This window comes from Callorhinchus milii, unplaced genomic scaffold, assembly GCF_018977255.1.
Source record: "Callorhinchus milii isolate IMCB2004 unplaced genomic scaffold, IMCB_Cmil_1.0 Scaffold32, whole genome shotgun sequence".
Taxonomy (NCBI): Eukaryota; Metazoa; Chordata; class Chondrichthyes; order Chimaeriformes; family Callorhinchidae; genus Callorhinchus; species Callorhinchus milii.
In genome coordinates, this window is record NW_024704773.1 from 3859998 (window position 1) to 3917248 (window position 57251).

Sequence of the window (57251 nt, forward strand, 5' to 3'; positions counted from 1 at the left end):
ACATTTGATGGATAGTGAAATCCAATTAATTATTATTAAAATAATAATAATAAAAGGTCACTAAATATTATTATTATTATAATGATCCTTGTATTTGATATAGCGCTTTCCATGCCTTCTAGACGTCTCACAGCGCTTCACAGAATATACTGTAAAGCGAATTGACTGTATATTTGTGGGCGAACGTGGCAGCCAATTGCGCACAGCAGTGTCCCACAAACAGTCGTGGATTGAGCGACCAAATTATTATTTTATTTATATTTTTTTGAGGGATTATTATCAGGCATGTGAAGTAAGGAAACTTGCCCAAGGTTTCGCCCTGCCGGGAATCGAACCCAGGTCTCTCGTTTGCGAGGCGAGCGCTCTAACCACTGAGCTACAAGACTCCACATTATTATCATCATAGTCTATTATTGAAAAAGCTAAGATGACATGACAAACAGGATCAACCAAGAACAGCGTCAACCAGACCCAGAGAATAGAATATCAATGCATCAGTCAATACATGGGAATTAGATAGTTCACTGTCACATGCTCCACTCGTGAATCATCACCAGAAGATCATAAGAGTAGTCGGGTTTGCCCCATTTGATTTACACAATTGTCTTCCCATTATAGCATCAAGCTGTAAATAAATCCAGTGACCTGGTCTCCACCATACCCTGGGAGGTGCCGACTTTCGGATGAAACATTAAACCAAGTCTCGGCTGCCTGTTCAAGTGGAGAACAAAGATCAGCAGTATTGGAAAAGAGAAGGACATTTCTAACGGAGTCCTGGCCAACAATCTTCCAAATAAAATTGATCATTTGCGTCCTGGCTGTTTATGAGACATTGCTGTGTACAAATTGGCTGCTGTTTCCGCCTACAAAATACACAATCAATATACTTTAGAATAAATCCTTTGAGCTATCCTCCTGAAAAGGCACTGTTTCAAATGCAAGGCTTATTATTTGCACACAACAATGAGATACAAGCAGCCATGAAGTGAATGATCAATTTTAAAATATCGTTCCTCGAGCTCTTTATATTGCTATGCAGATTCTAATGCTTTTGTGAAATTCCCTCTGAGGAATCTTTTCTGAGGTAAAGAGTTCTATCCTATCTCATCCTATCCTCTTACACCACAGATCAATCCCATTGCCCATGTGTACTGCCTCTAATGCTTAAGCATATCTCATGTTGCAGAGACCATGGGGTAGAAATTCCATCTTGGTCTAATCTTAGCATTTGGGAGTGTGCAAGATTTGCCACATTCTTAAATGCAGTCTTACTTTAGAAGCTGGTAAGTTCTTTTAAGACTGAATTTAAGCTTCTGTAAATTCTACACACTCTGAAATGCCACAGAAATAATATAAATCTAGACCTCCAGGTGTAATTTCTCGCTCTATGACAAGATGTGCTTCAGGTGCAACCTACCCATGTACAGCTTGAGCTTGACATCTTTGACCTAAACTGCACTGATGGTGCAGTTGGCGATGGAATCCAGCTAACAAGCTCAGAATATCAATGAAAGATTTTTGATCAGTTCCTTCATTTCAGGAGTTGCTTGGAACTATCTTGCAGAGGCAGAATAACAGCCCAAGGTATTTTGCATTCATTAGCATTAGCAGTGGGATTCATCTTCGTAGTTTGCTCTGTTTGTACATGTTTAGTATTTGATTTTTTCCTTTTTAGTTTTGAACTTAAAGCACATGTTTCTCTCTATTATAAGGCAGCATAAACTGCAAAATCATGAAACGATGATCATTTGGGATTATGACACGAGTTGTGTTTTCCAGTCTGGTTGGTTGAGGTAAGTGGCCTGATAGGTAAACTTTTTATTGCCATGAGTTTTGGCAAGAATTTAATTAATGAACAATTGCAATTAAACCAATTAAGCTGAAAAATAAATATTGCAAATTAGACCCCAATGTATATAAATTCACATAAAATCTCAACTTTATTTTTCAGGAAGAGGGCAATAAGACAAATCTTATTACAATATTGTAATACTACTGGAATAAGACTATTTTAATGTATTATAATAGTACTAATTCTTAATATGCCACCTTTCACATTGGGAGGACATCTCAAGGCGCTTCACAAGACATATTGCAGTGTAGTAACTGTATATTTTAAAGCAGTCAAATAAGATGATCATTGTACTAAAAATGGAAAACGCAGAGAAAATAGGTTGCTGATAACCCCTTATGTTACAGTTTCTAAATAATATTTAAGACATGAATATGATAGTAAGACTAACAGTGAAAAAAAAAGTAAAACACACTACACTGTGTGGAATCCTGTAGCACAGTGGTTAGAACATTCACCTCACAAACAAGAGACCTGGGTTTGATTCCCGGCAGGGTGAAATGTTGGGCAAATTTCCTTACTCCACACGCCTGTTTACCTAGCAGTAAGTAGAAACTCAGCTGTTAGTCATTTGGTAGATTGGTTTTCCAGGTAATAACTCCTTAAAAAAAATAATAATAAATTGGTCGCTTCAATCCATGACTGTTTGTTGGATGCTGCTGTGCACAATTGGTAGGCGTGTTTTGCCCACAAAATATACAGTCAACTCGCTTTACAGTATATTCTGTGAAGCGCTTTGAGACATCTCGAAGACATGATATGGTGCTATGTCAAATGCAAGGATTATTATTATTACACTGGTGCTCAATTTTAGATTTTATTTGGAAGTCGGTTTTCTGCAGGTCTTAAAAATTCTCATTTTCTATTGAGAAAATTCAAAGTGCTAAGAATAGTCTTGGGCCACATGTGGTAGAATAGTTTCACCAGGGGATGACAATTCTCACCGTTCCAGCCGAGGTATCTCTAAGTGAAACAATCTGACACACATCAAATGCCTTTTACCCAACCGTAATCTTGGAGAAATGGAATGACAAATCTCAGGATGATTGAAAAGCAATCTCAGCTGCACAGTTGCTGAAGTCACATTGCACTGCAGCCCTGTCCTGTCATCAGGGTAGAGACAGACCAACATTACGTACAGACTGTGAGAACTACTGCCCAGTCAGCACCTTCTGAGATGGCTTGAGGGGCTCTGACATCCCTACAACTGCCCCTCCACCAACACAAGTGAAAACATTCTGTTTAACCTGATTCTAGGGGGTCGTTTTTTCAGCATGTTTTTGAGCAGAAACATGAAGAGCTCTGAGCTTATCACTTTACTTACTGCCCTTTATAGGTGCGTGGTTTGGCCGGGATTTCCTCCCCAAGTCTGCAGTGAGCTCTCCCTCCCCATTCTCTCTTGCTCGGAATCCAACCCCCTCACAGTGCAGTGCTCTGAGATGCTGTCCTGCTGAACACCAGTTTCCATGGTGATATTGTGGGGAGGACAGGTCACCAAATTCACCATTATTGTTTTACAAACGTTCTCTGGGAGATATTGTAGCTGCAACGAGCACCACTTGGCCAGTTTTGCACCAGCATAAATGTTTCATCATAATGTTTGCACCCAACTCCGTGGTAAACCAATAATCTAGGGACTGTTTTCATTTAAGCAAAGCGGTGGCAGGCATCACTCAACAGGGCAAAGGTGTGTTGGCTGATCTAACCTGATCTCCATGACGCTAGAGGAATCCGACTGTAAGTGGATTGATGGAAAAAAACAGAGATGGTCCCAGTGGGATGATGGGTGGGAGCAGAGAGTGATTTGAAGGAACAGTTTGTGGGAATGAACCATAGGATACAAATTTACAGCATAGAAGAAGCCATTCAACCCATTGTGTTGTGCTGGCTCTTTTAAGAGCAATTCTTTCAGTTCCATTTAGAAGCTGTTTTCACAGATACACAGAGTGCAGCTTTAGTGCTGAGGTACAGAATTTTCCTACAGTCATCAAAGTACAGCTTATTGTACACCATATGCATGTTGATATATGACATTGTTTCAACAAATTCAAGAAGGAATCAGGTAGCCATTGTTTCATTGCTCTGAGACACCACCCTGCAAAATGGGTACTATATAAATGCAGGTTGTTGTTGATGTTAATAGCTGGAATACTAATCATAATGTGCAAAGGGCTTCAGTTTAAACTGAACCGTGCTTGTTGAGTTTTTTTGTCTGGGTACCAGTGTTTTGTCACTGTTTGGCACCTCATCAGCTGCCAGTAAAATGAACTCACCAGATACAGAGTAAAAATAAGACCACAATCTCCCACTGAGTATGTTACAAAAAATAAATGACATGATATATCTCCACTGAGCAACAGGAATAGCTCTGCATCAATCAAGAGGGCAAATTCATCCAGAATAGAATTACTTCAAACGTACTCAATATTGCATGTAATTCAAATGTGTAATAATCACATACTTTATGCCTACGGTATTATGCTTCTGCTATTTCATGTTGTTTATAATACCAATGCAATAATTGAACTCCCATTAGCATACAGATAGAAAAGGTTTGGTTTGTTCACTAACACACAAATTGCACTGTGGTAATATACTCCACAGGCAAGGTTTTCAGCAGAAGCCAAGGAATCAGCTCCAAAGAAAAAGATTATAAAAATAATAATGATCATCCATTGAGGTTAAAATTCATTTGTTTACTTGTTGAGAATCAACATCTCTTGCCTGAGCAGAAGGTTGTAGATTTGGGACTTGCTACTCATATAATCTAATCTGACACTCTAATGCAATGCTGCGGTGTGATACATTGTTGGAGGTTCCGTTCTTTGGATGAGACATTAAACCAAGGTCTCGTCTGCCTATTCAGGTGGACATTAAAGATGCCACGGCACTATTCAACAGAGGAGTTTCTCCCAGTGTTCTTACCAAAAAAAAACAATGGTCATTTACTTCATAATTGCTTGTGGAACATTGCTGTGTGCAAACTGTCTGCTGCATGTGCCTACAAATACACAATCACTACACTTAATACTACATCCTGTGAAGCTTTTTGAGATGTCTCAGCAATGTGATGATCCCTATATCAAATACAAGGATTATTAGTATTTTGTCGATTTTCTCTCTGCTGTTTTATAAATAATTGAAAACATCCCTCCCTTCCCTCCCCTCACCCTGACCATTTCCCCCCTGCTTGGGTCCTGACCCAACTGTACAGCGCCTTGGGACGTCCTCCCGACGTGAAAGGCGCTCTATAAATGGAATCTTGTTGTTGTTGTTGTATTTGTCTTCTCTGAAAAACATTTTTTTCCTTTACCCCCTCAATCATAGAAATGACTCACTTGCTTTAAAGGCAACTGTTCTAACTAACTTGGTTATGTCCTGCATTCTTCCAGGTTATGAATAAATGAACAGACTTTTCCTTCTTCTGAACTCAATAACCTTTGAAAGTCAAGGACTTGAAAGTCTCTTCAGTGAATCAAAATATACCAAACATTGATTGTATAATGCAAATCTGTACTCAAGGACACTTATGAAGCACCTTTCTCTTTTACTGAATTGTTGTGGTAACATAATGTTCAGCTTTATTGAAATATCAGGAAATATGTACAGTGTCTACATTTATTCTCTGTAGTACTTCCATTGCCATTTCAATTGCAATTCCATTGCCATATTTCGCCCACAAATATACGGTCAATTCACTTTACAGTATATTCTGTGAAGCACTTTGAGACATCTAGAAGACGTGAAAAGCGCTATATCAAATGCAAGGATTATTATTATTATTATTGTTGTTGTTGTTGTTGTTGTTGTTCCTAGGCAGCTCTACAAGAACTTTTTGGCAATGGAATGAGCTTTCTGAAATATTTTCTGGTTTGTTCACCTTCAGGAACTGCAGTATTTGTGCACGGCAATGGCCCACAAACAGGCATATGTAAATGACCAATATTTTTATTCATCTGGATTGGATCGTTGACAACCCATAACATTGGATTGGAGTGTCAGCCTACACTTTGAGCTCAAGGTCCCAATAAGGGGATTGAACCCTCAGCCTTCTAGCCCAAAGATGAGTGTTATCAATTGAACCAAACTGACCCAAATTAGAGAAGAGAAGCAAGAGCAATTCTAATCTCCAACTGAGCATTATATTGCACCATAGGTGCTGGTGCCAAGATGATAATATTCAGTGTGCTTATGTCAGGCTCATACCAGCGTAATAGATCCAAGAGACAGTTCTGTATTGTTTTCAGCATGACACTGCTGGTATGTTGTCAGTTTGTTACACGTGTAAAAATCTTTGTGGGTACGAAGGCCATCATCTGTATGACTATTCTATTTCAATTGGGTGCACATGTGCAGAACTCTGCCAATTCCCATTCCACAGTTACATGAGCAGACAGTGTAACTAAGGCAGCAGAAAAACTATCTATGCGGCACCATCATGTCCAAATGACAGAATGAGTTATGAAGGGAGAAATGTAGAATGGAATACATTTTCATGGTAGAATAGCTAATTGAGAAGAACATGACTCAGGCCTTTCTTTAAATAGTCAAAAAGTACAGAGCTTAATTGCGATTGGGGAACTCGAAGACATAGGATTACAATATGAACAAGCCTCAAAAAAGACTATATCAGAAGATTTTTTCTCCCATTTACAGGAGAGTTGATGTGTGAAACAGACTTCTATCAAAACTGGTTATTACTCTACCAAATAAGTATTTTGAAGCAAAATTGGCCGGATAGCTGAATAAAGATAGGATTTACAGTTATAAGAATAAATGTAGACAGATGATCAGATACACCATGAAATGTTAGGTTTCCAGTCCTTATCGGTTCATGAAACGGTGATTTGTGGAATGCAATTGGTCCGGGTTGAGTAATATAGATGTCAGTGTTAGGCTGATTTCATGGGTTTCCAACCATCTGATGTAACGACTTATCACATTATCAAAATATCTCAATGTGCTTCAATGGATTTACCCTGAAGTGTAGTGACAGTGTATTTGCCTAATGCAAATCTTAATTTTCTTAAATCACAAATCCACTCAAAGGTAAGAATTTTGCTATGAAGTTCTGAGTTAAAATGATTGATAGTCTATTCCACAGATGCTTGTTTTGTAGAGTCGTTTGAATCTCTGTTAATTGTCAGGAAAAGAAACATTATCTGGAATAGGAACTCATTGATCAATGGAAAGATTATCGTTGATATATTTCTGTTTTTAATGAACTTGAATTTGGTTTAAAGACTTATGAAAATAAATCATAAAACCCATTGGACAAATATGTAGGGGTTACAGCCTTTTCACATTCCAATCAAGTTCATCTACATTTCAAATATAATATAATACAATTTACATTTATGATGTACAATTTATAGCACCTTTCCTTTGGGAGGATGTCACAAAGCTCTTAACACTGCTCACTGAGGGTGGAATGTACTCATTGGGGTATAATGGAGGAATGTATATAAGATACTAAAGCAGATAATGTAATTTTATTATAATATAAACCCAGAATAGCACTACTAAGGTAACAGGACAAGAGGGCATACATTCAGGTTTAAGGGCAATTTTAGGATGGAGACCAGGAAGTATTTTTTTTTACACAGAAAGCATTTAACAGCTGGAATGGTTAGCAAGAAGGATAATGACGGTCACAACACCGGACTTATTTAAGGAACAACTTGATAGTGTGATGGAAAGAAGATAGACTCGGTATTCTGCAAGGTGAGATCAAGTGAGCTGAAGGTTTTTGTTAATCCAACCCTGTCTTGTGATCTTTTGAGTCCAGCTTTGCTGCCTTTCAGGCCAGTATCTTTTTTAAAATGATGAACATCAGAGTAACAGTAGCACAATTTTTCGTGAGAGTTCTGAGCCAGCACTCTGAATTTTTCCATTACCATCTCCAGGATCTTGTTAAGGTCCAACCATTGTGTTATTGTAGTTACATTGATTTTTTCATGATGTCAGGGCTTCCTAGTTCCAGAGCAAAGATGTATACTGACCTTAAAATCACACAGCATAAATCGTTACTGGGATCATCCACAGTTATAATATATAATATTCTCATTGTCTCAGAACCTGCATTGTATATATAATCATTACAAAGAGGCTGAGTCTTTACAATCCAACCATTGTGTAGAGACAGGAACGGTCCTTGTCTGACTTGCACAAGGTTCTTGCTGCACTCAATCCCCCAGCTTCCTGCAGATACATATGTGATTTGTGAAGGTCAGAGATGAAAATATGCTGGGGCTAATGTTTTCATATTTTTGTGGCTGGAGAGTTACATCTATTCTCTATGAAAAACACACCCCACCCCCAGCCAAATTTTAACAAACACTACTCATCCGGCGCTTCACAATTATCTTAGACTTTTCATGTCAACCAGTATTAAACAGAAAGTGTTCTTGCATTCTGCAAGTCTAGTATACAAGTTCCACTTTAATTAAAACAGTGAAACTTTTAATGTAACATATCCACTAGCATACACAAAGTACTGCTCGTATTTTTTCTTATACTTAGGTTTACCTTGTTCAATGGAAACATTTGAAAGGAGGAAATTCAGTAACTTAGGTTAGGTTAGGGCACTGTTATCTTCACTTCACGTTTCAACCACCCATTGAGTGCCTGCGTCTCCATCACCAACCTCTCCCATCCTCCACCATCACCGCTGCCCCACTCCAACCCCATAGTCCAGAATGATACTAGGGGGGCATTAACAGAAGTGCTTATCATTGTTCAGATGAAGCCTTAAACTGAGGTCCTGTCTGTCTGTTCAAGTTGACATTAAAGAACCCTTGGTGCTATTCAGAGAAGAGGAATTAGGTGAAACACCTTGATATGTCCTCCTGATGTGAGAATCGCTATATCAAATGCAAGGATTATCATTATTTTAACTTTGTTTTCTGTCATCTCATTAACCATAGGTCTGAACCGGATTATATACCCCCTGATCTATGTGACTTATTCATTGTGAAAATTTTAACATTTTGTTATTCATTGGCTTTCACAAGATTTAACAAGCTCAGCGCATACACATGATTTTTCTGAAGTTTTAATGGCTTTGTCTAGCAGAAGCAAAAAATAGTAATATCAACTCCCAATATTCCACACCCGTTTCTACAACTCAGCAAGGTCGCTACATAAGTGAGATGCGGAATACCTCAACCTTTTTTTTTTGCATTCCAATTATGTTCTATGCATCTGTGCTTCTGCGTGAACCACAGTACTGTATTAACTCCCAGTCTGGAAACATTGGAAAGAATGGAAAGAAAATACAGCGGTCAGACATGTAAATCAACAAAAGTAATAATGGACTCCTTGATTTTTTAAAATTAACAAATATGCATTTATTTACCTAATGTGCAATTCGATTATTTAGGTAACTACCACAGATTAAATAACTACTTTCATATTTGATCTAATTATGCACTTCTAATATATAAAAGATGTAATTAAATAATCTCCCCACAAAAAACTATGCATTTGATATAGCGCCTTTTCATGTTGTTGAGACATCTCGAAGCACTTCATAGGATATACTATAAAATGGAGTAATGGCAATGATTATTGTAGTCAGTACATAGTTCTTGACACCATTTTACTGGTCTGCAAGATTCACCTCCACCTCACTTCTCCACAGTTTGGGGTCTACTACATGTCTGGGTGCTTTGAAAACAAAACCTGTAATTCCTTTCTTCCAGAATACCTACTGAGGCTCTCAAGCCTTTAAGCTTCCATCCAACAAAACAATTTAGCAAGGCACTCTGAAGCTTTAGTTCATGTGGAATTGTGTGCATCAGTTTAATTTATGCTGTTATTAAAGTTAAATCTAGAGTAGACAAGGCGAAGAATAAAAAGCACAATGCAGACTGCAGGTTTACGGGAAGATATTTTCTGACTTCTAATTCAAACGCAGATACGATCTACCTAAAACTTTAACTCTTTGCAGCCCTCTTGATTCCCAAATGTGAATGAATTATAAAACGTCACAAGTTTCACCCCATCATTACGGTTTGATTATCTCAATGCTAATAACACTTACCTACAGAAGAATGTATATAAATTATATTTTATTCCCTGTTCCACTACAGCAAATTTTAAAGTTTGTAATCGGGCAGGAATAGCTACACAGGGTGAAGCACATAACATTAAACATGTGAATGTGAATAATGTGTACATGTGAACATAATAATAATAATCCTTGTATTTGATATAGCGCTATAACAAGTCTTTGAGACATCTCAAAGCGCTTCACAGAATATATTGTAAAGTGAATTGGCAGCCAATTGCACACAGAGGTGTCCCAAAAAATAATCATGGATTAAGTCACCAAATTATTATTAAAACATTTTTGAAGGAATTATTACCCCCGGAAGAGTGATCCTATCGACTAACCAAGTTCCTTCTTATTGCTAGGTGAAAAGAAGCATGTGGAGTTAGGAAATTTGTCCAACATTTTGCCCTGTCCAGGAATCGAGCCCAGGTCCTCTTGTTTGCGAGGTGAGCGCTCTAACCACTAAGCTAGAGGACTCCACATAACACCACTCCCTTAATTTCGAAGCCAATTTTCACAGTTCTTAAAAAGAATTGGTTTCCACATTAAGCATGAATTGAAGAATTAGCCACATTTCTTCGCAATCTTTATGACAAAATAGTCTTCCACAATACAAATTACATTTGTATAGCACCTTTCACATCAGGAGGTCGTCCAAGGCGCTGGACAGTTAGGGATTTGGACCTGAGCTGGGGGTCGGGATTGGGGAGGGAAGAGGGCAGGGAGTGTAAGAGGTGGCTGAAGGCTGGGTCGAAAAGGAAGGTTTTGAGACGTGCCTTGAAAGGGGCAAGGGAGAGACCGAGAAGAAGGGAATATGGGATGAAGTTCCAGATGGTGGAGACAGAAAAGCTGAAGGCTCGGCCGCTGATGGTGGAGCATTCCAGAGAGGAAGTGGACAGTTTGGTATGCGGTCAGCAGCTCACAGAAGTAGGAAGGACCAAGGCCGTGGATGGCCTTGAAGGTGAGGACGAGGATTTTGAGCTCTATCCTCTGGGGGATGGGGAGCTGGTGGATCCAAATGAGGGTGGAGGGTGATGGGGTCACAGAGCTTGGTGGGGGAGAGGACACGCGTGGCAGAGTTCTGGATGATCTGCAGCTTGTGGAGGGAAGAGTTGGGAAGCTGACAAGCAGTGAGTTGGCGTAGTCGTACCTAGATGTGAAGAATTTGTGGATGAGGGTTTCATCTACCCTATGATTCTTGTTTCTGAATTCACCAAAAGTCAAAGCCATTAAGATCAGCAGACTGAAGAGAACTCGGGTGTCACATTGGGCTTGTCTAAGAATCCCAGATTGCCTAGTACAAATCTAAATTTGCACTGTTATTCAGAGATAGATAGAAATACAACATTCTATGTGATGTGCTTGAGAGATAAGGATTAAAGCAAATTGTTGGGTAAATCCAATAGTTCAGCTGTTGGTAGTGTATTCACTGATTCACAATTACAACAACTTGCATTTATATAGCACCCTTCACGCAGGGTAGTGACTCAGAACGTTCAACAGTGATGGAGCCTGAGCCGGAGGGAGGGGGGAGGTGACCATAAGCACAGTTGAAGGTCTTAAGGTGTGATCTGAAAATTGGGGAGAGGGCAAGATGGAGGGGTTCAGGGAGAGGTTTCGAGATTTCAGTGCATAGAGGCTGAAAGCACGGCCACCGATGGTGGAGCAGATTGGGTCGAGGGACATGCAGAAGCCGGAGTCAGCCAAGAGAAGGCAGCGGGTGGTGGCATAGGGAATAAGCAAGTCAAAAAGGTAGGGAGGTAACAGGGCAGGAAAAGGTTTGTTGGGCAGAAAAGACAAGTGTGAGGATCTTGAAACTGATCACATGAAAGCTTTGGGTTTATCCCTTGAAGTCTAGTGCACATCTAAACATCTTTTATACTCTCAGTAATTTCAAGATCCAACCTTGAAAGACAAGTGTTTGACACATTTGGCTGCACACAGTTAAGTCATAATTTATCTGGAATAAACAAACCTCAAGGTGGTTTTACAAGTCAGCTTGTAGTGAGACAATTAAAGTTCTTGTAATTGATACAAGTTATCATCCCTTAAAATCAGGTTTATATTTAGTCCAAAATCTAATTTCCCTTTAAAACTAATCATTTTAATGGTATTGAATATTCTGCAGATAATGTTGCAGCTTCAGTGATAGCAGATCATGATCACAATAAACCCAGCACTTAAGAAATGTCACTGAATGGGGTTATATTAGTTCAGTTCTAATTTTAGTTGGACCTCAGAATTACATTTTGGAAAAGACTTGGCTGTACTTTAGTCATCCAAGATGTCCCTTTGTTTCAAGAGTAATCAGTTAAAGCAATTTGAGTTCTAACAGGATAGTCTCATGGAAAACCACATCACAAACTAGGCTATAACAGAATATTGAATGCCAGTAACATAATTTGAACAGGTGAGCTATTAGTCAGTTGGTTGCAATTATTTTTTATTCTAGGTCTAGGTTTTTCTACTTCATTGAATCTCTGGCCTGAATTTCACAATAGATCTACAGAATCCCAGTAAGAACTGGCTGGGCTGAGTGGTCTGTTTCTGTGCTATACATTTTTTGTAGAACTTAAATATCACACTACAAAAGACTATTCAAGAAGACTATTCAGCAAATTTGTAATTTTGAAAACACAAGTTGATGAAACGAAGCAAGAAATATCTCCAGTGGTTTTATTTCATTCTTTAGTGACCTCAGAAACATTTCAACCACAAAGGACTCCAGATAACAAGTTACGATGGAGTTACAAGTGGAGAATTCTGTAGCTCAGTGGTTAGAGCACTCGCCTCGCAAGGAAGAGACCTGGGTCCGATTCCCGGCAGGGCGAAACCTTGGGCAAGTTTCCTCACTCCACACACCTGATAATAATCCCTCAAGAAAAAAAAACAATAATAAATTGGTCACTTCAATCCACGACTGTTTATGGAGCACTGCTGTGTGCAATTGACTGCCGCGTTTCGCCCACAAATATAGTCAATTCACTTTACAGTATATTCTGTGAAGCGCTTTGAGACATTTAGAAGATGTGAAAAGCACTGTATCCAATGTAAGGATTATTATTATTACAGCTGTATGTTTCCTCAGAGAATATTGAGAGTTAAGAAGAGAACATTTTTTCAGATACAGAATATGTCTCCAATGTCATTTATAGAAGAAAGTTCTTCAGTTATTGAGTCTGAGGTGTACAGACAAGAGCATGAGTGCATATTGACAAGAACATGGTTTCAGGTGTTTCTTCTTGACTTTATGCGCCCCCTCTGCGCCCCCCCCCCACCCCCCCCCCTCCCCCCCCAGGGCTCACATCAGAGCCCACTATGGTCCTGTTGGGTTGGCTGCCCCACTCTACGGGATAATGCCATCCACCTGACCGCTCGCTCCTGGTCTCCGCGTGCGCACTATGGCTGCCGCTTTGACCTGAGCCCCCTCACCCCCTCCCTCCCGCCCCCCTCCTCTCTCCCCCCAAACCCTCCCCCCTCTGCATCTCTCCCGCTCTGTCCTCCTCTCTCTCCGTCTCTCTCGTCTTCTATCCCCACTTGACCCTCCCACAACCTCCCTCTGTTCCAGCCTGGGAATCCTCCGCCGGGCTCACCGTGGCACTCGGCGTTGGCTGTCCAGCAGCAGCCACACCGACTGCCCCATTCCTCACCACTCTCGCCAGCCACACTCTCCTCCACACTCGATACTCTTGCCCCCATCACTTCCCGCACTGTCTCCTACTCCCGCTCCTCCCCCTGGTACACCACCCACCTCCGCTCACTGAAAAGCCAGGTGCGGGCCGCTGAACGCACCTGTGTCAAATCTGGCCTAACGGTCCACCGACAAATCTGGCTGGACCTCCTCAAAATTTACCGCTCCACTCTAGCCTCGGCCAAGTCGTCCTTCTACTCCAGGATAATCCTGGAGGCGAAGAACAACCCCAGGCTACTGTTTTCCACCACAACCCGACTCCTCCGTCCCCCCCGCCACCCCGCGCAGGTCATCTCCTCCAAACCCTTCACTGCGAGGAGATGCTGGATTTCCTTGAATCCAAGATCAAAGGGAATTCGCTCCGCAGTCACTTCCCCTCCAACATCCACCAACCCCCCAACCCCTCACTCCCACACTCCGACTGCTACCCATCCTCCCCTACTCACTTTTGTACCCGTTTCCCCACCTTCGGTCACCAAACTCACCCTATCCCTGAAACCAACCACCTGCTCCCTTGACCCCATCCCCACTCCACTCCTTATCTCCCAGCTCCACTTTCTTGCCCCACATATCACCGACATCGTCAACCTGTCCCTCTCCTCTGGCTCTGTCCCCATTCCCTTAAAAACTGCCACCATCACGCCCACCCTGAAAAAACCTTCCCTTGATGCGTCGCAACTATCAAGCTACCGGCCCATCTCCAACCTTTCCCTTTCTCTCCAAGGTCCTGGAAAGAGTTGTCGCCTCCCAACTGCGCTCTTTCCTTTCCACCCATTCACTTTTCGAACCCCTTCAGTCAGGTTTCCGTGCTGCCCATAGCACAGAAACTGCCCTGGTCAAGGTCACCAATGATATCCTGACCATCTGTGACCAGGGTTCCCTCTGCCTCCTCGTCCTCTTCGACCTATCGGCAGCATTCAATACGGTCGACCATGCTATCCTCCTCCACCGCTTGCCCTCCCACCTCAACCTTCAAGGCACTGTCCTTGAGTGGTTTAGGTCGTACCTTTCTCACTGTCTTCACTTTGTCTCCACAAATGGCTTCTCCTCCACCCCCCGAACTGTCTCATGTGGTGTCCCTCAGGGCTCTGTCCTCGGTCCCCTCCTCTTCACCCTCTATATGATCCCCCTTGGTGACATCATCCGCAGACATCATCCACATGTATGCGGATGACACCCAACTCTACCTTTCCTCCTCTACTCTCAACTCCACGACCACCGATGTCCTGACAGCCTGCCTGTCCGACATCGAGTCCTGGACGAGAGATAACTTTCTTCAGCTCAACGTGCAAAAAACCGAGGCCCTCCTGATTGGCTCACGTCAGCGCCTCCGCACCTCAGGCGCTGACACCATCAGCATCCAAGGCTGCACTCTCCACCTCTCAAAGCCAGTCAGGAACCTCGGCGTTTTGTTCGACCCTGAGCTGTCCTTTCTCCCTCACATCCGCACCACAACTGGCACCGCCTTCCATCACCTCCGGAACATCGCCAGACTACGGCACTATCTCACCCCTCACGCTGCTGAAACCCTGGCCCACGCCTTTGTCACCTCAGGGCTGGACTATGGGAACTCTCTCCTCGCCGGCCTTCCCGCCACCTCCCTCCACAAGCTGCAGGTCATTCAGAACTCTGCAGCTTGTGTACTGTCCCGCACCAGGACCACATCACTCCCACCCTCGCTCGCCTCCACTGGCTCCCCATCCCCCAGAGGATTGATTTCAAGATCCTCATCCTCACCTACAAGGCCATTCACGGCCTTGCTCCCTCCTACCTCTCCGACCTACTATCCCCCTACCTACCTGCCCGTACCCTCCGTTCCTCCGGCTCCGGTCTGCTCCACGTCCCCCGCCCCAATCGCCCTACCATCGGTGGTCGGGCCTTCAGCCTCTCAGCCCCTAGGCTCTGGAACTCCATCCCCCAGTGCCTTCGCCTTTCCTCCTCCCTTTCCTCCTTCAAGGCCGGTCTCAAAACCTTTCTCTTTGACCGAGCCTTCAGCTCCCCTCTCGACTCTCTTCCCCCTCCTTGCTCCCTCCTTTCCCTCCCCTCACCCTGACCATTTCCCCCCTCCTCGCTCCCTCCCTTCCCTCCCCTCACCCTGACCATTTCCCCCTGCTCGGGTCCTGACCCAACTGTGCAGCGCCTTGGGACGTCCTCCTGACGTGAAAGGCGCTTTATAAATGGAATCTTGTTGTTGTTGTTGTTTATTATGAATTTACTTTATCATCAATCTATTAGTCGCCCATGTTGGAGACATTCTTTTTACATCTAGCAATAGGTACCAGCCTGGTTCAAATGGTTGAACAATACACCAACAATTTGCATTTATATAGTGTCCTTCATGCTGGGTAGCGTCCTGGAGATGCTTCCCTTATTCTCGTCTCTAAGTCATAAGGTTGTGGGTTCAAGCCCTACATTAGTACATTGAGCCCATAGTCTAGGCTTATAATTCAGCGCAGTGATGGTTGGAGTGTTGGTTCGTCAGAAATGCTGTCCTTCAAATGAGATGCTAAATTGAAGTTGCATCTATCTGTTCAGGTGGACATTAAAACTCCTTTGGCACTTTTGAAAAAAAGAAGAATTTCACTTTGTGTCCTGGCCAAAAATCCTCCAGATAAAATTGGTTATTCACTTCATGGCTGTTTGTGGAACATTGCTATGTGCAAATTGACTGGTGGGTATGCCTACACAATACACAGTCACTACACTTTACAGTAAATCAAGTGCTTTGCAATGTCTTCATGATGTGAGAGGTGCTGTACCAAATTCAAGGATTTTTGTTTAGTGGTAGTGACATCAGCTCTGTTTGACTCCAACAATCTGTGCCAACACAAAACTCAAGAATAAATAGTATATCAGTAGGATTTCATTTTCTCACTTCATCCATCCTAACCAGCTCTCCATGAAAGGCTAAGAATTATTGCCAATTTTTGTCTGCACTGAAAGATTATTCATTTTATTTGGAAGTCAGTAGGGAACAAAGAGTTTGTTCTGTCTCTACAAACTACATTTGAGTCCTTGGCTGCAGAGGTTAAAGATGATGTGATGAATTACTGCATCACCGAGGCCTTGAAAAGAGAGAGATTTTTGCCAAGTAAGGATGCTAAGTGATATGGAGTAAAAGGACAAATTAAATTGAAGAGATGTAATGGCAAAGCAGGCTTGATAGACCAAATGGCCTTCTCCTGTCTATATTGGTACGGATCCAGAAATACATTTCAAATCATACACGTCTTTGAATTGGCCTCATTTTGTGAATCGCTGAATATTTGAGCTTTGGTGGTTCAGATATTTTCGAGTCAATTTTAGTCGGTTCCTATGAAATAAAATGGTATCAGCTAAATGCAGAGAACCACCTATAGATAAATTGCCATAAATCATATCATACTTCACTTTTCCCCATATATCATGGCAGGGAAAGATGACAGTTGCTAACGGTGCCATCTGTGGGAAGGATTTTCAAAATAAACACTTGCCCTCATGTTTGTTTCTCAACCACTTGTCTGGGAAATGGATTTCTGTTAGTATTGATGGAGTATGCATCATTTTCCAATTTGCAAATATTGTATGCTTTGTCATCTGGTAGTAAGTGAGGCTAACTAAATGGCTATGTGGTGGATGTACTTTTGTTCAGTTGTTGGTAGTTTGGTGGGAAATTAGGTTAAATGCCTTTGTAATGGGAATGCATTCACTAAGTAACTGTGTAGAATAGTGAGGCAGTCTGTACAGTCTTATGGAAACAGAATGTCTACCCTTTCATTAGTAGTTTGGTGGGAAATGGGACAGATGATTTTGTGGCAATAAGCCTTTTGTCTCTTCTTATCCATTTTCTTTGCAGCATAAAATGGAACGGTTTCACATTAACCAAGGATATACCATTACAAGACATATTTCACTATGTAGAATTAATAATTCACAAGAGGTCAAATGCCAGGTGTCAGCTCGGCTCAGTTAATCGCACTCTCGCTTCTGGATTAGAGAATGCAGATCCAAGACCCACTTTGGCACTTACCCTCCTAGAGCCTGACATTCTAGTGTAGTGTTAGGAAGGAAGGATTGGAGATGTTCTCCCAATGTGAAAGGTTCTATATCAAATGCCAATTAATGTCAATTAAGATTATTACTAGAGTATTTCATCAACGTGTAATGGAATCAATATAAAGGGCTCTTGCCATTCAAAAATACATTTCAACCCATAGAGTAGTCGGTCGTTGGTTTCTTTTTAAGTGAGATAACTAATACAGTTATTTAAAACAAGATACAGTGGCATCATATGCATCACAAATCTCATTTTACCTGCTTGTTCCCCCACTCTTTCATACACATACACATAAACAACAACAAAAACAACATGCTTCATGCAGGTGGCATCTCGGATGCAAACAATCACTACTTTTTTCAAGCTGTTTATTCTTTTGAGTAATGGAGATATTTTGTGTCAGATATTACCTGCATAATTTTATATAATGGTACAAAAGTGGAGAAAATAAATGTATATAAATATTACAATAACAACTTGCATTTATATAGCGCCCTGCATGCGGGGCAACATCTCGGAGCTCTTAACAGTGGCGGAGCCCGATGCTGAGCTAGGGGGAGGGAGGAGGTGACCATAAGCACAGTCAAAGAGGAAGGTCTTCAGTCATGATCTAAAAGAGGGGAAGGAGTGGGCAAGGCAGAGGGATTGAGGGAGAAAGTTCTTAAGCTTTGGGGCATAGTGGCTGAAAGATGGTAGAGTAGAGGGCATGAGGGATATGCGGGAGGCTAGAGCCAGCCGAGCAGAGGCAGTTAGTAGAGGAGTGGAGAGAAAGAAATTCAGAAAGGTGAGGAGCTGCCGGTGCATGAAGGGATTTGTAAACGAGTGTGAGGGTCTTCAAATCGATCCATTCTTTGATAGGGAGCCAGTGAAGCCTGGCGAGAACAGGTGTGATGGGGGTACGGAGTTTAGTATGGGTGAGAATATGGGTGGCAGAGTTCTGAATTAGTTGTAGTTTGTGGGTAACGAAGCTGGGGAGACCGCCAAGGAGGGCTTTGGAGTAGTTAAGGCGGGAGGTGACAAAGGCGTGGATGAGGGTTTTGGCTGCTTTGGGGATGAGGTATGGTCAGAGGCAGGCAATGTACGGAGGTGGAGGAAAGTGATCGTTGTTAGAATGGATGGTGGGGAGGAAAGACAGTTGTGTGTTTACGTACAGGTTCAGTAAGTCTTAGGGAAAGGCCAGGGAGTTTGAAGAAGTCAGAGCTGCAGGAGATAAGATGTTGATCGGAGCCAAGGAGTATGGCTTCTGTCTTGTCAACGTTCAACTGCAGGAAGTTTGAGCTCATTCAGGCCCTGATGCCTGGCAGACAAGCTGACAGGACATCAGCAGACCTGGAGTCGCAGCTGGTTGAGGCAAAGTAGATTTGGGTGTCATCCGCATGCAGGTGGAAGTTGATCCCGTGTCTGCGGATGAATCACCGAGAGGGAGCATGTAAGTGAGGAAAAGGAGGGTTCAAGGATGGAACCTTGGGTTACACATCATGAATGGGTGGTAGATAAAAACATTTTGTGGAAACAAGTATATATTATTAAACAAATTATAAATTAATAATTTATACCCCAAACCATTCGTGGAGGTGAATGATAAATTACTAATTATATTAAACATAAAATATTGTGGAGCAGATCCCCCCCAAGTAGGCAGATACAGACACACACGTACAAGGCAAACACGGGTTTAATCTCCTGGGGGTGGAACTTGTATTTATATAGCGCCCCTCATCCAGGGTGGCTGTATAACACCAACATAATAACCCAAGAGGAGTTTAGGCACCTGGACGTGTGGTCAAGGCTTACGAGTGTGCAGGTTTGTAAGCTACATCTACAAACCTGCGCACTGGCAATCCCTCCTACTAACCTAGGGCCAGCCACTCAGCCTAGGCTCTGCTCCCTAGCCCTAGGCCAGGGTCACTTCCCTTCCCAGCCCAGCTCCAAGTGCAAAAGAGAGAGATGATGGTGCGATCACCTCCTTAAGAAGGCACAGGCTCCATCCCTCAAGTTTCTGTCCCTGATATCCTAGGGCCCACTACATTATATAATAATCTTAAATTAGATTTAATAATAATAATAACAATTGTTGCATTTGACATAGCACCTTTCAAATCGTCAGGATAGCTCAATGTGCTTCACAAGATATACGTTTTGACCGTGTATTTTGTGAGCAAACTTTAGAACATTTGAGTTATACTTTTCTTTTGCCAGGTAAATTCCCTTGAATGTATAACAATTGCTAGCTGACAATCAATTTTTCGTATTAAGCTGTTTACCTGACACAGAATCAATTTATAGCTTAATGCAAAAACTCATCACTGTTAGGTCAAGTCATTGTGGCAGACATTGCAATAAAGTACCACAGAACTGCTTCAAACCAAGAGCACTCTGTCAATCCTATACCTATAATAAAGGCTGGTGCAACATTGATGGCCTACCCACAAGATGACACATCTTGTTTACAAGACGCGCATAAAGCATCCAATTGCAGAACAATATTACTGCTTCACTCAGCTTCAACTCTTTCAAAAGTTACTTTCCACAAGTCACTAAGTTAAGAGCTTGCCCCCAAGGCTGTTAAATTTACTGACCTGCAGAAAATCTCACCTTATTAATCCATTATAGGACTCCTGAAAGAGAGATAAGGGAGTGTGACTAAATGCCTAAATTTAGCATCTGAGATCTAATAGTTGGAATATATTGTCTTCTGTCAGTGAAATACTGTTTGTCTAATTATTGCTCATAGTTCAGTCCTCTAACCCTGGGGATCATCCTCATTGCTCTCCCCTGTCTGCTCTAGGATCGGGCAGCCCCTTATGTCAGTGACCAGAACTGTATACAGTATTCAAGATGTGGTCTGATCAGAACACTGTATAGCCTGCGTATGTACAGTCTGACAACTGATTCAATAATATAAGCCATAATAATAATAATCCTTGCATTTGATATAGCGCTTTTCACGTCGGGAGGACGACCCAAAGCGCTTCACAGAACACACTGTAAAGTGAATTGACTGTATATTTGTGGGCGAACTCGGCAGCCAATTGCGCACAGCAATGTCCCACAAACATTCGTGGATTGAAAATGATCAATTTTTTTTTATTATTGGTTTTGGTTTTGGAGGGATTATTATTAGGCTCTGTGTGGAGTAAGGAAACTTGCCCAAGGTTTCGCCCTCTGCCTGGAATTGAACTCAGGTCTCTCGCTTGCAAAGCGAGTGCTCTAACCACTGAGCTATAGGACTCCACAGGAGTCTGTGGACTCTACAGGACTCTACAGGACCCTGTTTGCCTTGTCTATTGCTGCAACTAGAAGCCTCTTGATATCCACTGATCAGTATACAAATGTTTATATTCCAATGTTTTGTTTGAATGAAAGGCTCATTCCCACCACCACCACAACCCCCTCTCCCCCCCCCCCCCAAAAAAAAAGACAATGGTGTTGGTACTTCTCTTCCAGATACCAGTTGATCTGCTGGAATTAACCGTGGGGTAGGCTACTATAGAAGAGGTTGAAAAAGGTAGGTTTTTAGGTGGGATTTTAAAAAAAAGCAGGGAAGAAATGGAAGGGTAGAGGGAGAGAGTTCACAAGATCAAGATTGGTCTGGTTGAAGAAGCCCTTTAGTCCATTTGATCTCATCTCTCCAGAACATCCACCATGCAGTCTCGCCATCATTGCATCAAGCTGCTTCTCAAATAAGTCCAGCATCCTGTTCTCCACCACTCTTCCTGGCAACCTGTGATCATCCTCTGGGTAAAGAAAAGCTTCCTGGTGTCTGTTCTGAAATTGCCCCTTACAACTCTCAACCTATGTCTTGTTCTATTGTCTTGATGCATCCTAAAGTATTGTTCTGGGTTTACTTTTTCAATCTCATTTAAAATTTTATACATCTCTATGAGGGTCACCTTCGTCTCAAAATTGAAGAGCACTAGCTTGACTAATTATTGCTCATAGGTCGTTCCTCTAATACTGGGGATCACCCTCTTTGCTCTCCTCTGCAAGCACCTAATCATGTTACGGTGACCAGAGCTACATATAGTATTCAAAGTATCAGAGCAGTGTGCAGTCTGAGTATGATATCTGGGGATCTAAACTCAACTGATTTAGCAATATTGCCAAGATCATATTTGCCTTGTTTAATGCTGTTTTGACATAGTGAAAGACAAGGTAATTTGAGACTCACAGTTTTAATTAACAGTAGCAATCGTTTCATCAATCCCAATTTCTTCTACATTTCTTTCAACTTCTCCCTTGGAAAGTTCAATCCCATCCATGGAGTACATTTCCAGATCGCTTTTCCGGGGGGTAATAAACCCTTCAAAAATAAATGAAACCAATAATAATTTGGTCACTCAATCCACGAATGTTTGTGGGACACTGCTGTGCGTAATTGGATGCTGCGCTTCGCCCACAAAAATATACAGTCAATTCACTTTACAATATATTCTGTGAAGTGATTTCAGACATCTCGAAGACATGATAAGGTGCTATATCAAATGCAAGGATTATTATTATATTATTACATGTGTTTCCTATTCTTGGATCCTATATGTAGTACTTGCATTTATCAGTATTAAACTTAATTTACCAGTTCTAGAGGTTAGGGGCGAGGAGCTGAATTGTAGTAGCTGGCAGGAATAACAGTTATACTAACGTTAAGTTATTCCTAAAAATTGTTAAACATTAGCATTTATCAACAAAATATTCAAATGTTCTTTAAAGAACAATATTGAGCGGCTTCTGTAAAGGTCACTTTAATTTTCTTTCTTAAATCCAAATGCCGTGACATTTCACTTTCTCCAGGTCGGTTTCCTCATGTGCTCAATCAATTATTAAAATAAATATTTGACTCACTAATGGAAATATTCTATAGAGACAGGCACCAGACAGAATGGAATCGGGGACTAAATGTTGCAGTGAGTTACTGGAGTGTTCCTCCTTCAAAACTAAAGATCTGAATCTAGTTCAGGCTGATGAAATGAGAATTTGTTAGCTTGCCAGTTATCAGTTTGGCTCAGATCAGAGCACAGAAGGTTGTGTGTTCAAGTCTTACATTGGGACTGACATTCACGTAGAGTACTGGGAGAGCCGTATTGTCGGAGCTGCTGTCATGTGGATGAGATGTTAAACCTAGGTCCTGCCTGCATGCTCAGGTGATTAAAGGCCCCATGACACTAATCAAAAAGAAGAGGAAGTTTTTCCAGGTATCATAAACAATATTCTTCCAGATAAAATTGTTTGCTTGTGTGATCTCGCTGCGTTCAAACTGACTGCAGAGTCTGCTTACATTTCATAGTCAATTACATGTATTTGGAGATGTTACTTGGCAATTTTGAGATGTTTCATTGTTTAGGCAGTACAGTATAACAAAAATTATTATTATCTGATATGCATAAAAATTCACAGTTCTTAATTCCATTTCCTGGTTGGCCCAGTATAAAACTTCAGAATGTGGGTCTAATTTTTTTCATTACTCAGAAACATGGGTTGATGTGAGAAATGAAAGGATCATGTTGAAGAAATAAGAAATACTTTGTTAAAAGTACAAAAACAATGTATTAATTTGTGGTGTTGCTTAGATTGGCTCTCTTTACCAGACAAGTGGTTTGTTCCATTCAGCGTTAAAGCCCAGTAATGTTTTTTGGACACTGAGTCAAGCGATTTTATTTTCAAGCCTTAAGCTACATACCAGCTAAGTCAGCTCCTATACCCTGACCTCTGGAACTCCATTACCTCTTCTCCCTCTCATTGAATCCCACATAAAAAAAAGACTTGGAAAATGTTTTCGGCCAAGGGCAGGCTCTGGGTTCTGCTGCTTTAATATTGCTTTCCCAGATTTATCTCCTGAGGAAAGTCAAATTCCTAGGCCAAAAATATTATTTTAATAGTGATTTTGCTGACTAGGTGTGAAGTCTCCAGGCCAAGTTAACATTTCGGCACAAGAAAGCAGGGATTTTGACTCTTTCAAGCATATCAAGCCTGTGGAAACAATATTAAACAAACAAAAAAATCCCAGAGCTTTATTTAGGGCCTAAAATATAGAAAAGAAAATTGTTCACCTCAGGAAAATGGCTATGTAAAGGGCCTGGAGAGGAACAATCACTAACATGGAGAGGGACACCACCTGTTGGTAATACACTACAAAACACTATAACGGACCACCACAATGCTACCCCCTTGATTTCCCCATTACAAAGAATGAGGAAAGGCTTTATACTTCAGCTGGCCCATTCTTCACCTGACCTATCAAGGCAGGAGACATGGAGCAGGTCAGTGCCTGCCAAGCAGAGGGAGCGGGCGGGTTGGTAAGGTTTTAGCAGGTTGCAAAGGCAACATTACATGCCATGAGGAGCAAGACCGTGAAGGACTTTAAAAGGACGAGGATCTTAAACTCGATCCTCTGGGGGATGGGGAGCCAGTGGAGCCAGACGAAGATGGGGGTGATTGCAGCTCATGTTCTCTCCCGTACGAGAGTTCTGAATAATCTACAGGTTCATTGCTCCTCACAAGAGTTGCAAGAGATAGGATGAATCATTCTATAACTCAAGGCAAGCATGCTGCTTGAGCCATTTTGTTTTTATGGACCCTCACTTGATCCGATGCTTTGTGACCTTCCTTCAATCTTTAAATTGCATGTGGTGAAGTCAGAACACCAGCCCTCCCCTTAACCTTGGTTTGATCCTTAAGATGGTTTGAAAAACATGCTTATCAACTTGCCTGCTACTGAAGAGGTCCAGATTTCTTTTGCAATTTTGATGCTGGTATTTGAGCGTTGCTCAACAAGACACCGATAGTTAAGTCAGTCTCATTTTAGCTGCACTCAAATACAAATTTCGATTCCAGCATCTTGGAAAGTCCTCCTTACGTGAAAGACGCTATATAAATGTAAATGGTATTCCATTATCGGGAGCCACAACAGAATGGAGATTCCATTGGGCCCAACCATTATTTTACATTGTAATGTTGCATTTTTCGTTTTATTATTTTACGATGAATGAGGTCTTCAACTTTCAATTACAATGCATTAGGATATTCCAGTTAGTTCCAAATCTGTTTTCTGGGTATGTCATTGGTGTGGAACTTGCTTCAGCCTTGATTTATAAATAAACCTTATGGAAATTCTTGAAATGTGTATTTTTAATGTTTAAAAAAAATACAAAGTAATCTGCTTTGCCATGCAAACCTCAGGCACAGGGTCACAACTCCTGAAGACCCATATGGCCTCAGCTTTCGACTTTACATTAGTTTTTTTCCCCAGTCGCTCTGCGGTGATGGAAAGAATTATAAAAACAGATGAGGTTCAGAAAAGGGATTAAATCAGTGTTGAGCTGAGAAAAAGGCATAGATTTTTCAAATTCTCTTCCTAGATTCTTATGACTAAGCTACCTTGATGTGCACACATTTCAGGCAGTGCTTTCTCCTATATGCATGGTTCTCAATCCACATTTAAGATCAAGTGTAAAAATAAATGTGTCCTGGCAACATTGAGAGAAATGGCACGTTTCCAAAATACATTCTTACAGTCTGTTGATTGAGGATAAGAGAATAAACAGAGGCATTACAGTATGGATTACTTGGTTGATCAGGAAGGAAATGAAGCGAGATATATATATATATAGACTGTTTGAAAAAAGAACGACTGAAACATGCGTTGGATAAAGAGCTGCCTTTCAGTTTTAACTTTTCTTCCTGTAATTTTTACAATATGTAGTGAAGTCACAAATATCAATAATTAGTCAGAATAAGCGTATGGGGCATTACCCTGGCACAGTTGGTGGCAATCTCAGCAGAGTCAGAAGGATATGGGTTCAAGACCCAGTCAGGCCTTTGATGACACTCCAGTACAGTGCGTTGTTGGAGGTGTCGTCCTTCAGTTAAGAAGTTAAACCAAGGTCCCACCTGACTGTTCAGGTGGACGTTAAAGATCTCGTGACATATTTGAAAAGAGAAGAGTTTCTCCCAGTGTCCTGGCCAACAACCCCCCAAACAAGACCGGTCACTCAACTTCATGACATTGGACAAGATGCCCATCTTGACTGCTGTATTTGTCTACAAATGCATTCCCTACACGTAAACCCAAATCTTGTGAAGGCTTTGAAACATCTTGATGATGCTGTATCAAATGCAAGGATTATTATTCTAACTTGCTGGGATAATAGTAATCCTTGCATTTGATACAGCGCCTTATCAGGTCGGTGAGACGTCTCAAAGTGCTTCACATGATATACTATAAAGTGAATTGACTGTATATTTTGTAGGCAAAACAACAAAATTACATTTGGATAGCGCCTTTCACTTCAGGAGGCCATCCCAAGACGATCAGTGGGCAATCAGTGTTTCGGAACGCAGCAGTCAATTGTATAGAGAGGTGTCCCAAACAGTTGTGGTTTGAATGACCAAATTATAATTTTTTTCTGAAGGGAATATTACCCCAGAAAGCAATCCACCAATCGACTAACAACCGTGTTCTTACTGCTAGGAAAAGAGGTGTGTGGAGTAAAAAAACTTGCTTAAGGTTTTGTCCTGCCCGGGAATTGACCCCGGGTCCTCTCACTTGCAAGACAAATGCTCTAACCAATACGCTACGGGATTCGATAATGGGTCAAATCTCACATACTGAGAAATTGCACTGCTACAGTATTACCACACACATCTACAAACACCACAGGATGCCTATCAATAATCCTGAGACTGGATGGTAGATTTGCAATTCACTTAAATCCTGCTAATCTCGATTACAAGGTACACAGTGAATGTAATCAAAACGATACATTACAACAGGTAAGAAAGGTAAAGAAAGAGACCAAATACAGGAAAACCGCGACATAAATTGCACCTCAGGATGTAGAGTGTGTCTCTTGCTGGGAACCCCATCTTTATCACTCTGACGTACAAGAACCCTGTTCCAACTCAGGATTATGGGTCAGAGTGCAGCTTATGTTCTCAGGGAGAAGAAGCCATTTTCTGGCAGAAGAAGCCATTTACCCTCGATTTGAAAAGAATATCTGGAAAGGCAAGATGCATATTCTACACAAGATAATGCAACTACAGTCAAATTGTGATAAACTTACTTCTAGAAGGGATATTTCAACCACCACCTCAGACTGCCAACATAACTTACAAACTGTGAAATCTGTATTACCACTACCTAACAACATCATATTGCAATTTATACTGAAAAGGCTAAAAACATGAACCAAATGAAATGGAACCATTCAAATATTAAGTCTAAGGTATTTATTGGTAAACTGTTTGTCCTGTGATTAGTTGTACAGATTAGCAGAAATGCTTGCATACAAACTGTGTAACATATTACAGCAAAATTACTAAACATTTTACCAATTTACAAAGACATATCCGACTAGGGTTGCATTTGAGGCAGAATTACATTAAAAAAGCAATTATATAAAAAAACTGTGGTAGAGTACTTTCCTTTTACTCCACTGAAAGAACACCACCAGTCAAAAAAAATAATCACCCCACAACATATTGGCATTGGTAATTCTTTGAATAGACATTACAAAGCCAATGGGAATTTTGAAATTAAAAAAAAATTATTTGGTTAAATGTTAACAGGGTAGAATTAAAGGAACTATTTATATGGTAAAGAAATTAGGTTTCTAAATTATGTTTAACCCGCAGCTGGTAAATCATGTATCCATAATTCTCAATTTGATGTAAGCTTATATTATACAACAGTTGGTGGATGCGTAGAACAAGAAATTTCAAACTATGTTCCCACACTAACTGCACTCTCTACTGTACATTAACCCATATTTGTCTGGCCACATTTTTATATTGATCAGCTGAAGAGGATGTGGACAATATTGATCAGAAGCACCAACCTCTAATGTCGTGAGGCTTAACTTCATCATGTACAATATTTCATTACCAGATTTATCCATCAAAAGCATTGTATCATAAAAAAGTTAAAATACACCAACATATACTTGTATATTTCAAAATATTTCCCATGTCTGAATCTTCACTTGTTGGAATGTTTACTTAACCAGTTTCCATGCTGGTTTGCGAGATTGTTATATTACAAGAGGACGATTTGCTTCAGGAGCTGACTTTGTTGATTCTTTTGATACAAAAATACAAGGAACTAAACTACTCTTGTATGTGTAGTTGAGCAAAAGAAAATCCCTGCTAAAGGACTGATGGTCAGTTTTATTTTTTAAAAGCTTTTTGGTGGTAGTCGCTGTTTGTACATTCCTGCTAAGGCTTTGGCAGCACTGTAGATCATCTGTCTTCGAGACATTCCTGTAAATACTATATGCCAGTCAATTCGGGTGATGTGAGGTATACTCCTTTCCAACACTTCGCCTATGGTCACCAAGAGCCCAGACCATCTCAGGTTGTAGTCGGGAGGTGTCAAATTTTGGGCCTGTTTATGAAAATGAAAAGTTATTGCTGGAACAACTGCACCAAAGTTCGGTAAAGCTAATACTCCCTTAGTTGAATTGGACCCCGACAAATGTCACAAATACAAATCTCAAATCCACAGGCAACAACCACATCAAAAAATAAATATGAAATGGTAACCAATTCTTTTAATGATGTACATCAAAATGCAGAGATAAAAGATTTATTTAATTTTAGACAAGAAAGAACTGATGCTCCCTCCCACCGAAGGCAATGACTTTTTGTCAGTAAAGAAAACAAGGTGCACATTTTAAGCAAATTGTATCAGAAATACATTTTGGATTAAGTTAACAACCATTAAACAGAGTTGTTGAGAGTCTAGAATTAGATCGCAGTAGGTTGCAATTTTATTTTGTAGTTTTTTTCCTCCAAGAATCAACATGATTTAAAATGTATGTATTATATTTGACTGAGGACTACATGCAAGGGCAAAGTGACTTAAAAGGAATTAAGTAGAGACTAAAACACTCATGCCAAGAGAAATCGATGCAAAATATTTTGAGATAAGGGAGCTGCAATACACAGCAAGAGAAATTCACATTAAAATGGAGGCTCATTAAAATGGCTCATGGCAAGTTCAAAGTGCAGCTTGAACCTACAACCTTCTGAGTGCTACTAACTGAGCTCGGCTGACATCTATTTAAATAACACAAATTAAAGTGCGTTATATGCATATACACACACGGACTGAATGTACAGATATAAATGTTAACTCAGTGGCAAGTGTTAGATGCACAAACTGACCTGTTGCACATATTCCAAAGGCACTGGTGTGGCCTGTGTGAAGTTTTCCAAATGAATACCATGAGCAGGATCTTCAAGAATTAAGCAGCCAATGTCAAACCACCTGGAAGATAAAAGCATGCAATAAAAACAATTTGCCAGGGGCGTTTGTGAGATTTGGGTTAAAGTGGCTCTTCTTTGGGTGAGATATTATCTGTGCAGAATAGGGAAGCATTAATATTCTTCACAACACAAAGTACCAGGGGAACAAATTTTTAATCAAGATTTCGTTATTCATTTGCATTCATAAAATTATTTGTACAAAGTCTAATTAAGCAAATTTATTAAGATAGAACAAATTAGATTTAAAAAAACGCTTGTCTAATATGAGAGATTAAGGACGCCCTCCTCAGAGAAACTTGCTGACGTTTAGAGATACAGCTTCATATTTCAACATGAAATGTTTCCAAGTGAAGATCTTCTGAGTAAGTATTTAAGAGGAAAATGTTGCTTACCTGTCAGGTAGCAATTCTGCAATGAAGTTCTCAATGGAAACCACTGCCTGTTTTTCATGAATGATTCCTGATCTCCGCAGACTATCAATCCTTTCTTGTGCTCCCTAAAGAAAACAAGAAACATCTACACATTAATGTTTTTTATATACACGTTAAATATAATGGAGTCCTGTAGCTCAGTGGTTAGAGCACTCGCTTTGCAAGTGAGAGACCTGAGTTCAATTCCAGGCAGAGGGCGAAACCTTGGGCAAGTTTCCTTACTCCACACAGAGCCTAATAATAATCCCTCCAAAACCAAAACAATAATAAATTAGTCATTTTCAATCTACGACTGTTTGTGGGACATTGCTGTGCGCAATTGGCTGCCGCGTTCGCCCACAAATATACAGTCAATTCACTTTACAGTATATTCTGTGAAGCGCTTTGGGACGTCCTTCTGACGTGAAAAGCGCTATATCAAATGCAAGGATTATTATTATTATTATTAATGGGTTTGGGGTTACGTAAAGCAAATATATTAAGTACCACTTTTTGGTTGAAAACTGGGAGGGGGGCGGGGGAAGGGTGGTGGAGTGAAAAAGGAACAAGAGAGTTCGTGATACAAAAACGACTTCCATTTGCTGGGAAACAGGATCCAAGTAAATGTGAAAAGACCTGCTGCACTGCTAATACAGGGGAATCGGAAAGGGGGAGCACTGGATAGTTAGACTAATAGTACTTGATGGCAATACTGAAGAACAATACTGAACAATACTGAAGAATATTGATGGCAATACTGAAGAACATTTGGAATCCATAAATTATAAACACAGAAAAGAAAACCCGGTTCTTCCTTTGGTGGATTCCAATGCCCAGCACCAAATCAGAAGACGAATTGTTGTGGAAAAACTTAAAAAAGCTTTACCTGACATATTGGGGCCTCTTCGACTTACAATGTGTGACATTTCTCCTGAGCTAAACAGACTTGTAAAAACATTCAGGCTAACAAACACAAATATCCTTCACCGACCCTCCCAATGGACCCTAATCGCTATTGTGCTGCTTGCAGTACTGTCAGTGAAGATTCCACTTCTTCAGGAGACTCTGCAGAGTGTGACCTCAGAAATGTTTATATCTACTTTTCTGCAAGAATTTGATGCCCAGATTGAAGACCTGGAAAATTTGAAGAACATCTTCAAATACCATGAGAAGAATGGTGTGGGGGGTCTGTAAAACAAAAGTACAATTACATCTTGTAATTGAGTCGTGGAGTCCTGTAGCTCAGTGGTTAGAGCACTCGCTTTGCAAGCAAGAGACCCGAGTTCAATTCCAGGCAGAGAGCGAAACCTTGGGCAAGTTTCCTTACTCCACACACATAATAATAATCCCTCCAAAACCAAAAACAATAATAAATTGGTCATTTTCAATCTACGACTGTTTGTGGGACATTGCTGTGCGCAATTGGCTGCCGCGTTCGCCCACAAATATGCAGTCAATTCACTTTACAGTGTCTTCTGTGAAGCGCTTTGGGACGTCCTCCCGACGTGAAAAGCGCTATATCAAATGCAAGGATTATTATTATTATTATTATTACTTTCAGGTTATCACTCCTTCCTCATACTGAAAACGTTTTTTTGACTTTTTTTAATATAAACAAGCACACATAAAATACTTCAGATTCAGTGCCTAGCTCCAAGTTCATTTCATTTTAATAGCATACACTGACTGAATCTGAATATATGTAAGTATAGAAAATCACTATTTCCTTCAACCAAAGTGAGCCATACTAAATAAAGTTTGCTATCCATTATCAAAATGTCTTGTTTATTTCTAAACCAACCGAACACACTCATTAAATACATTTTGATCCAGACAGAAACTTATTACAAAACAGTTAAGCTCCAGTATAGCAATTTTTAGCTTGGAGAAAAATTGGCTAAGATCAGGTTATGGTGGGAGAAAATGTACTTTTAGAAAAAATTCAAGGAGACGGTGAGCAGCCTTAAGAAACTAAACAGAAGAAAATGTCAGTATCAAGGGGAGTGGGGCAGATTGAGGGGTAGAAAGGACAGCTCGACAGCAGGCAAATCCATTAGCTAAACAGCAGTCGATCTCCCTGATGCTATATCTCCTCTCAAGGATGTAACATTAGATTAAAAGTACTTTTACCTCATTAAAAGTACTTCTCTCACTTCATTCTCCACCCCTCGGTCCCCAAATTTATACATGAATTGTCTCTATGAGGAAGCTCAGAGCTCTTGTTCGATTAACACTGCACATTCACAAGCTGAGCTATAAAGGAAAGGATTCACCACTGCAGAATGAATACAAAAAACATATTCCTTAAAGAAGATTATGGTGTGTAATAAAAAGGTAAATAGAACAGTATTTTAGTTGGGTTTCTGCAGTAACCTACAAGGCTAGTGACACAATTTTAACTAGTTTGGATGTTTAAAATCTGATTTGATTCACAGGATTTTCAGCATCAATTGTTGCCTGTCCAACTGCAATGAACAGAAAATTTAACCTACAAAATGTTAGCCTTTTTCAATCATATATACAGTACAAAACTATGTTATAGAAGAAAAGGATTAAATTGAACCTAAAAGTAGTTCCCATGGAACTTTTTGAACCGTAGAAATTTACAGCACAGGAGGCCATTCGGCCCAGTTTCAGATATAAGCCTCGTAGGCAAACGTTTNAAAAAACGTAATTATTTGGAAAGGATATACATCATATTGATGTACAGAAAAAAGAAGCTGGGACATGCACTGATCCAAATAAATGTAACATCTTTATTTTACTTACTACACACATATGACTGGAATATAAGATACCTAAAATCTATGGCTCTCAGATCTAACACGTTCGTATTTGATGCTAAGTTAGAGAAGTTAAGCGTTTTCAAGGAATTATTGTTCCTTAATGTCTGGCAATGATCCTTTTATCCTCACATAGATTTTGTTAAACTACAATGCAGGTTTATCCAAATTTGATGGCAAGACCTATTTCATCTCTATTCCTTTCCATTGGGGCTTCCATTTATCTACTATTTCAGGTCACTTCCCAAATGTTTCGTCCTTCTGCACTCCAGAATTCAGCACACAAATCTTGAAGTGGTTAAGTGAATGTTCTCATCTGTAATAGAATGGTTCCCATTCATCAGTTTAATCTGAAGACATGCCCTTTGCAGTCAGTATGGTGCAACTATCAAAAACAACTGAAGCAGAGAGATCACCTCAGCCAGGTGCAGAAATGAATGAGACAAGGTCATGAAACGCTTCAATCCATTTCAATTTTAAGTTCCTCTCGTGTAGCAGCAAGTTTATATAATGAAAAAAGGAAAACAATGTTAAATAAAACATTTCTGTAAATTGTAATCTTTACACAAAAACAAATGATTGCCCTTGTTTTTTTTTAAAAAAGTTAAGGTTATAATGAAAAGCTCATATTTTAGCAAAACTGACACTTGATCAATAAAAGCTTTTACCACTGATATGTAACATAAGTGAGCCGGTTGGCTCCCAGTTGAGCAGTTACAGTTCCAAATTGCAAAGAGCAATCAGGATGGAATTATATATGCAAAGTGTACGTTTCTCTCGCTCCCCCAAAAAACACAATCCACAGAGGCAATACAAATTTACATTTATATAACGCCTTTCACATCAGAATGCCATCCCAAGGAGACGAAAAGCGGTGTCATTTATGGAAATTTAAACACAAAAAAAGAAAAGGATAGTGTACACAAGATGAGTTCAAAGTTAATTGTATAAGTACTGGAAGGATGTCCTGTAGCTCAGTGGTTAGAGTACTCGCTTTGCAAGCGAGAGACCTGAGTTCAATTCCAGGCAGGTCAGGGCGAAACCTTGGGCAAGTTTCCTTACTCCACACAGAGCCTAATAATAATCCCTCCAAAACCAAAAACAATAATAAATTGGTCATTTTCAATCTACGACTGTTTATGGGACATTGCTGTGCGCAATTGGCTGCCGCGTTCGCCCACAAATATACAGTCAATTCACTTTACAGTATATTCTGTGAAGCGCTTTGGGACGTCCTCCCGATGTGAAAAGCGCTATATCAAATGCAAGGATTATTATTATTATTAAGGATGAAAACTGTCCTCAGAGTTCTTATACTCTCATAAGTCTGAATGATCATATTTGCACATGTTCTTGGCTGATATAAAGACACACAAACTATTTTTTGCACATGTATAAATTTATTTTGATGATTAAGAATGATCATTTCATTGGTGGCCTGGCCACTAATTCTCTGGATAAATTGGTCATTCACTTCCTGGCTGTTTGTGGGACATTGTTGTTAGGTTGGGCGATTGCCCACAAATACACAGTCACTATACTGTAAAGCACTTTGATATTTCAATGAAATATATGCTATATATTATTTATTATTAAGAGCTGCTTTGCGTTCAGGTGGAAGGCAGTAAAGGAGTCCTTAAAAAGCATTGTCCAAACTGAATCGTTTAACTGTTTCTGAAAGTCAGACTGAGAACCCATTTCACTGAGTAGGTTACTTTAAACTTGCACAATTCATTAAGTTAAGGTCATGCCTGAAATATTGAGCGTCTTGTCCTCAAAAAGACATTAATGCATTGAAGATCAAAGAGTGCTAAAGAAGGGATTTTAAAAGCCTTTTAAACTCTTCATCCTCCTCTCCCAGAAGTCACTGACTCATGCAAAAATATAGTTTCACAGGCATCAGCTGACCTTTGGTAACTTATCAAAGTTGCTATTTTTCATGTGCAAATCTAGTGAGAGAGCGTCAGTTAGTTAATAGACCAAAAAAGGCACAGCCATATTGGTGTTCACTTTCCAGAGAAGATCAATGGTCAGTGATCATGAACAGAAACTTTGGCAACTTTTTCCTATTTCTAGCCCAGGGATATTGACAACAACTGCCCAAGATGATAATCATTGCATTCGATATAGCGCTTTATTGTCTTGTTGAAACATCTCAAAGAGCTTCACAGGATTTACTGAAAAGTGTAGTAACTGTATATGTAATAATAATAATAATCCTTGCATTTGATATAGCGCTTTTCACGTCGGGAGGACGTCCCAAAGCGCTTCACAGAACACATTGTAAAGTGAATTGACTGTATATTTGTGGGCGAACGCAGCAGCCAATTGCGCATAGCAATGTCCCACAAACAGTCGTAGATTGAAAATGACCAATTTTTATTATTGTTTTTGGTTTTGGAGGGATTATTATTAGGCTCTATGTGGTGTAAGGAAACTTGCCCAAGGTTTCGCCCTCTGCCTGGGATTGAACTCAGGTCTCTCACTTGCAAAGCGAGTGCTCTAACCACTGAGCTACAGGACTCCACGGTAGGTGAACAAGGCAGCCAATTTTCACATTACAATGTCCTGACATCAGCCATGAAGAGATGACAATTCGTTTTACCTGGGCAACTTTCACCAGAACACTGGGGGAAATATCCCTCTCTTTTAAAACAATACCATGCGATCTTTACTGTTCACCTGACAGGTAGATGGGCCGTTGATTCAGTGTCTCATCCAAATGTAGATATCTCAGACAATGCATAATTTCCCCAGAATTGTAATGGAGTGTTAGAAAGGACAATGAACTGAACGTCTCAATGTGGGGGGTAAACAACAACAAAATTACATTTGTATAGCACCTTTCACATCGGGAGGACGTCCCAAGGAGCTGGATAACCAGAGTTTCGGATCCAAGCTTGATCGGGGAGGGTAGAGGGCGGGCGGGAAGGAGGGTGACCAAAGGCACGGTCGAAAAGGAGGGTCTTCAGACGTGTCTCGAAGGAGGTAAGAGAGGGAGTGAGGTGGAGGGAAAGCGGGATGGAGTTCCAGAAAGTGGGGGCAGAGTGGCTGAAGGCCCACCGACAATGGTGGGGCGAGCGAGCCTGAGTATGTGAAGCAGGCCACACCCCGCTGAGCGGAGGTCGCAGGCAGGTTGGTAGGGGGTTAGGAGGTCGCAGAGGTAGTAGGGAGCAAGGCCATGGAGGGCTTTGAAAGTGAGGACCAGGATCTTGAACTGTATCCTCAGTGTGATGTCAGGCGAGGATGGGGCTGATAGGGTCGCGAGGGTGGAAGTAATAGGGTGTGGGAGAGGACACGGGCTGCAGAGTTATGGATGATCTGCAGCCTGTGAAGGGAGGAGTTGGGGAGGCCGACAGGCAGGGAGTTGGCGCAGTTGAGTCTGGATGTTATGAATGTGTGTTCAAGGGGCTCGGCGGCCTGCGGTGTGACACAGTGGCAGAGCCGAGCGATGTTGCGGAAGCGGGGAAAGGCAGAGTGGGTCATGGCACGGATGTGGAGTATGAAGCACAGTCGAGGGTCGAACAAGATGCTGAGGTTCCGTATTGGCTCTGTGAGATGTAGACTGATCCATGGAGGGAGATGCTGTCAGGGCCCGAGGTACGGAGGCACTGACTAGAGCCAAGTAGAAGGGCCTCGTTCTTGTTGATGTTCAACCGGAGGAAGTTAGCTCTCATCCAGGACTTGATGGCCAACAGGCAGTCTGTGAGGACAGCAGTGGCCCTGGAATCGTGGGTAGATGCAAAGAGGTAGAGTTGATTGTCATCCGCATACATGTGAAAGTTGATCTCACGTCTGCGGATGATATCATCAAGGGGAAGCATATAAATATTGAAAAGGAGAGGGCCAGGGACAGAGCCCTGAGGGACTCCACACATGACGGTGCAGGGCTGGAGGAGAAGCTATTAGTGGCGACAAAGTGAAGACAGTGGGAGAGGTAGGATTAAAACCAGGCAAGGGCAGGTCTGCAAAGATTGAGCTAAGAGGAGAGGCGGTGTAGGAGAAAATGGTCGACAGTGTCGAAGGCAGCAGAGAGGTCAAGGAGGACAAGAGAGCCCTGGTCTCAGATGTTCAGAATGTCGTTAATGACTTTGACCAGGGCTGTTTCCATGCCGTGGAGAGGTTCAGAGAGGAAATGGCGGGAGAGAATCTTCTGACAACCTTCTAACTTTCAACCTATCTGTCCCCAATCTCTGTAACTCCATTCAGGTCCCTTCGATTATGCCTTTCCTTTGTTTCCTTCAAGGTCTGCTTCAAGAACTTCCTTTTTGACCGCGCTTTCAGCTAACTTTCCCCTCTCTTCCCTTCGACCCCAGCTCAGGTACGAATACTGGACTGCCCGGCACATTGGGATATGCTCCGACATGAAACGTGGTATATAAATGTAAATTTGTATTGTTGTATAGAGATGAGATACTGACCTAGGCTGACACAATCCTAGTGTTGCCCATTTAGCTGAAATTAGTTAATTCAGCAAAACTGAAGAATGTGTGTGTGTGGTTCATTTCCATACCGGGCAAGCTCTTTAGTAACTGGGTCATAAGTGAAGCTCCCAGGCCCAGAAGGAAGCAAGCTCGTGAGCTGAGAATTTCTTTCAAAGATTAAGAGCAATTAAAACGAAGATCGTGGATAACTCTAACGCACCGCAATCTCAGGGACTCTGGAATCCTGAAAGCCAGAGTTAAAAAGTCTTTTCAGACGTCTTAGTACTCAACTCCCCCTCCCAACCATTATTTGGCAAGCAGACAATGCCAAACTTCTTGAACAATTGGCAAATATACGCACAAATATCTTGACAACACTGCAAGGTATTGAACATTACCAGGCCCACTCACTCCCCAAATTCACACAAGTCAGATCTCCCTAATGTAGAGGCAACTCGAGATCGAATTCAGAATGGGGCTTTACCTGATCTGAAACCAACATAACCGCTTGGTCTATATTACTATCTGCCTCCAGTCACAGCCTGCCTCTGGAAATTACTAATAATAAAAAAGTGGCACAAAATGCTGAAAAGCAGTGGATAATATAGATATAAATAGGTTACAAAAAAGGATGTCACTTATTGAATCTCATGCAAGACTAGAGTTTTGTTTTGTTCGAGAGTTTCGGGTAAGGGAACAGGTTATCAGCAAAAACAGTTAATTCCTTCCTTTGAAAGGCCCTGGATAAATATGATCATGGCTGAAAGCTGTAAGTATAGAGATAATCTAAGACTATTGAAACTCTATGCTAAGGCTATAGCCACTCAGCAGTGAATTATGTATATTGCCACCTAAGAGTTATTACGTGCAACGATCAGAGAGAAGGTTACAAATTCATTTTCTTGGAGCTTTTATTTTGGCTATTCACCTTTATAAAAATAATTGAAGAGAATTCATGGCCCATTAGATAAAATGGTTTGGTCATGCAAATAGCATAATCTCTCTCCATAGTTCGTTCTTTTCATTTTTCAGTGTTGCTGAAGTCCCAAATGTAGCAATACAAGATTTTATCAACCATAATTCTGGCTAGGATTTTACAATATCTATATCTTGTTATGTAATCCAGAATACAACAGCATTTCAATTATTATGAGGTCACAGGATTTCAGAATTTGACTCACTGTATTATCCAAAGAGTGTGTGGAAAGTTCAATTCAGAAGCTAGAAACAGAGGCCTGGAAGCTCCATTCAGAAGCGAGCACAGCTAATTCTGCAGTGATTATATCATTGGAACATGGGAATGTGCAGAGTGGAAAGGGCCACCTGGCTGCTCCAAAAGAAAAAACACACACGCTTTTCCATATCATACCATTCAATCGATATTTCATCAAACAACTAACTAATTTCCTGCTGATTTTGCTTATAACACATCTCTTCAAAGGACATTCCACTTATTCACCACTCTCTGTGTAAAATAATTTATTCTAAACGGCCTGTTAACCATTCACAAGGGGATTCCATTCCCCGTGGAGTTTGTGACATTACAATGAAGACTGAACCACTGAACTCCAACAATTATTTTAGTAATCCTTTATTGTACCCACTCCAATGCCAATATGCCCCTGCAATAACACTGAACCAGAACCATTCATAGTACTCTCGATAGGGCCAGATTAAAGTTCTGTACAGGTTCAGGATCATTTCTGTGACTTGAGTTTTGAGAACTCCTCTCACTCACCTGGCTCATTCCAGTCATGCCACTATAATAATAATAATCCTTGCATCTGATATAACACTTTATCATTGAAAGTTCTTCACAAGATACATAAAAAGGTTGAATTTTCTGACTTTTGGAGTTAGCCTTACAAGTTGTTATGGTACAGATGTAAGTGCCTGTTGTATTATTATCATCTACACCCTCTAGTGGTGAAACACTAAAATAAGAACAAATAAGGTTTATGGATACTGTTCCAAGAACATATTCTACTCCTCACATGAATATAAACCAAAGTGAAAAATATAATTCAAATCACAATTAGATCTCAACATAAAGATTGACTGGTTATTTTTTCAAACGTTTAAACTCTAACTGGTAATTAGCAATAAGACTACAAAGTAAGCTAGGTAAGGTGACAATAGCTAAACATTGCCGGGCTAAGTGTCTGATTTTTGCCTTGTTGCTGTTACAAGACATAAACCAGAGGAAAGAACAAGATGACCATAAAGGGCACCAATCACTGTTACAAGCACCATGAACACTCAAGCACGTAATGTTTGCAAGCCATCAGTTCAACTCTGTTCCAAAATCTATTTTTTTAAAAAAAAGGTATGATGTGGGGACAAGGTGAAGACATCTCAATTTACAAAGCAGTGTAATCTTCATTCCTGCTGTATAAAACTGATAATAGATACCAGGAACACACTAAGAAGAACTTTGTATGGACCGATTTTGGAGCCATCTGCACCCTGCTTGTATTCATAAGAACATAAGAAATGCTAGACAAAAAAAGACCCGTCAAGGTCCGTCTAGTTCACCTTCCACCTTCCTGGTGGTTGCATGCACGTATGTCCCAAACTACCTATGTACTATATCCCATAATGTTATTTCCTAAAAGAAAACTCTTATCTGTGTTTGAAAGAATCAACACTTACTGCTTCAACTGTCTCCCTCGGGAGCCTGTTCCACAGGTTCACCATTCACTCACTGAAATAGCGTTTGCGTAGATTCGTTCTGAATTTACCCCCTTCAATTGCAGGCCGTGTCCTCTGGTTTTACTATTCTCGACAAGTTGAAACAGCTATGATCTATACTGTCTAACCCCTTTAGAATCTTAAGACAGCAATCATCTCACCTCTCAATCTTTTCTTTTCCAGCGTGAACAAGCCCAATTTACTTAGTCGCACCTCAAAGTCCAGTCTTTCCATTCCCTCAATCATTTTGGTTGCCCTCCTCTGTATCTTCTCGATTTCTCCTATATCCTTTTTGTACTGCGGCGACCAGAATTTTACACAGAATTCTAAGTATGGTCTCACCATTGATTTATACAGTGGCAGGATTACACCACTATTTCGACTTGCTTTTGATCTTTTGATACATCCCAACATCTGGTTTGCTTTACTCACTGTTACAGAGCATTGTTGGGAGAACTTCAATTTAGTGTCAATGAGGACCCCCAGGTCCTTTTCATTTTCCATACATATTATTTTCCTTCCATTCAAATAATAGTCCCTCCAAGGATTTTGTATCCCCATGTGAAGGACTTTACATTTCTCCACATTGAATTTCATCTGCCACCGATCTGACCAATTTCCAAGTATGTTCAAATCCTCCTGTAAGCTATCTAGTTCAGCTTCGCAATCTACCACCTTCATTAGCTTAGTGTCATCTGCAAACTTAGCTACTGTGCTTGTAATTCATAGTTCCAGATTATTTATGAAAATATTAAACAAAAGAGGTTCAAAACCAGACCCTTGTGGAACTCCACTGGTAACATTTTCCCAGTCTGATGAATTTCCCTGTACCACCACCATCTGGGTTCTTCTGGTCAACCGATTGCATATCCATTGTAATATACCTCCACTGATTCCCGCTTTCTTTGCTTTCAGTACCAGCCTCTCAAGAGGAACTGTATCAAAGGCCTCACTGAAATCCAGATAAACAACATTCACAGCCTTACCCTTATCAAGCTCCCTTGCCACACCATCAAAGAAAACCAGTAAATTAGATCAGCAAGACCTTCCGTTCATGAAGCCATATTGGCTATTATTTCTGATTTTACTTCAGTCCAGATCTTCCATGATTTTATCCTTAATAAGAGTCTCCATAATTTTACCCACAATGGACGTCAAACTTACTGGTTTGTAGTTTCCTGGGTCATTTTTGTTACCTTTTTTAAAAAATAGAAAGGTATTGTGTTCACAATGATCCAAGAGAAATTTGTGGGGGGTGGGGGGGGAGAGAGGAGAAACAGCTACAACAAAAACTTGAATTTACATAGCATCCCCCACATAGGGTAGCGTCCCAGAGCGCTAGCTACAGTTTTGTGGCAACTGGGGACACAAGAACAAGATCTAAAAGAGAATTTAGGGGGAATTTCTTCACGAGTAGGGAATGAGAATGTGGACATAGCTGCCTGAAATGGCAGTTGAAGTAAATAGTATGGGTACATTTAAGAGGAATCTGGAATTACATATAAGAGATAAGGGAATAAAAGTGTATGGGAGGGAATAAGGAATGGGTGGACACTTACGTGGAGTATAAACACTGGCGGTGTCTAATTGGGGTGAATGACTGTTTCCATGCTGTACAGTCTATGTAAATACTTTCCAGTATCATTCAGAATTTCATTTCACTCCAACTTTATAATCGTTACATAATAATCCTTACATTTGATATAGCGATTTTCACGTCGGGAGGACGTCCCAAAGCGCTTCACAGAACACACTGTAAAGTAAATTGACTGTAAATTTGTGGGCGAATGCGGCAGCCAATTGCGCACAGCAATGTCCCACAAACAGTCGTAGATTGAAAATGACCAATTTTATTATTGTTTTTGGTTTTTGGAGAGATTATTATTAGGCGTGTGGAGTAAGGAAACTTGCCCAAGGTTTCGCCCTCTGCCTGGAATTGAACTCAGGTCTCTCACTTGCAAAGCGAGTGCTCTAACCACTGAGCTACAGGACTCCACAAACTTTAGGGCCATATTGAATCAGAAGTAAAACTTAATGTTTACGGCTTAGTGGAAATGAATGAATTGAATTAATCTGGTACTGATAAATTGTACCAATGCATAAAAACACCCAAAATCAACAAAGCTTTGAAAACTGACTTACCTTTAGTCCTGCTGCATATCCAACAGGCTGTGGGGCTATATTGGACTGGCCAGCCTCGCCTGTAATCGTGGCCAATCCAAATATATCCTGAAAAGCATCTCGCACAGCGGCTACTTTAACTTCTTTATTGGAAGTTACCAAAACATCCAAATCGCCACCTGATTCTAGAGAACAAGAAAAAATAATTATTTTGTTTTGGAGGTATGAGCTTCACAGGATTTTACTGTAAAGTGTAGTCCAATGCACCAGACAATTTGCATACAGCAATGTTCCCAAACAGCTAGTGGAGTGACCAATTTTATTTAGGGATTGTTGGCCAGGACACCAGAAGTGGTATAAAGGGATATTTAACATTCACCTGAACAAGCAGAGAGTCCCTCGGTTTAACATTTTGTCTGCAAATCAGCACCAGCAACATTGCAGCATACCTCCAACTAAATTGAAGTGACAACCCAGACTGTGTGTTCAAAGTTCTGACATAGGGCTTGAACCCACAGCCTTCTGACTCCGAAGTGAAAGTGCTTGCTAGTAGTGAGGCACTAAGTGTACAAGAGGAGGATGTGCAGCAATTAGAAGGAATAACTATAGAAAAGGAAGTGGTGCTGATGAAATTGATGGAACTCAAAGAGAACAAATCACAAACAACAACATTGCATTTATAGAGCGCCTTTCATGTCGGAAGGACGTCCCAAGGCAGTTGGGTCGGGACCCGAGCAGGAGGGAAATGGTCAGGGGGAGGGAAGGGAGGGAGCGAGGAGGGGGTAGAGAGTCGAGAGGGGAGCTGAAGGCATAGTTGAAGAGAAGACCTGATGCCATATATCTGAGAATGATGAAGAAGTCAGGGAAGAAATAGTACATTTTTCAAACACACTTGGATTTGAAAGTTGTGCCAGGAGACCTGGAGAGTGGTTCATTTAACACCTCTGTTTAGATAGGGAGGATGGGACTAGCCACGTAATTATAGGCCAGTCAGTCAAATGTCCACAGAGGGAAAACTTTTAGAGGCTACATTACTGGATATTAATAACCACTTGGAAAGACGTGAGTTGGTTAAATGGATTAGTTAAATGGAATTGTTAAAGGCAATTCTTGCTTGACAAATCTAATAAGAGTTTTTTGACCACATATATGGATCTTCAGAAAGCTTCTGATAAGGTGCCACATCCGAGGCTTGTTAAAAAAAATAGGGTACATGGTATTAATGGAAAGATAGCGGCATGCATGGTTAAAAGACTGGAAACAGAGGATGGAAGTCCAGGGTTGTTATTTGCAATGGAGAGATATAAATAGTGGTATCTCCGAGTGGTCAATAATAATAAGGACAAAGAAATATAAAGCAAAGAGGTAATGCTAAACTTACACAAATTGTTAGTTAGACCACAGTTAAAATATTGTGTCCAGTAATGGTCAACCAACTTTAAGAAAGATATCAAGGCAATAGAGCACAGCAGAGATTTATGAGGATGATACAAAACTTCAGCTCAATAAATCAGTCTGAAATGATCTGAACTTACTGATGTAAGGAACCATGCCTGGGTCCAGGGTAGTGATCATCGACTCCACGGAATGTTTGGTTTTATCCAAAACAGATTTCACCACTGGATTCCCAGCCACTCCCTTTATTTTAAAATAAAACAAAAATATATTTTAGTGAATTAAATAATATAGCAGTATGTCAGAACAATTCAACTAGTCACAAATAAACAACTTTAAGTGTTTTACTATGAATTTGATTCCTTTTCAAATATCATTTGATTTACTTTCAACTGTGTCACTGTCTAAAACCTCAATTTAAGTGAATGTTACTGTCCTTGAAACATGCCACGGTATGAATCCAGCGGCACCTATTTTTGCCAGCGACAATGGATGTAAGTGAATGATGAATGCAGTTTGGCTCTGTATCAAAAATCCACAATGAAGACCAATTGATAAAAGCAAACACATATTCCACATATAAATCACCTGCTTGTAGGCCTTCCCAACTCTTCCCTCCACAAGCTGCAGATCATCCAGAACTCTACAGCTCGTGTCCTCTTCTGCACCAGGCTCCATGTCCCCATCACATCCCCCCTCGCCCGGCTCCACTGGCTTCCCATCCCTCAGAAGATTGAGTTAAAAATCCTGGTCCTCACCTTCAAGGCCCTTCGTGGCCTTACCCCCTCCTACCTCTCTGACCTGCTGACAACCTATCAACCTGCCCGCTCCCTCCACTCCTGCTCCATGTCCTCCACCCGGCCCACCCCACCATCGGCAGTTGGGCCTTCAGCCTCTCTGCCACCACACTCTGGAACTCACATTCCCTTTGCCTCGCTCCCTCCATTGCCTCCTTCAAGGCAAGCCTCAAGATCCTCCTCTTTGACCATGCCTTCGGCCATCCTCCTACTCTCCCTGCCCCCCACCCAATCCGTGACTGTTCAGCACCTTGGGACGACTTCTAGACGTAAAATGCGCTTTACAAATATAATTTTGTATTATATTTTGTATTGTATATACCCTGTGGAGACTGAAGAGTGATTTCTGGGTCTTCTACTGTCGGCCCAGGTTAATCTAAACTTCATTGTTTGCACCTATGTAACTAGTGCACATCACTGCATAAATTGGGAAGAAGCAAAGTCAGGTACAGATGAAATATGTAGTAATTGACAAATATTGCGACTGAAGTAATTCGATAAGATTAGCCAGACAATCAAAAAATCCTACCATTAAGTAGTCTTAAATCTTAATGTCTGATTTTGATCTAAAACAGGCAAAAAATTCAGACTACTCGAAAGGCCACAATTCAACATAATGAACAGTTGTGTTCCACTCACAAATACATAGTAAGTCGACTTTATAATATATTCTGTGAAGCACTTTGAGACGTCTCAACGACCTATAAGGGATATACCAAATGCAAGGATTATTATTTTATTATAATGAGAGTGGATGAACTGTCCCATCACGATGATAGTAAACGTCTCAAAGCTTTGCAGGATATACTGTAAAGTGGAGTGACTATGTATTTGGAGGTGAACACAGCAGCCAATTTGCACACAGCAATGTACTGCAAACATCCAAAAACTGAATGACTAATTTTATCTGGAAATTTGCTATCTAGGACACCGGGAGAAACTTCTTTCTCTTCTTGAACTGCACGAAAAACTGGGACCTCTGTTTATCACCTCATCTGAAAGCCACCACTTATATGATAAGAGCGGTTCCCCAACACTGCATTGGTGTGTCAACTTAGTCTGTGAGTTCAAAATCCTTTACCCTGATCATGTCAAGTTCAGAACTTGTCTTGGTCAAATTTTCTGTCAGTTTCCCTTTTCGCCAAGATAGGGAGGTATGATACACCCAACTGTGTCTCAGCAAGGAGGTTACCAAGGTTAATGCTTTCTGAGTGGTTGTGTGCTCAGGGATCTCTGAAGGACAGGCTGTGCAGGTAATGATGCTAGGATTTTCATGCTAAAATTACAAATTTGCAAGAAGACTCGCTCCATGTAGCAATCTTCTGGCATTAGGTTCCCCACTAACACTGTCTGAAAATTCAGGAGATGGATTCTACAATCAGCGTTGTTATTTTAGATGTGTTATTTTAGAGTGTTGTTATTTTAGATACGTTTTGTCTGCTCACAGGAATTAGACTGTGTGTTTGTCAAGAGTTCCACCAACGTCATTATATCTGATCTAAGAGGCAGTAGGGAATTACATCTACTGCGTATGTATCTCGGGTAGTCACTTGGGCCCTCATATCCATATTATCTGTATCCTGGCAGGTTAAAGAGTAAATAAAGGAATTCCTTGTATAGAGAGTTGAAAACTATAGAATCACTTATCTGACAAGAGATCTGCATACTTAGCTGGTTAAATAATGTTTATATATGATATAATAGTGCCTTTCATAACTGGAGGTTGTCCCAAAGCACTTCAAAGCATATAATGTGCAGTACAGTGACTGTGTTTTATGGGCTGCTACCAATTTGCATACAGCAATGTCCCACAAATAGCCATAAAGTGAATGACCAATTTTATTTGGGGAAGTGTTGGCCAGGACACCACGAGAAACACCCTTCTCTTTTTGAATAGTGCAATGGGATCTTTAACATCCTTGTGAAAAGGCAGCTAAGCTAGGGTCTCGGTTAAACAACTCATCTGAAGAATGTCACCACCAATAATGCAGCACGGCACAGCACTACATTGGGGTGTCAGCTTAGACAATACGAGTCCCAAGTGCCGACATGGAGCTTGAACCCACAACCTTCTAATTCAGAGGTAAGAGTGTTGCTGACAGAGTCAGACAACCACACTATAAGTGGACCCATGCTATACTGGAGCACATTATAATACTGTCCTGAACCATTACTACTGCAGATATTTATGTATGGGTGTCAAACTTGACACTTTCATCCTAAAATTCTCCTTTTCAAAAAAAAGCACGAAAAAATTTAGCACATGACCAAAAAGCATTTTTTTTAGCAACAATATTGAGAATGCTTTACCTTAAAGAACCCCCACAATCCTCCCCCTGAAGCACTTTGCTCCTGTTGCAGAGACAATCTGGGATCCTCAGACTCTTCTGGGAAAGTGATGGAAGACCCACCTCCCACAGGAGCAGAAACCTGAGTCATGGTGTTTGGTACAATGCCTGTCGGGAATAAAACAGAGCAAAGAATCAGCCACGTGTTTATTCAATCATTTATAACCACAAAACCAAATCAAGATTAAATCTTAGTTAAAAAGGTTTCCTAACAAAAAAGTGGTATTAAGAACAGCATGCACAAATATGTTGTGCTAGAGCAGCATTCAGATTTCTCTCAACAATTTCCCTATGATCTGAGTCATTTAGTGGTTGGTTTCAGAGCAACAGTGGCCCATCAGCAGCTCACCTGTCCTCCTAGCTGGAGATGGAATATCACACGTTTGCTACTCAACCACACAAGGACATCACAACTGAGGCTAATTTTGTCTTTGTGTGGGCACTTTACAGCAGGAAACATTGCAAAAAGGAACAGGAGCAGGTACCATGGAAGATTTTCTATCTTCTATCTATTCTAAGTTCTAGGAACTTAGCAGTAGAACCATATCGTTACCTGGCCGGGAGTAACTAACAGCACAAACAGGCAAAATTGTCTATATAGCTCAGGGTAAAGCTTCCAAAACGAATCATTATTTTAGTATTTGCATCATATTAGGAATTACACATTAACAAGAGCAAATTACAGAACCAACAGAGTGTGACCATGGTAAAGAGCACTACGCACTGCAGAAGCCAAAATACATTTTATTTCAAACTTTATACATAAAAAAGCTTGAAAATCCGTTCTAGTCTGGAAGCACCGATTACTGCTGAGGTAAAGTGCTAAATCCTTTAGAGAAACGCTACAACAACAACAACAACAACACGATTCCATTTATTGAGCGCCTTTCACGTCGGGGGGACGTCCCAAGGCGCTGTACAGTTGGGTCAGGAACCGAGCAGGGGGGAAATGGTCAGGGTGAGGGGAGGGAAGGGAGGGAGCGAGGAGGGGGTAGAGAGTCGAGAGGGGAGCTGAAGGCACAGTCAAAGAGAAAGGTCTTGAGACCGGCCTTGAAGGAGGAAAGGGAGGAGGCGGCGAAGGCACTGGGGGATAGAGTTCCAGAGCCCAGGGGCTAAGAGGCTGAAGGCCCGGCCACCGATGGTAGGGCGGTTGGGGCGGGGGATGTAGAGCAGACCGGAGCCAGAGGAACGGAGGGTACGGGCAGGTAGGTAGGGGGATAGTAGGTCGGAGAGGTAGGAGGGAGCAAGGCTGTGAATGGCCTTGTAGGTGAGGATGAGGATCTTGAATTCGTTCCTCTGGGGGATGGAGAGCCAGTGGAGGTGAGCGAGGGTGGGAGTGATGTGGTCCTGGTGCGGGACAGTACACGAGCTGCAGAGTTCTGAATGACCTGCAGCTTGTGGAGGGAGGTGGCGGGAAGGCCGGCGAGGAGAGAGTTCCCATAGTCCAGCCTTGAGGTGACAAAGGCGTGGACCAGGGTTTCAGCAGCGTGAGGGGTGAGGTAGTGCCGTAGTCTGGCAACATTTCGGAGGTGATGGAAGGCGGTGCCAGTTGTGGTGCGGATGTGAGGGAGAAAGGACAGCTCAGGGTCGAACAGAACCCCGAGGTTCCTGACTGCTTTGAGAGGTGGAGAGTGCAGCCTTGGATGCTGATGGTGTCAGCGCCTGAGGTGCGGAGGCGCTGACGTGAGCCAATCAGGAGGGCCTCAGTTTTGCGCACGTTGAGCTGGAGAAAGTTATCTCTCGTCCAGGACTCGATGTTGGACAGGTAGCTGTCAGGACATCGGTGGTCGTGGAGTTGAGGGTAGAGGAGGAAAGGTAGAGTTGAGTGTCATCCGCATACATGTGGAAGTTAACCCCATGTCTGCGGATGATGTCACCAAGGGGGAGCATATAGAGGGTGAAGAGGAGGGGACCGAGGACAGAGCCTTGAGGGACACCGCACGAGACAGTGCGGGGGCCGGAGGAAAAACCATTTGTGGAGACAAAGTGAAGACGGTGGGAGAGGTACAACCTTAACCACTCAAGGACAGGGCCTTGAAGGTTTAGGTGGGAGGACAAGCGGTGGAGGAGGATAGCGTGGTCGACCGTATCGAATGCTGCGATAGGTCGAGGAGGACGAGGAGCAGAGGGAGCCCTGGTCACAGATGGTCAGGATGTCATTGGTGACCTTGACCAGGGCAGTTTCTGTGCTATGGGCAGCACGGAAACCCGACTGAAGGGGTTCGAATAGTGAATGGTTGGAGAGGAAAGAGCGCAGCTGGGAGGCGACAACTCATTCCAGGACTTTGGACAGGAAGGGGAGGTTGGAGATGGGCCGGTAGCTTGATAGCTGCGATGCATCAAGGGAGGGTTTTTTTAAGGTGGGAGTGATGGTGGCAGTTTTTAAGGGAATGGGAATAGAGCCAGAGGAGAGGGACAGGTTGACGATGTCTGTGATATGTGGGGCAAGGAGGTGGAGCTGGGAGATAAGGAGTGGAGTGGGGATGAGGTCAAAGGAGCAGGTGGTGGGTTTCAGGGATAAGATGAGTTTGGTGACAGAGGGTGGGGAAACGGGTACGAAGGTGTGAAGGGGAGGATGGGTAGGAGTCGGAGTGTGGGAGGGAAGGGGTGGGTGGTGGGTGGATGTTGGAGGGGAAGTGACTGCGGAGCGAATTCCCTTGATCTTGGATTCAAGGAAATCCAGCATCTCCTCGCAGTGAAGGTTGGAGGAGATGACCTGCGCGGGGTGGCGGGGGGACGGAGGAGTTGGGATGTGGTAGAGAACAGTAGCCTGGGGTTGTCCTTCGCCTCCAGGATTATCTACACCACTATCAGGATTTTGATAAAAAAAACGTTCCCATCAGGACAGTGATAAGGTGTTAATGGTTTTCTCTGCAACACAGTGGGCAAGGTGCAAGATAGGAAAACTGTTCCGAACTTGTTCTTAGACACATTAAAAAAACACTACATGGAACATTTTGCTAAAGATAATATTAAAAACATGGTACTGCACAATTTTTAGTTTAGACTAGTTAAGATTTAGCTAAATTGACATTTCAAAATGCAAACAGGCTACAAAACAAAAGTTTATACTTTTTTTATATATAGACTTCTACCTGAGACCGACAGCGAGGAAAATGTTGGCATCAGTGGAGTTTGTGGGGTTCGACCAGCATGGCCTCGAGTGATGTCATAGGTTGCACCCGTGGAGAAGCCAGTGATGGGTGGACCTATGGGAGGTGCAGAAAGGACAGACCCAGGAGGAGAGGCCGTAGGAGGAGCTGGAAGAGAAAAGTTTGCAGGAGGAGGAGTGCTAAAGCCTGTAGTGCTAACAGCAACTGCAGCTGGATGAATGGGAGAATTAACAGAAATTCCAAAGGATAGCGGGGTAGAGGTGCCTACAGGAGGCAAGTGAGTTCGAAGAGGAGCAGGAGGCGTGGAATACACTGAGGGGGGTAAGGAAGTGGTGATGGGGTTAGCTAAAGGGCTAGGTAAAGCTGCAGACAAGTGAAAAAGAAAAAATTAAGAAGTTTAAAGTATACCACATATAATCCACACAAATAGAGCTTTTCTTTCCTAGTTTCTAAAACAATAACTATACAAACCGAAGCATGCAGAATTGTACAGTGGCTGAATTTGAACAATGGCTCAATTTTCAAAGGCTAAAGTAATAATTCTGTAGAGCTCCCTTAAGATTGCCTTCAGTCAACTGAAGCACAAAAGTATTGTCATTCACTACAATGGAGTTTTCCATCCATAAAACGAAGCTCATTATTGTGGGTTTCTAGCATTTTCTCAGATTGTCAGTGTTTCACATTAACTTTGGAAGATATATACAATCTGTTTGTCAGGGCTTATCCATGGGAAAATGTTAAGTGCAGATATTCTGATAATCTTAGCCAAGAATCTGCTTAAACTTACATTTAAGATTAAATAGATTCAGCCAGCCAATCATAAGTGGGCTATCTGAATTTATTTAATCTCCATCTAGATTTGCATTTAGTTCTGTGGAGTCCTGGAGCTCAGTGGTTAGAGCACTTGCATCGCAAGTGAGAGACCTGGGTTTGATTCCCGGCAGGGCGAAACCTTGGGCAAGTTTCCTTACTCCACACGCCTAATAATAATCCCTCCAAAACTAAAAACAATAATTAAATTGGTCATTTTCAATCTACGACTGTTTGTGGGACATTGCTGTGCGCAATTGGCTGGCGTTCGCCCACAAATATACAGTCAATTCACTTTACAGTCTATTCTGTCAAGCGCTTTGAGATGTCCAGAAAACGTGAAAAGAGTTATGTCAAATGCAAGGATTATTATAATTATTTATTATTATCTATTTAATACTCCATCATTCATTTGGAAAGCACTGCAATTAAAGGAAAAGTAGGATCCCTGGTTTCTGCTAAATGCAAATCTAGGCTTAAAAGATTTTTTTCAAACTGGAACCAGACTGGTCAGATAAAACTGCACGAAATCTTGAGGACGTGATAATGCGCTATATCAAATGCAAGGATTATTATTATGATTATTATTGTGCAGGACAACCCCCACCCTACCCCGTTCAAACCAGCATTAAAACGCAATTCATAAAGTTTCATTCTGCTAAAGTCTAGTAGGAACTTCAATACAAATTGCAATTCACTTATGATATACAACAACAACAAAATTATATTTGTATAGCACCTTCCACGTCAAGAGGCCGTCCCAAGGCGCTGGACAATCAGTGTTTTGGATCCAGGTTGGGGGTTCGGATCGGGGAGGGTGGAGGGCAGGGGGATGAGAGTGATCAAAGACATGGTCAAAGAGGGTCTTGAAACGGGTCTTAAAGGAGGCAAGGGAAGGGGCAAGGTGGATGGACTGCAGGATGGAATTCCAGAGAGTGGGGGCAAAGTGTCTGAAGGCCCACACGCCAATGGTGGGGCGGGCGAAGCAGGGGACGTGACGCAGGCCGGAGCCCGCTGAGCAGAGGGCGCGGGCAGGTTGGTAGGGGTTACAAGGTTGCAGAGGTAGAGGGGAGCAAGGCCATGGAGGGCTTTGAAAGTGAGGAAAAGGATCTTGAACTGTATCCTCTGTGTTTGATTATAGAAAACATGATAAAGGATTAAACGTAACTATTCGTACCTATGCAGACTGGAGGATGACTTGCTGCCAAAGCCACACTAGGTGGAGGAGTGCTGGGGGGAGTCGTCTCTATCCCACTTTCCTCCATCATTTTTTTCCTCAGTCACAATTTACTACAAGTGAACAAACAAAGCAATATTAATTTTCTGGTCACACACATTAACAAAGATGAAAGAAGGTAATGTAACTCTGCATCTCACAAGATCATATCAGCAAAACAACTCGCCAATGCTTGACTGCCATTGGATGTATAATGGTGAGAGATGGTTCAAGCTCCAGGAATTTGAACATTTAAAGTGATTTTGTTTTCTGAATTAGTTCTTATTGGTCTTTGCCCCGAAGCCAAACAGAATGTTTATAGGGTGAATGGAGATATTATTACGGTATCCAACCTTGGTGACATTTTACTGCACAACATGTTAATCCTGATAACTCATCTTTTCAAGAGAATGGAGCTATCCAGAATGGCCAGTTAGGCATATGGATAAATACGTAAATAAATGCGACTGGGATATTGACAGCGTGATGATTTAAGTGCTAGTGACAAGTTAAGCCAGGATTGAGCTATCAGGAGTTTACTGGGACCTAAAAAAGGAGTAGGCTATAGGGGTATGGGGAAAGGGGAGGTAAATGGGACTGAATAGCCTTCTTCTGTGCTGTAAATTTCTATGACTAATAATAATAATAATAATAATAATAATTCCTTGCATTTGATATAGCGCTTTTCACGTCGGGAGAGACGTCCCAAAGCGCTTTACAGAACACACTGTAAAGTGAATTGACTGTATATTGTGGCAGAAACGCGGCAGCCAATTGCGCACAGCAATGTCCACAAACAGTCGTGGATTGAAAATGACCAATTTATTATTGTTTTTGGTTTTGGAGGGATTATTATTAGGCTCTGTGTGGAGTAAGGAAACTTGCCCAAGGTTTCGCCCTCTGCCTGGAATTGAACTCAGGTCTCTCACTTGCAAAGCGAGTGCTCTAACCACTGAGCTACAGGACTATATGTTAAGCATCTTGAACATAACATGCAATATATGTTATCCACCACTCACTACATTTCTAAAGTATATAACAGTCTGTGTTGAGGCCCAGCAATAACTTACATTTCTATAGCATTTTTTCAAGCAAAGGTCTTTGAAGCACTTTAGAAAATGAGATTAGAAATGAATGTTGCTATGGATGCAAACAGTTGAATATTGTTGGTATATCTGCTCTACCCTTTGGAACTCCATTCCACAGTCCGTTCTCCTCGCTCCCTCCTTTAAGACCCTCCTCTGCGACCGTGCCTTCGGTCACCTTCTACCCCTACATTCCCTGCCCTCCACTCCTCCTGACCCCAACCCCCAGCTCGGGTCCAAAACCTTGACTGCCCAGCACCTTGGGACACAAATGTAATTTGTTGTTGTTATATCAGAAGAATGAAGGATGAGCTAATTTGGTGCTAGGGCCAAGAGAAAAGCAAGAAAGCATCATACAGTTAAGATAATATGGATAATACAAAAATATTGAGGTGACCAAATAGCATTCGTGAACAATAACTTGCATGTATACAGTCCCCTTGACAGGGTAGCGAGTCAGAGCCCTGGACAAACAGGGAATGTAAATACATTCTATTGCAAAAAAACTGCACGACAACACATCAACCTGGGTACCAAAACCTCAATCAGTACACATTTTGAGGAGAAATGCAGCATTTTAGTGCTAAGATAAAAGAACGTAGATGGTGTTTTGGTTGCAATCATGTCAAACAATTTAGAGACTTCATAATTTAAATCATACTTCATTAGTCCTAGAGAATAATACAGTATGTGTAATCACTCAATAGAATTTTAAAAAGCTGCAAGTGTAGCTGCAAGAGAGCCAAAATGCCTCAAATGACTTGGCAAGTCTCAAAGTGCTTCACAGAATATAATGTAAAATTAAGTGACTGCGTTTTATGGGTGAGTATTAACTTGAGATAGTTCAAATATATATATTTTACAGCATTGTCTTCAGGCATTTTTTTAGAAATTTGGTCAGTGGGTGATTGATATGCACGGGAATCCATCACCATGCTTAGGGTATCCGAACCTTAGAGTTCCACATATGTATACCACCTATGCAAGGAAATTTCCCTGCATCTAGAAAGCAATGCACACTCACTCTCTCCCTGGAGGGATGGATCCCGCTTTAATAATTCCAGAGAATATTAGGCACAAAAATAAACATTCTCCTCCATCTTCAACTGCTTACCCATAAATCATAAGTCAATCAATATCTCCAGAACCGGTTAAAAAGTATTGTTACAAAACACTCAATTTCCTTGATAATAATAATAATCCTTGCATTTGATATAGCGCTTTTCACATCTTCTAGACGTCTCAAAGCGCTTCACAGAATATGCTGTAAAGTGGATTGACTGTATATTTGTGGGCTAAAAGCGGCAGCAGTGTCCCACAAAGTCATAGATTGAAAATGACCAATTTATTATTGTTTTGTTTATAATAATTACATGTGAAGCATTTTTAAATGCTAGCATGAAGAACGATTATAAAAATGCAAATATTTCTTCCATTCCTCAACTTGATATCATACTTGGCACTCTGTCAATTCAAAACTAGGTACTAATTGACACCTAGCTACAGAATTGGCATTAAGATAAATTATGATAAGTTTACAGCACAATAGAAACACACATCCAACTGGTATGAAGTGATCGAATAAAGCTTTAATATTTTATATTTTTCTGTGCAACTAAAAAGAGCATGTTTGGCTTGCTTCGAATTAGGGCCACAATGTATTCATTATGCTGTTAAGAGAGCCATTTCCCCAAGTCACTCCAGTAATCTACTCACAATAAAATCCTGCCACACCCACTGACCATAAATCATTGAATGGAGATAACAGATCAGTATTGACAAAGATCCTGATATACTTCTTGGTCTATTAGTTTCTTACCATCAAGAGGGAGAGGGGTGGTAAATGCATGGAACACATAGTCTTTGGGATACAATTTGTGAAATCTCCAAAAGGATTGGAATCTAAACTCTGTTTGGACACCAACCCTCTACAGTCTCCAAGGCCCCAAAGCAGAAGTCAAAATTGACTCAAGCACCCAGAGACACCCACTGCAAATATTATATGTAGTATTTACGGATGCTTCTGAAAATTTCTTATTTTAAATCCCCTCCAATGATATCGTTTTCACCAGGCTCTCCCAAAGATACTCAAGCATAGTGATCCCACCAAGTTTGGCTATTCAAAATAGCATATTAAATTAGGAATTTCAAGCCCTGTGTCAGACTGTTTGTTGAAATTTGCTGAAGGCTCTTATTTTAATAACACTCTTCCATTGTGCAACCTGGAATGTGTGGATGTAAGAGCTGTTATGGAATTCACCTCCCGCCTTAAAACAGAAAATAATCCAGTTACTTTGTTTGAACATGCTGAGTGCAACTTAACAGCTGCTACCAATTCCTGGGACAATATGATAAAATATTGTTTTACAATTCTATCTTCTAGTCCAAGGATTTTCAAATGGGGAGAGGGGGGAGAGGGAGCACAAACAGATTACTGGACAAGCCCTTGACAAGACAAGATGGTGGCACACATGGGATATTAAACTAAGAAGGGGGGTGCAGTGCGATAAAGTTTGAAAACCACTGTTCTAGTCCATGAGACGGAGACGGAGTACTTCATATCTAATCTTCTGTAGTCGCTAAGGCTTGTGGTAAGAGTTTTTGATCCCTATTTCCTTGCAAAAATCGTGTAGGATTTGCAGCCCAAAGTGCACAAGGAAATGCTCCGAGACAATAACCAATATTGACAGTTCCTAAACGTTTCAACCTCATGGTCTGGTAGAATACTGCATGTTAAGATTCCCACAGCTATCAACGGCTCAGCTTTGTTACACAGTTCATGCTCTATTCATACTTAAGAACATCTTTACTAGTATCATACAGTAAATCTATAGATCAAATTGATTATAATAAACAATTTAAACAGACCAATGTCCTTGTTTTTTTTAAAAAAAGTTCCTATTTACAACCCTTCACAAATTTGATGCAAAGTAATTCCAGTAGTTATAGGAAAAAATACTGTACTTCTGCACAAAAACAAATTGCACTTGCAATATATAAACTATATATATTTTTCACCCACAAAATAGAGTCAATTCACTTTAAAGTATATTCTGTGAAGTGCTTTGTGACATCTCAACAATAAAAGGGGCCATATCATATGCAACGATTATTATTATGAGTATGTACATATAATACATAATACGTACACTCACAAATCTAACAGTATGAAAATTATAAAAAAAACTAGAGCAGCAGAAAATAATGTCCATCTTTGATAGATCTAAGCAACAACAAAAAAATGACATTTATAGAGCGCCTTTCACGTCGGGAGGATGTCCCAAAGCGTTGAACAGTCAGGTGTCGGGGCCCGAGCATGGGGGAGGGGTGAGGGAAGGCAGAGAGGTGGAGGGCAAACAAAGGCACAGTCGAAGAGGAGGGTCTCGAGACTGGCCTTGAAGGAGGCAAGGGAGGAAGCAAGGCAAAGGGACCATGGGATGGAGTTCCAGAGTGTGGGGGCAGAGAGGCTGAAAGCCCGGCCACCGATGGTAGGGCGGGAGACATGGAGCAGGCCAGAGCCCGCTGAACAGAGGGAGCGGTCAGGTTGGTAGGGAGTCAGCGGGTCAGAGAGGTAGGAGGGGGTAAGGCCATGGATGGCCTTGAAAGTGAGGACGAGGATCCTGAACTCGATCCTGATGGGGTCATGGAGCCTGGTGCGCGCGAGAGCACACAAGCTGCAGAGTTTTGGATGATCTGCAGCCTGTGAGGGGAAGAGGAGGGTGTTCCCGTAATCGAGCCTTGATGTGACGAATCCATGGAAAAGGGTTTTGGCAGCCTGAGGGTGAGGCAGCGGCAGACTGGTAATGTTGTGGAGGTGGTGGTAGGCAGTACCGGTCATGGCACGGATGTGGGGGAGAAAGGACAGTTCAGGGTCAAACAAGACAACAACAGTAAGATTAAATTTGTATAGCGCCTTTCACGTCGGGAGGACATCCCAAGATACCCAGGTTCCTGATTGGCTTAGTGAGGTTGAGTGTGCAGCCGTAGCTGCTGATGCTGCCAGCGCTAACAGCAAAATAAATGATCTTGCAAAGTGCAGGTAATTAACAGAAAATAAATATATTGACTCAAGATTCTGCTCATTTCTTCAGCCTTTTAAGTTTCAAAAAGAGTTTGAAAAACCAAAACATAAACCTGCAGAGCACGTGACTCCATCAATCTCATGCAAAACAATAACCTGACTTGAATGGTTTGTCAGTTTCCTGGCTTTCAGCAAAGATTACGCATAAATCAATAGATAGAAATATCCAAGATACTGAAGACATGCCGCAGGACACTGCTGTCTTTAAGTATTTGTGCAGTCAAACTGCATAAACCAACGTTGACAAGACAGCCATACTGACACATGAAGAGGTGAACATTTGTAATATGGAGCGCATCCAAGGATTATTATTCAAAACAAACTCTACACAATATAAACCACACCTCCCCTAGTGAGCTGGCAGGACATTCAGGGCGCCACATCGATAGCTCCCAAGCAGGAGCACTCAACAGGCTATTCTAATTGTATGAAGAGTACCCAAGTTACTCGGCAACAATTACATATCACGAACAGCAGCAGCACAACAGTTTCTATTTAATACAGTTCTTTTTTGTGTTGGGCAGATGCCTCAAAAGGGGGAGCCAAACTGGGGGTGGGGGGGGGGGGGGGTGGGGGGAGAGGCGTACAAATTTGAAAAGATAGGAGGATTTTGAAGGTTGGGAAATGAGGGAGAAAGGTAGCGTCAAGTTAAAAACCGTGATCAGACCCTGTGCAGCGCAAGTTACAGGGTTGGGCATGAGGGAAATGAAGGGAGTGCGAGTTGCAGCCTCTGAGCAGAGCTCAGTTTGTGTCTTGGTGCCCGGGCTTTGGCCGGGCATCGCTGCCACGTCCACTTGCCCTCCATCCACACGCGCACCAATCCCCGGCACAGCTAACCTCAACACAACCCAGTGGTCAACACAGCTGCCACCGGACACCACCAACAACAACAACAACAACCAGCATTTACACAGCATTTACACAGCATTTACACAGCATTTATACAGCATTTATACAGCAGCCCTCCCTCACAGCACCAGAGCCGGGGATCAGTCACCCTGTGCCACTCTCTCACAACCACACACTCACCCCCCCCCTCTCTCTCACACACTCACCCCTCCTCTCATACACACACTCACT

The 57251-nt window shown here is 41.5% G+C and overlaps 1 protein-coding gene across 2 annotated transcripts; it reads right to left on the reverse strand.

Annotated features, from left to right (window-relative positions):
* Nucleotides 1-26845: 26845 nt before the first annotated feature.
* On the reverse strand, nucleotides 26846-51446 carry prrc1 (proline-rich coiled-coil 1). 2 transcript variants are annotated; one of them, XM_042345180.1, is made up of 8 exons: nucleotides 50967-51446; nucleotides 48962-49342; nucleotides 45829-45974; nucleotides 42862-42964; nucleotides 41348-41511; nucleotides 29290-29393; nucleotides 28796-28898; nucleotides 26846-28013 (listed from the first exon to the last, which is right to left on the reverse strand). In XM_042345180.1, the coding sequence occupies exons 1-8, from the start codon at nucleotides 51055-51057 to the stop codon at nucleotides 27804-27806; spliced, it is 1302 nt and encodes a 433-aa protein (XP_042201114.1). In that variant the 5' UTR covers nucleotides 51058-51446; the 3' UTR covers nucleotides 26846-27803. The 2 variants fall into 2 exon arrangements, with proteins under 2 accessions (XP_042201114.1, XP_042201115.1); XM_042345181.1 differs by having other exon boundaries at nucleotides 48962-49126; nucleotides 50967-51323.
* Nucleotides 51447-57251: the final 5805 nt, after the last annotated feature.

Excerpts from the sequence above, each read along its gene's own strand:
- prrc1 (XM_042345180.1), bottom strand. The coding sequence starts at position 51,057 with ATGATGGAGGAAAGTGGGATAGAGACGACTCCCCCCAGCACTCCTCCA. Across the intron at positions 42,965-45,828 it reads GATTGTGGGGGTTCTTTAAG|GGAGTGGCTGGGAATCCAGT; the intron begins GTAAAGCATTCT and ends TTTAAAATAAAG. Across the intron at positions 29,394-41,347 it reads GATATGCAGCAGGACTAAAG|GGAGCACAAGAAAGGATTGA; the intron begins GTAAGTCAGTTT and ends TGTTTTCTTTAG.